Raw genomic sequence first — 72,089 nt, 5'->3', positions numbered from 1 at the left:
CGGTGGAATCAAATGAACTTGCCGCCATTACTGACTCGGACACTTCATGAATGGAACAATTAAAACCCAGATAGCACAAAGCATGCTTCTATTTTGTTCACAAACTTTAGAAAACCCTACTTGAAAACTTACAGTTCTGTTAATATTTCTGGAGAATAAATAAGACTGAACATCGTGTGGCTGCTCAAACAACGATTTTATTTGCCTTCGTTGTGTTTGTTTGTTTGTTTTGTGAGACAGAGTCTCGCTCAGTTGGCCAGGCTGGGGCACAGCGGCGGGATCTCGGCTCACCGCAAACTCCACCTCCTGGCGGGAATCGAGTGATCCTCCTGCCTCAGGCTCCGGAGTAGCTGGAACTACAGGCACCTGCCACCACATCCAGCTAGTTTTTGTATTTTTAATAGAGACAGGGTTTCTCCGTGTTGGCCAGGGTGGTCTTGAACTCTTGACCTCAGGTGATCCGCCCACCTCAGCCTCCCAAAGTGTTGGGATTACAGCGGTGAGCCACCGCGCCCAACCTGCCTTCGTTGTCTTTGAAAAGCCCCAGATCCAGCCTTCTAGCACGAGAAGGTCAGGAGGACACTGCCCGTGAAATCCAGCCCTTTTGACTTCTCGTTTAACTCCCAGAGTTTATTATAAGACCTCCTCAACTGCTTGGCAATTGTGAAATGTTCTTTTCAGTTAAGGCCTCTCCTTTCATGTTGTTCTTTTGTTTTTGTTTTACAAAATTATAAATGAATGTTTCCCCTTTGAGAAACCACAACAAAAATGCCTGAAACCTGGACACACGGTTTCTATGAGGAATATCCTTGCACCTGCAGCCGCTCTGTGACTCGTCGTCCTGGGGTCCCTGGAAAGGACAAGCACTGCTCATGCCTGTGTTTTCAGGGACCTCAGCGTTACAGCCTCAACACCCCACACGGGTGTGGTGCATGGCTGTTCTTTCCTCTTTCTTTTCTGGAAACATCAGTGGTCACTTTTTTTTGGTGGCAGAAACCTTCACTCTGTGATTAACAAGTCTGAGGCAGTAAAGGATTTGGAAGGAAGATCTGTTCAGGATTTAAAGGACAATGTACAAAATCACGTTACTGGAGGGTCAGTTGTGGCCCGTCGTTTTGTAAATAGGTCTTGAGTTTTGCTCTTTTGGCTCTGTCTTTCGCCTTTCAGCAAGCCTCTCACTTTGTCTTCTGTGAGTCATTGCAGCAAGAAAAATGTTACCCTTAAAATGCCCTCTTTTCTGAATTTTTTTTGTACTACAGTTGAGGGAGCTGCTTTCTTTTCTTGTTCGCAATGTCCAAAAGGAAAAGTCAGCACAGCAAAATGGCACCGAAACGCCTCCGCCTCTTGATCTGCTGCCATTCCCCTTTATTCTGGGAGGGCTGGCGGAGCTGGAATGTCACCAGGTCCCCACTTGTCCTTGTGGTTGCCGGCGGGTCTCCAGCAGCGTGCCAGAGAGCTTCCGAAGTGCCCGCCCAGGGGACCGGGTTCCCTCGTGTCTCAGCCTCCTCCTTTGCTGTGCATAGCCAGCGTCTGCAGCCACAGAGGCAGCTGCTTCACTCACTCCTGCACTGGAGGGGAGGCAGAGGACTCTCCCTGGAGCCACCCAGCCAAGTGTGGGGGGACACGGCGCAGCCCCCCAACTTCCCACCTGGCCAGCATTCCTCTCTACTTCCCACTCTAAATTAGACTCCCCTCGTTGGGGAGGAAAAGAGGACACATTGGGAAGGGGCCCCAGGGCAGAGATGACTCGGGCCTGCCTCTCCCACCCTCCGGAGTCAAGGTTCTCTGATGCCAGGACAGATGAGCTCCAGCTCTCTCTCCCATCTTCAAGGAGCATCTGAAACAAACGGGCACTTAGATGGGTTTCTTTCTGCTTTCTTGTGACATTGAAACACCCTGCAGAATGCATGTGGTAGATCAAGACTATAAATGGGTTTCTTCTGCAGTATCTTCCTTTCGAATGTATGTGGGTCTTTGTGTGAGTGTGTATCAGAGACATCATCAGTGAGAAAAGCTTTGGAGAGCTCATCACAGCTAGTTCTTTTCCCCCAGCATGCAAAATAGATCACTGAGTCAGCTGTTCACGGGAAATAATTATTACTCCCTAACAGCACCTAGGATTACAGGGAGAAAACTTTTAAGAAAAGGCACCCAATTTCAGAAGATTTTGCTGATTAATTTTCTCACCACTTCCATTCAGTCTGCTTGCTTGCTCCAAAAATGGGTTTCTAAACTGGAAAAAAAAAAAAAAAAAGAGAGAGTGAATACATAACAGAGCATGTTTCCCAGGCAGCATTTTGTAACAGAACAATCATTTCCAAATATCTCCTCTCCAGTTAGAACGTCTTGAACCCTCTGCCGCTCAGCCCATTCAATGTGAAAGGGCTTCAGGGCGTCACCCGATCACATCTTTTGAATAGTAAACACGGAGACTGATGTGTGTCAAGGAAAGCACACTGAGAAACGTCCTTTCCCCCAGATTGTAGAGTAGAAAAGCAGTAACTGTGATTTGTGTTGCTATTGTTCACAGCGCACTCCCTGTTTATAGTTAATTGCGTAGAAACAACCCGTCATTTACCAGAGAGGCATGCAAAGATGCGTTCATCCAAAGGAATCTTCCCTAAAAACAGTCTGTGCCCTCCAGTGCCCCACCCCAGCACAAGAACGTGCACACACACACACACACACACACACACATCAAGTCGAATACCGTCTTGAATGAGCAAAAATAGTGTCCACCTCCAGGAGATATTCACATTTTTGCAGTGAACTTTCTCAAGCCAAGTCTTAAATTGAGCTTGGAATTGCCTGGAACCCAGGAAGGGCACTGGCCTTCAATTTAGTTCCACTGACCTTTGTTTAAGACATCTTCAGGGAGTTCCAGTTTCCTCATCTCTGAATTGGGACGATATAATCTGTGCACCTCTCACTTCGCGAGGTTCTCGTGAGGACTAAAGGAGATGATGGCTTTAAAGTTCCTTTGATAACTTTTACGTTGTATTTAAATATTGGAGGTTTATGGTTTTTGAGAAACATTTGAAGCAGCAGCTTCAATTGGAAGGATCTTCATTGGAAGTAGGGGTATCTTATTTTTGACACTCCATGTACTAAGACGTTAAAATAACTTACATTACAATAATTAATCCGCCTCTGTTTATTCCCTATCTGAATAGTAATTGCATCTTTACCAGCTGATGTGAAGCAAACTGTATACCATTTGTCTTCATTTAGCAATAATCATAACTTTTACATAAGAGGTCTTACTACCCGACAGACGTGATCCTAAGTGTTTTCTCAGATTCCCTCATCTGATCCTCTCAAATCTTATCAATACCATTCACAGATTCACTCATTTGATCTCCTCATATCCTAGAAATACCATGCTTCCTCTTTTGCAGCTGGAGAAATCAAAGCCGGGGAAATGAAGTAGGTTGTTTATGGTTCACAGCTAGTAAGTGACAAAGCCAGAGTCTGAATTCTTTTTTTTCTTTTTTTTTTGAGACGGAGTCTTGCTCTGTCGCTCAGGCTGGAGTGCAGTGGCGCGATCTCGGCTCACTGCAACCTCCGCCTCCACCTCCACCTCCCGGGTTCAAGTGATTATCCTGCCTCAGCCTCCCAAGTAGCTGAGATTACAGGCACGTGCCACCACACCTGGCTAATTTTTTTTATTTTTAGTAGAGATGGAGTTTCACCATGTTGGTCAGGCTCGAGCTCCTGACTTTGTGATCCACCTGCCTTGCCCTCCCAAAGTGCTGGGATTACAGGCGTGAGCCACTGCGCCCAACCCCAGAGTCTGAATTTATAACCAAATGCTGTGGGCATCCATCATCTTATTCTCTAGTATCAAAGGAAATCTGAATGAGTGTGGGAACTTCCAAATTGCCTTATCATTGCTCAAATTAATTTACTGCTTGTAACAACTTTCTCAAAAGAAAAGCAGGTAGTGTTATTCTATTTTAGAAAAAAAAACAACCCTTAAAAATGAGATCATGTGTCCAAAGTAATCCATTAGTAGCCCTGAGATTAAAACTGCTGCCTCTGATGCTTTGGTTTGCGGACAATGACCCACTGCAATGGTGAATTATGTGCCACCTGAGTGTAAGGGGTAGAACAGAGAATTGGGGTTTCCAGGAAGATGGCCCAGCTCAGAGCTCACGCCTGAGGCCCCACCTGCCCCTGGGCTAGTGGGTGTTCCATGCCAGGCACCTGGGTAGACTTGAGCTGCTGGTTCTGCTCAGACTATACAACTGTATCAGTTGGAATTGACTCAGGAAAACTGACCTTGTGCAGAGGAAGGGGTTTCATACGGGAAAAGAGGGCTTACCCCGCTGTTGGAGGGCCAGCCCTGAGGCCAGAAAGGGGCCTTTCTGATCTGCACATGTGGAGGCCACAGAGAGGCTTCATCTCAGGAAAGGGCCCAATGGCCTTGGGCAAAGCTCCACGTGCCTCATCTGCTGAGACCCCACACCTGCTGAGGTCTCACACCTGCCGAGACCCCACACCTGCTAAGGTCTCACACCTGCCAAGACCCCCACACCTGCTGAGACCCCACACCTGCTAAGGTCTCACACCTGCTGAGACCCCACACCTGCTGAGGTCCCACACTTGCTGAGACCCCACACCTGCCGAGACCCCCCCACACCTGCTGAGACCCCACACCTGCTGAGACCCCACACCTGCTGAGATTCCACACCTGCTGAAACTGCATGCCTGCTGAGGTCCCACACCTGCTGAGGTCCCACATTTACTGAGGCCCACCCCTGTTGTGGCTGCATAGCTGCCCACATCCACCCCGGAGCCTGTGGCTTCTCCCTTCTTCCTGCCTGAGTGGGTCTGGAGACAGGGGTGTGGACAAGGCCCTGGTTTCTCAGTCCCGCCCTCAGGCCTGGGAGTGGGGACAAGTGGCACCTGTGTCAACACCAGCAGGCAGGAACCTGGGTTCACCTTCGGGACCCCCTGCCCACCCCAGGTTGAGGGCCAGCACATGGCAGCCTGGCCTCCCAGGACGCAGGTCCTGCCTGGGGAGAATCCACATGCATGGTGTACTGCCATTGCTTCCAGACGCCCAGCCACATAGCTGGAAAGAAAGGAGCAACGATTTAAAATAATCACAGTGAAAACTCATTGAAAACAATGCTTGTTCACTGTAGACGGTCACATATAGACTGCAAGCTAGACCATAGATTCTGGTTATATTCTGTGAATATTTATTGCACTTTCTAAATGCCAGGCAAGTTTCTAAGCACTGAGCATACATTCCAAGAAGATATTCTAGAAATCCCCACCTTCGGGAAGTCACCTTCCACCAGAGGCCGTCAGATAATCAGAAAATAAATATATAAAATGTCAGGTGGGGATGTGTCCTAGCGGACGATGAATCAGGAGAATGGTCGGATGAGGGAGTGATGGAAGAGATTGGCGGGGGCAGTCACGCCTTACGGGAGGGCAGCGTGACATTTGAGGAGTGGCCCAAGGAAGGACACAGGCCTGTGGATGTGTGAGGGAGGACGCCCCCTGCAGAGGGAGTGGCTGGAAAAAGCTGGTGGGGACAGAGCAGGTAGACGGTGGGGTGGGGCTGGAGGGACTCGCTACTGGAATGCTTGAAGACTGTGACACGGGTTTTGTGTTTTGCTTGGAGTGAGGTGGGAAGGCACCAAGAAGATCTGAGAGGAGAAGCGAGGGAATCTGACCAGGGATTTAAAAGGATTGTGCCCACGGGGCGCCATGACTCACACCTGCAATCCAGTACCCTAGGAGGCTGAGGAGGGAGGATCACTTGAGCTGGGGAGGTCGAGGCTTCAATGAGCCCTGTCCACACCACCGCACTTCAGCCTGGGTGACAGAGCAAGACCCTGTCTCTGAAACATAAAGCAAAATGCGTAAAAAAGAAAGGATCGCAGGGACCATTGTGTTGACAAAAGAACCCAGCAGCCGCCTCTAGAAGGGCCTTGTGTTGTGCTCGGTGCTCTGCTGGGCCACCCTGAAATCCTTAGTGAGTTTTTAAGGAGAGGCTGGTGTTAGTGCCCGGGGCGGTAGACCAGGCAGCTTCCCCAGAAGACATTCTTTCCTGCTGCGGGGGCTGGATCTGAGGTCAGGGTGTCAGCTTGCAGGGGCTGCCTTCTCACTGTGTCCTCCCAGGGCCATCCCTCTGTGTGCATCTGGGTCTTAACTGCCTCTTTTTATAAGGACACCAGTCCTCCTGGGTGAGGGCCTACCCATGCAGCCTCATTTTACCCGAATCATGTCCATAAAGGCCGGGTCTCCAGACGCAGCTACATCTTGCAGCCCTGGGAACAGGCCTCCGCGTATGAATTTTGGGGGACACCATTCAGCCTGACTATCCCTCTGCTCTGAGTATTCAGGCCTGGGCAACTAGAAGAGGGGGAACCCTGGTTATTAACTTGGGGAGACCAAGTCCAGCTTTCCTGGAGGGAGGGGGAAAGTGGGAGTTTGTCCCCTCTGAGTCCGAAACGAAATTATGCAGTTGTCTAGTGGAAAACGGACACAGGTGTGCTGTTCAGGGGAGCAGGGGAGTGGGGGAGACGGGGACGTGACCTGGACGTAGATTTTAATGGAAGCCGCCTCGGTGGTGGAGCATGGAGAAGCCTCAGTATCACAGCAGGAGGAGGAGCAAGGTGAGTAGCATGTGTGCAGAGGGTGCACCTGCTGAACAAACCAGGGACTGCTGTGTCCCCGACACCAAGCAAGGGAAGGTGTTAACAGAGGGGCCTGAGGTTGACGGTGGCCATGGGGGCCTAGGGGACTAGGCTGGGGACTGTCCCCTGGATCTGGCTCTGATGGTCAGTGGAGGGGCTGCGTCCACCTGGACAGGAGAAGGAGCCCAGAGGGGAGGCAAGGAGGAAGGCTCAGGCCGCAGCTGCGCATCTCAGCAGCTCTTTCCTCCAAACTCCTCCTCGCTCATAGACCCTCAGGAAATCACAGCAGAAAGCAAGGGAGAGTGTCATTACTCTAGAGGCCATATGATTAAGCCCACTTTGTTTGTTCGTTCCCAAACAGCAAATTTTTGTATTTTCATTATTAGTAGTTAAAAATTACTTGGATACTCCACGGTTGGCAGAGTTATGTGGACGGTCTCACCTGCGGGCTGCACGCAGCGGCTCCGTGGCACACACATGTTCTGCCGAAGTCCACGTTTCTGTGCAGCCCCCAACTCACGCCTCACCCAGTGCGGACATGGCACCTGATTGCTGCCCCTCCCTGCTGAGCAGCTCCGTCTGCACACTGCATAAGTTTGGCTGCAAGGCAACAAGGAAACTAAGCTGGAATCCGGCGTGGCATGTCACCAGGGCCACAGGCAGGACAAGGAGCAATAAAAGTTGAATTTTAAAAAACAGATAAATGTATGTGTAGAAAAGGAAGAAACCAGGTATAGAAATGTACGTAGGTACCATATCCACAGATTGAACACACATGTGTGCAAATATGTATCCCACACACGTGCACACACACACATACACACACACACGTAGCTGTCATGTAGAAGCCACTGTTTTTTGGGCTCTATTTGTGACTTTTATATTAACACACTGCCCTCCAGCGCAGCAATGCCAGGTCTCTTTTAAATATTTATGGCAACCTTTAGCTCTTCCGAAAGCAGCTCCTTCTGCCATGTGAGGCGCTGCTCTGAGAAGTGACAGGGGTCCCAGGCTTCTCCGCTCTGCCGTGGTTCACAGGCTGTGGCTCCACTCCATGGACCAGCTCCGGTGGGATGGGCCCTCTAGTTCACTGCCAGCAGGGTGACAGCAGACACCCCGAATGCAGCATTGAGAAGCAAAATCGGCCCTCGTGTGTTTTCTTTTAGGCACTGCATTGGTGCAGTTGTGATGAAACCATTTCACATTTACTGAGTGTGCACTGCACTCAATTACAATATGAAAATGTGAAACCAGAACAACACACAGGAGGAAGATTGGAGATCAGAACTCTGTACCTGCTCTGCAATTTTTCTGCAAACCTAAACTTGCTCTGAAAAATAACATCTATTTTATTTATTGATCGATTTGATTTTTCTGTAGATACGGTGTTTCGTCTTGTTGCCCAGGCTGGTCTTCTAGGCTCAAGCCATCTGCCCAGCTCAGCCTCCCAAAGTGCTGGGATTATGGGAGTGAGCCACCTCGCCCAGCCTAAAATCCATTTTAAAAAGAACATGAGAAATGATTTGCATTTCGGGCTGAAGAAGAATGAAAGGCACCTGTAGTTTTGCCTCCAAGAAAGCCTAGTTATACCTTTATTTTATTAACCTGCTATTCACCAGGTTTCTGGGTGTGGTTTCTCAGTGTGATTATAACTCTGCTTAGGAGGGGCAGCGCTAGGAACTGCTATAGGGGCGCACAGCAGGTGGTCCCTAAAGCTGTGATGCTCAAGAGATTCACAGAATATCTGAAGAAAAAAGACACGTTTGTTTTTGCATTTTCTGTGGTTTTGCTGTTGTTGTTCATCACAAAGTTTGCAGGTTCGCTACAATTTTGAACATTCAGAACAATACACAGAATAAGATAAAAATCGTCAGCTATGCAATTGTTTGTTTTTAAATAGACATTCTCAAAATTTTGGTGTCGCTTTTTCTCAGGATTTTTCTCTGGGAACATGTTTATCTGTTCCTGTAGTTGGAATGACACTCAATTTTTACTTTGGGTTCTTCTTTTATTCATCATTATCCTGTGGCAAGTGTTTCCCCAGGGTGTGAAATCTTATTAAAAGTACAGACTTTAAGGGCTGTTTTGCTGTTTATCACATGTATCATAATGTATTTAACGCTCCCCATCTTTTTTTGAGTATTTAAGTAGCTTTCTGAGTTGAAATCTTGTAAATTACGCTGCAATAAATGTGTTTATCATTGGTGCACACATCTCTACATTTCTAAAGGCTGAAATTATTTGGTCAAAGGTAAATTCTCAATGCTCTTGATAAATATTGCCAAGCTGACCCCTTGAAAGATTTTGATGCTATACCACCAACATTGTTTTTAGAGACAGAGTCTTGCCTTGTTGCCCAGGCTGGAGTGTAGTGACAATCAGAGCTCATACCAAGTCCTGGACTCAAGCACTACTCCCGCCTCAGCCTAACATGTGGCTGAGACTGCAGGTGTGTGCCACCACACCTGTCTAATTTTTGTATTTTTTTGTAGTGAAAGGATCTTTCTATGTTGCACAGACTAGTCTCGACTCTAGCCTTAAGAATTCTCACCGGGTGCGGTGGCTCACGCCTGTAATCCCAGCACTTTGGGAGGCCGAGGTGGGTGGATCACGAGGTCAGCAGATCAAGACCATCCTGGCTAACATGGTGAAACCCCGTCTCTACTAAAAATACAAAAAAAATTAGCTGGTCCTGGTGGCAGGCACCTGTAGTCCCAGCTACTTGGGAGGCTGAGGCAGGAGAATGGCGTGAACCCAGGAGGCGGAGCTTGCAGTGAGCAGAGATCGCGCCACTGTACTCCAGCCTGGGAGACAGAGCGAGACTCCGTCTCAAAAAAAAAAAAAAATAAGAAATCCTCTTGCCTCAGTCTCCCAAAATTCTGGGATTACAGATGTAAGCCAGCACACCCAGCCACATTTAACAATTTAACAAATGAACAGTAATAGCCCATCTTTGTTTATATTTGAATATCTTTGATTATTATTGAGGTTAAGTATGTTTTCATTGGGGGTCTGACCACTTGCAATTCTTTCATTAATTGTCTATTATGACAATTCTTGACAATTTTCCCATATATCTATTGAAACATTCTTTTCTGTTGTTTCAGCTTGGCAATAGTTCTTTACACACTATGCTAATTTTCATCTCTCTTTTCCACTCTGATTTTAATTACCAGGGTACCCTGGTTGTTTATAAATTTGCAAATAGAACTGATTAAAAAACCTGTTCAAGGAAGTAATCTTGAAGATCATCAAATATTTTCATTTGTGTATTTTTTTTTTTTTTGAGACAGAGTTTTGCTCTTGTTGCCCAGGCTGGAGTGCAATGTCACAGTCTCAGCTCACTGCAACATCCGCCTCCTGGGTTCAGTGATTCTCCTGCCTCATCCTACCAAGTAGCTGGGATTACAGGCACATGCCACCACACCTGGCTAATTTTTGTAATTTTAGTAGAGAGGGGGTTTCACCACGTTGGTCAGGCTGGTCTTGAACTCCTGACCTCAGGTAATCCACCTGCCTCGGCTTCCCAAAGTGCTGGGATTACAGGTGTGAGCTGCTACACCCAGCCCATTTTTATGAATTAAAACATTTAGGGACTCCAAATTATTTCTTCAAATTTTAACAGTCAAGTAGCAACTGACTGGGACTGGAAGTCACAGCTCCTGGCCACCAGCTCGGTGTTCTTCAGTCGTATGTGAACCCTGGGGACTAGCTACTTACAGGCCCCAGGCTGAGCAGCTCACTTACACCTTCCTGCTCAGCTCCCAGATAGGCATTGTCCTTATTCTGCAGGAAAGATAAACACACTGCCCTCAGTTTTCAAGGCAGTAAATGGGAGAGGCATTTAATTGCCAGTCTGTCTTATCCGAAGCCCCTTGATTTTTAACAAATACTCCCACCGATGTTTAGAGAACTTGAGGTAGTTATTTCTTTATATCTCTAATCCTCAGTTTTCTCACCTAAAATATAGACCAAAAATAAAAATAATGAAACCCCTTTCTTTAGATGATTGCTGTGAAGATGACACAGGGGTGCTATGGAGGCAGATACGAGTAGGTCTGCAACGATGGCACCAACAACCCCCTCCAGCACCTGAACACCCCTCTTTCCACCGGCGGTGGAGTCTGTTTCCCCGCCTTGAACCCCGGCTCACCTTGTGATTTGGTTTGACCAATGGAGGCAGTAGAGGTGGTCCTGTGCCAATTTTGGGCCAAGCCCATAAGAGATCCAGCAACTATTTACCCTCTTGGGGCCCTCAGAGCAGTGTAGAAAAAGCCATCTGGTCTATCAGAGGAACGGGGACATGTGGAGGAGAACTGAGGGACCCCTGCGGGGGCCCCAACACGCAAGGCTGGCAGAAGGACCACTGTCCACCCACCCACATACTCACGAGACTCGATGAATTCTTGCTTGAGTTCTTTAAGTTTGGGGGATTCTGTGTGTGCGTGCAATGCAAGACGACTGATATCTGTCTCCAGAGGCTTGCCAGGCGTTCAGTGAATGTCAGTGCCCTTCACGTCCCCTTCCCCACCATTCTTAGGACGACTGGACCGTACTAGGGTATGCTGGGCTCTGCCTTGTCCTCCCGGGGACTAGCACTGCCCCTACCATAGGATGTTCGAGGAAAAGCAATTCAGATCTCTCTATAAGAAGAACTAAGCCTTAAGATCTGTTTAAGCTTTTAGACCTGGTTTCAATCAACCAAGGTTTGAGAAATTATGGTGACACAGCAGACTTGTCCCAACATAACTTTAAGTATGACATATCCATTAATTACATTGTAAATCTAACATTTTATGTAAAGCTCACCACAATTTTTTTTTTTTTTTTTTTTTTTTTTGAGACAGAGTCTCACTCTGTCACCAAGGCCGGAGTGCAGTGGCACAATCTCGGCTCACTGCAACCTCCGCCTCCTGGTCAAGCAACTCCCGAGTAGCTGGGATTACAGGCACGCACCACCACACCTGGCTACCACAAATATTTTTATTTGGGTTCCTGTGTGGTGGCTCATGCCTGTGATCCCAGTGTTCAAGAGGCTGAGGTGGGAGGATGGCTTGAGGCCAGGAGTTCAAGACCAGCCTGGGCAACATAACAAGACCTCAGTCTCTATGAAAAAGAATTTAAAAATAAAAAATTAGCCAGATATGGTGATGTGTACCTGTGGTCCCAGCTACTCAGGAGGCTGAGGCAGGAGGATCACTTGAGCCCAGGAGATCAAGGCTGCAGTTAGCTATGATTGTGCCACTGCACTTCAGCCTGGGCTACAAGGCAAGACCTTGTCAAGAAAGAAAGGGAAGAAAAGAAAGAAAGGGAAGAAAAGAAAGAAAGAGAAAAAGAAAGAAAGAAAGAAAGAAAGAAAGAAAGAAAGAAAGAAAGAAAGAAAGAAAGAGAGGAAAGAAGGAAGGAAGGAAGGAAAGGAAGGAAGGAAAGAAGGAAGGAAGGAAGGAAGGAAAGGAAGGAAGGAAGGAAAGAAGGAAGGAAGGAAGGAAGGAAGGAAGGAAGGAAGGAAGGAAGGAAGGAAGGAAATAAATAATTTAAAGCTAAATTATAAAACAAATCCCAGGCCAGTTTTTACATCCATACTGTCAAATAGACTTTCTGTGTTCCTTTGTCAATTACCTACTGTGTTGATGAAGGATTAACTCTTTGAGAACAAGGGCACGCATCACAATTGCCTGACATCCACCCCAGCGCTGAGCAGAGGCCCTGGCATGCAGGGGGCTTAATAGATATGTTGCTGTCCTTAAGAGCCATAGGATTCTGGAGAAATAGTTACTGATGATCCCAAGTTGATGCAGGTTATTGTGAAACAGAGATGTGTAAAATTGGCCCCAGGCTCGTTTTTAAAGAGAGAAAAATATTTTTTATAAGGAAATAAGCTAATTTTTTTCTTTCTGCATTTGCCTGTCTGATGGTGTAATTTATGAACACATGCACGACCTTAGGCTGAAATCGAATAGCTGAGCATGGTCAACAGTGAAAGGTAGTAACAACACTGACATTTTTGATGTTAAAATGTTCCCCATTTTTTTAACTGCAGCGTAAACCAACAGTCCTTATTATGCCCCATAAATAATAGCAGCAACCACAACGAAAAAAAACTATAAAAATTAAATTGTGAAAACTAAACTATTTATGTGATTTCATTTGTTAGATGTATTTTGTGCCACTGAGCCTGGCTTCCTTCTAATGTCATAAGACTATTAGGAACTGTAATAATCTTCAGGGGATGTAAGATTTATCAACTCTTGCAGAATGGGATGGGAGCCAAAGGAGGAGATGAAGGGAAACTGGTGAAATTAATCAAGTTTTGCTCTGTGTACTGGCCAAGAGAATGCAGTAGGTTATTATTCAGGCATTTTACACAGTAGGAACACAATTTGACCACTACCATATGTTGAATTTGAAATTATATGTTATCCTTTTCCAAAAATAATCCCATAAAAATGTCAATACTTTTGTTAACAAATGGCTTTATCCACTAAAAAGGGACACACATACAGAAAGAGAGAAAGTGTTGATATTCACTAGCTCGCTGGGAGACATAACATTTTAATCCTGCTACACAAGCCAGACTGGCTTATGATGATGGAGAGACAGGGTGACGAGACTCCAATACATCACTGTTTCCTTTGCCGTAAAAAAAACAACAGCATCCGTCCCCTTGCGGCATGTGAATGGGCTCCAGTCAGTGGCCTTGAAATATGAGGCTTTCCTCTTCACTTGAGGCAATATTGGAGTTCTTTGGAATAGATAGAAGCCATCATTCCAGTCCTAACACAAAACAAAGGCATCACTGTAGGAGCAATTTTGAAAATGTATGAACTTCATAAAATGTTCCATTTTCCACACTGTGAGTTTGGCTTGCACAATCGAAACATCAGAGCTCAGGAAGACTACATATTAAGGTCTCAAGCCTTTAGCTTGAGTGTATGACACTAACAAAGAATAAAGTATGTGTCCTATGCAACGGTCATCCATAATGAGACAGAAAATAAATATGTCACTTTGCATGCCATCCAACCCCGACAGCCAAGGTAGCCAGCTGTTCTGCATTTATGTTTATTGCTAAAGCCATATTTTTAATTTCCACATGATGAGTTTTTAAAAGAGTTTCTGTTAGGTCTACAGTAAAAGCGACTGCCTTAACATATTAGTAAATAAAATGGAATATAAACGTGTTGGTTATTTTGTTTTCTTTCCAAAATGAATCAATAGCTCCAAGGCACTTCAAAAGAAAATCCACATCAAAAATAAGCTGACACCATAAACTATTGTGGTGAGCACATGGATGCCAAATCCCCCGGCCTCTCCTTCAGGTTTCTAAACACAATACATGTGGATGGCTTTGAAGGAAAACCAAATTTCATTGAAAGACACCGGACTCACCAAGAACCACGTGTTTCCTATCAGAGTTGAAATGACTCTAGGACTCTTATTGTTCTCAAAGAGTCAGCTCATTCAGTTATTCTTGATCACTCGGGGAAATGGGGTCTGACCCAATGGCCAAGTGTAAAAAGATATAAGCAAGTGAAAAACCATGAAAGGCAATTTTGTGAAGTATTTTGGAATTGTTTTTCAACTGATGTTCATCATTTCCTCAACTGAACTGTGAATTTTCTGGCTGGAAGAAAGCCCTGTCTGCTCCTACAGAGATAACCACACATTCATGCCCAGAACTGTTTTAAAACTCAAGTCAGCCTGTAAATGACATAGATGTTGGGTGTGTTTGTTTGTGGGGTGTGTGTGTCTCCCACACAGCAGGGATTATGTGACTTACTTTGACCTGTGGATGCAGGCAGAGGGGGAAGGTAGAAACAAGATATTTTTGTTTGCTTTTTAAAATTTGTATTTTAAAATATTTATGGATTCATACGAAGTTGAAAAGATACTACAGAGATGTCCTGTGCCTCCTTTATACAGTTTCTCCCAACGGGTGTATCCTGAATGATTATAGCACAACAGAAACCCAGGAAGCTCTCCCTGGTACAAGGTGTGCCTGGTTCCTTGTTGCCCCCTGTGCACATCTGTGCAGCCACCTCTGTGATGGACATACAGGACATTTTATCACCATTAAGATCTCCCTGGAGCTACCTGGTGGAATTGTGTCCCCCAAAACAATAGGTTGGAGTGAAGTCCTTGCCCCTCGTAATGCTGACTATGACCTTATTTGAAAATAGGGTCTTTACAGATGTAATCAAGAGAAGATGGATGAGGTCATACTGGAGTCGGGTGGGCTCCAAATCCAATGGCTGGTCTCCTCGTGAGAAGCGGGGAAGAGGCACAGAAGTCCACATCGGAGAAGGCCATGGGAAGATGGACGCAGAGGCTGGACGGATGCATTTACGAGCCAAGGATGCCAAGGACGCTCAACGGCCCCTGGAAGCTGGGAGAGGAGAGAGGGATCTGGATCCCCCCAGGGCCTTCAGAGGGAGTGTGGCTCTGCCCACGCCGTGATTTCAGACTCCTAGTTTTCAGAATGGTAGCAGGATAAATTCCAACTGTTTTAAGCACCCAGTTTGTGATCACGTGTTATGGTAACTCTGGAAAATGAATACTTACATGTTTACAGCCACACCCTCCTCCCCTCCCCAACTCCACCATCTCTAGCTCAGGACAGCCACCAGTCTGTTTCCTATCACTATCACTTTGCCATTTTGAGAATGTTATCTGAATTGAATTCTACAGTATGGGACCTGTTGGGGCTGGCTTCTTTCTCAGCATAATGCCCTTGAGATCTACCCGTAGCTTGCTGCTGTCTTTGCTAAGTAACATTCCTGGGTGCGGATGGCCACAGCTTGCCTACCCGTCCACCGAGTGAGGGGCACTTTGGAGGGTTCCATTTTTTTGCTATTACAGATAACGCTGCCATGAGCGACCATGCACAGTTGTTTCTGCAAACGAAGTTTTCATTTCTCCGGAATAAATGGCCAGGAGAGCAGCTGCTGGGTCATACTGGGAAGCGTATGTTTAGTTTCTAAGGAGCTGCCTGTTCTCTGGAGTGGCCTGCACCTTTTGTATCCGCACCAGCAATGTGTGGATGATGCTGTTTCCCCATGTCCTCACCAGTGCCTGGTGTGGTCACTCTTTTCTAATTTAGCTGAGCCAATAGCTGTGCGATAAGAACTCATCGCATCACTCTAACAGCGAGTAATGTTGAATATCTCTCCACGTGCTTTTTCGCAATCCACATATCCTTTTTAGTGAAATGTCTCTTCATGTCTTTTGCACATTTTCTAATTGGCTTGTTTGCTTTACTGTTGTGTTGAAGTGTTCTTTACATGTCTAGATAATAATCCTTTGTCAGATATGTGGTTTGCAAATATATTCTTCCAGTCTGTCTCTTGTCTCAACAGGGTCCTTGTCTACACATGATCTTATGCTAACAGGGTCCTTCACAGAGCAAAGCCTTTTTTGATGAAATCCAATTTATTGATTTCTTTCTTTTATGGATTGTGGTTTTGGTGACATGTTTGCAAACTCTAGGTCTTGAAGATTTTGCCCTATGTTGTTGTCTAAATGTATAGTTTTATGTTTTATATTTGAATCTATGATCCATTTTTAGTTAATTTTTGTAGAAGGTGTGAGGCTGAGGTTTCTTCTTTTGCTTATAGATATCTAATTTCTCCATGGCTTTATTTATTTATATAATTTTACACTAAAATTAAACATCCTTTTTCCTTTTGTCTCATTTTCCTGCTGGATGATGTTAGCAGATAACAGCCTCAGTGCACCTGCTAATAATGTTTACCTCTCCCGGGAGCTGATCTGACACAATTTTAGGAAGCTAGCAGTCTCACAAAGCAGGAGTCTGGAAATTGAGACAGTCCAGTGAGATTTTCTTATCAGGAAACTACTCCTGGAACAAGGCAAGATATAAGAAAAGAAGAGATTGTTTAAAGAACAGGAAGTTAACAAGAAATCTAGGAAGCAGTTGGACCATCGTAAGAGTGCTCAGAACTGCAAGGGGGCGGAAAGTCCCCTATGCATCCTGGGCTTCCTTCCGAGGTCCACAACTGAGGGGTCTGGGACTAGCGTCAGTCACCCCGGAAGCTAAACCAGTCATCCTGGACTTCCTTCCAAGGGCCAGGACTGAGGGGTCCAGGACTAGCATCAATCACCCCGGAAGCTAAACCAGTCATCCTGGACTTCCTTCTGAGGGCCACGACTGAGGGGTCCAGGACTAGCATCAGTCACCCCGGAAGCTAAACCAGTCATCCTGGACTTCCTTCCGAGGGCCACGACTGAGGGGTCTGGGACTAGCATCAATCACCCCGGAAGCAAAACCAGTCATCCTGGACTTCCTTCTGAGGGCCACGACTGAGGGGTCCAGGACTAGCATCAGTCACCCTAGAAGCTAAACCAGTCATCTCCATTGGATTTCCAAACACCCTCTCAATATCTAATAAAACCCCCTTTTAGAAATACCTCCAGTTATACAAGAAACCACCAGGCCGGGCGCGGTGGCTCACGCTTGTAATCCCAGCACTTTGGGAGGCCGAGGCGGGCGGATCACGAGGTCAGGAGATCGAGACCACGGTGAAACCCCGTCTCTACTAAAAATACAAAAAATTAGCCAGGCATGGTGGCGGGCGCCTGTAGTCCCAGCTACTCGGAGAGGCTGAGGCAGGAGAATGGCATGAACCAGGGAGGCGGAGCTTGCAGTGAGCCGAGATCATGCCACTGCACTCCAGCCTGGGTGACAGAGCGAGACTCTGTCTCAAAAAAAAAAAAAAAAAGAAACCACCAATAACTGCATTTCTTTAATTGCACACACACACACACACAAACACAGAGTTATCAAAAATGATGACATGCTAATTGAACATTTCTTATTCATCATACTTGACTGAATCTAATGTTGACTGTTTTCAAAAAATCAACTCCACTGTCATAGGATACATGGCTAGCATTCAAAAAAAGAGACAGCTGTAATCCCAGCATTTTGGGAGGCCAAGGTGGACAGATCACCTGAGGTCAGGAGTTTGAGACCAGCCTGGCCAATATGGTGAAACCCCTTCTCTACTAAAAATACAAAAATTAGCTAGGCATGGTGGCAGGTGCCTGTAATCCCAGCTACTTGGTAGGCTAAGGCAGGAGAATCACTTGAACCTGGGAAGCAGAGGTAAGCCAAGATCATACCACTGCACTCTAGCCTGGGTGACAGAGCAAAACTCTTTCTCAAAAAAAAAAAGAGAGAGAGAGAGGCCCCAAAATATTTTTTTGTAACTCTCATTGCCTCATTTTGGAAGTATGCACCCTTCCAAAGGGATTATCTTGAAGGAAACAACCACTTTTCAGTGTATACGTTTGGGTATGCTTCTTTAAAATCCGTGAAGTTTGAATCACTTTATTTTATTGAGATGTCAACATGTAATTGAATGCGCTAGGGAGAACTCACCTGACAGTTTTCTAAGTGCTTTCTTTCTGAGTCTCTGTTCAGCTGGCGATCCCCCACTTTATTATGTGAACTCCCCCCACCTGTTTTTCTTGGTCAGGAGGAGAACATCACGGTGCAAGGCAAACACAGGGGCTGGGATTTTCGCAAAGACAGTGGATAACAGCAACCTATCTCTCTGACTCTTTCTTGAAATCTCATTGTAAAATGCAGAAAATGGTCTTCTGAGAGAAGTCATTGTTTTTAAGAAGAGGACAGGAGAGAGCAGCAGTGAGGTTCTGGGGCTAAGCAGAGAGCTTCTCAGTGCTGGGGCACAGCACATTGCTCAGATCAGCTTTCCCTGTGAGAGTAACAGAACGCAGAAGGAACGCTAAGAAGCGTATTTAAAAATGATTGACTAGCGGACGTGATAGAGAGCGATTATCAGGGTAGACTATAAGCCTGTAACACAGAGGGCGTGGCCAAGCACAGCCCAGCTTTTGTCCCAAGGATGCCAGCTAAACCAAGGAAAGGTGAGCTGGAATTTCATGTCTCTTAAAGTTTGGAGACTTGGGAAAGTGGGGGCTTCAACAGGAAGTCCTCCTCTCCTAAAGCCGAGATCAGAAAAGGCCACACTCTCAGCAGAAGAGTAAAACCCCACCCTGAAACACAGAATGGATCCACGTGCTCCGGATAAAAGGGAAGGTCGAAAAGCTAACAGAGTTCAGATACAAAACAGAACAAAGACGAAACAAAAATCTGCAGCTGAACCCTACCTGCTGTTCCGTGTTGAAATCTGCCTCCTCAAGTCAGGAGTGAGACAGGAAGGAACACCCGAGACTCCGGCATCAGCATCAGCTGCAGGGGCTCCCGGAAGGACAAGGTGAGAAAAATAAGCAAAAGGATTGGAAGGAAAACAACAAGGAAAATGGATATAATCTGCATGTTTAGATCATATCATTGTGAACATAGAAATTTTAAAACAGTAGAATGAATAAGAGAGTTTGGCCAATTTTCTGACAACCCAAGCAGAATGGTGGGTGGTGGGTGGGGAGTTTGCAGCTGAAAATGCCAACGTGGCTTTGAAAATCTGGGGCGTGCCTGTTTCAGGATTTGGGTTTGAAAATCTGGGGCGTGCTTGTTTCGGGATTTGGGTTTGAGCTCCTAGTTGGAAGAAAAGATGGTGAAGAATTTTGAGAAAGGGAGTGGCATGATGTAAATGATGCCATCTTTTTTAAGGATCATTTTGATTGGTCCAAGAAATGTGGGGTGTGGCCAGGAGGACAATTGGGGGAGGGGGAGGGGACCAGCAACTGGGAACAGGGTGAGGGGAGAGGGGGAGTTCAGCTGGGGACACCTGCAGGACGTGAGGCTTGCTGGACCCCAGTGGACTGATGTTGGGTCTGAGAGAGAAAACTCAAGAATAGTGTTTAAGTTTGTGTCTTAAATGAAAGCTAACTCAATCCCAGTGACTTGGGAGGCTGAGGCAGGAGGATCGCGGGAGCCCAGGAGTTTGAGGCTTCAGTGAGCCACGATCGCGCCACCACACTCCAGCCTGAGTGACAGAGTGAGAGCCTGTCTCATAATAAAATAAGCAAAATAAAATAAATAAAATAAAAATGTAAACAATGATGCTATTGACATAAATCTGGAGGGTTGGAGTCAGGACGTGGTTGAGGGAGTAAATACTGAAAAGCTGTGTCCTTTAAAAGGTGGCATCCATTCAAAAGCCAAGTGGTGTCACTGTGGGAGAAGTTGGTGGCAGTTCCTCTTCCTTCTCAGCCCAATTTCATCGCCAGCCCATTCCCCTGGTAACTCCATGACCCTCACTTCCCTCATCCTGATCAGGGATGACTGAGACCCATGAGAAGAGAGCCTTCACTGGCCCCATCAGGACCCAACTAGGACTTGCTTTCACCTGCTCTCCTCTTGCCAGAGATAAACCCACCACACTATTGCCCGAGCCACTGCTGTGGGGCTTCATGCCCTGGGTCCAGTCCCCCTCACTAATTAAAGCTCATGTCTGCAGCAGCTGTCTCTCCCCACATGCCATTAAATTTCCCCCTTTCAGTCAACTGGGGGCCTCATGACCCACAGGCATCCCTCAGCTGAATCGTTCCTATCAGCATCAAAACTCATGTTCCAATCTTTATATAAAGTCACCCTGTCTACACCGTGTTCCCTACCAGCTAGTGACTCCGTTCTCCCAGGGCAGGCATGGTCTGGATGTCTACCAAGCCTCTTGACCATGTGTAGAGTCAGGGCTCTCAGAGAAACAGAACTGGTGGGAGCCATACCTTTATCTAGGGTGAGATTTACCTTAAGGAATCAGCCCATGTGACTACAGAGGCTGAAAATCCCCACAATCTACTATCCACCGTGAGAGGCCTCAAAATCTACCATTCACCATGAGAGGCCCAGATGATCTGCCAGCAGGATCCCAGCTCGCAGGCAGAAAAGCCATATCTCAGCTTTGTCTGTCAGACACACAGAGAGAGTAGTCTCCATTCCTTGGCCTTGTTGTCCTGCTCAGGCCCTCCACAGATTGGGTGAAGCCTACCCACCCTGGGGAAGGCCACCTGCTTTACTCAGTTCACCGATTAAAATGCTGGTCACTTTCAGGAACTTCCCCACAGACATACCCAGAAATAATGTCTTACCAGCAACCTGGGCATCCCTTAGCCCAGTCAAGTTGACATAAAGTTATCCATCACTGTCCTTCCAAGTTAGGTGGCATTTCTAGACATCCCTTGCAGTTACAGCCAGCCATGTGACTGAGTGCTGGTAATGAAACACTCCTGGGAGTGACCCAACTCCTCCCTGGCCCATGAAACGCCAGCACTAGCAGAGCATGGCCCTGTGTGCCAGCCACGTGGAGAGGACCTTAGAGATGGGGGGATTTGAAGGAAGCTGTCCTTACAAGACTCTGTGGAACAGGGATTTCTCATCCCTCCAAATTCCCACCCCATTAGACTCCATCAGCTTGAGCGAAAAATAAAATCTACTGTTTAGCCACAGAGATGTTGGCTTCCTTGTGAAAGAAGCTAGCGTGACTTACACTAATTAATCGGCAACCCCAAAGCCGCCCAGGCTTGCTGTTTCTGTCTCTTTCCTCCGATTTCTTTTGAAGCCACTCTGTTTGACTTCACCTCTGCTGGTCCTTGGGGACAGCTTGTGCCAGACTTCCTGGGGCATCCGTGTGCCTAAACCAATAGTGAATGTGGAGTCCTCCCCTTCCCTGACTCTCAGCACCATGGGACACACCTGGTCACCCCACCCCATCACATATCTCACCTGGCTCCCGGGGCTCCACTCCCCGCCTCGTACTCCTCCCGCCTCACTTGCCGCTCCCTCTCACTCTCCTTTGCTGCTGAATTAAAGGTCAAATGTTTGAAACATGGTGAGAGACCTTTCAACCCTCTATCTCTCTTCATAGAGGCTCCCCTCCTAATCCCGCCACTCTTTTACGTTCAACGCCAATGTTGGACCCCAACCAACAAGGGTGAGCTACAGGAGAAGGAGTGCTGATGGCCAAGAATGTCATGTGGCCCAGGGAACATCTTCCAGGAGGGAATTTGGGTCAGAGTTGGGGCTGAGCAGAACCGTACCGGGGTCAGAGCACTGGCGAGGTATGGGACGTGGCACGGAGACCCGGGTAACAAGGATGCAAGGAGCACTGACTGGTTGCAGTGGCTTCAGAGCACAGTGTGAATGATTGGTGCTGGGCAAAGCCAGCTCTGTAGGGCTCTGCAGCCCAGCACAGGGAGGGAATAAGACAGGGAGTAAGATGTGGATACAGGCGTCCCTTCCAGGGGCGTAGGAAGTGCCACAGGCCTTCCTAAGTTCTTCCCAGCCCTCAGTGAAGACAATGCTTAGGGTGGGAATCCTGAGTCTACTGTGATTGAGTAACATACACAGGTGCAGGTGGAGGCCATGACGCTGGCTCTTCATCGTCAGGCGCCTTTTTATATCGGCATCGCTCCCTCCTCCGTCGCCGGTGTCATAGCTTCGTCGCCTGCGGCACCTGCTCTTTTTGCCACCCACACCCCATCCTTTCCTCGTTTCCCCTGCTCCTTCTTTCTGGAGCTGCCCTGGACTCATGCTGTAATGTCAAGCAGCCTCTTGGGGTTTTAATTTCTTTCTCTGTGAATTAGGTTAACAGTGTCCTAAACTATGTTCTGTGAAAAAATAAAATAAAATAAATCTAGGGACTCCAAAGTCACTACGGCAAAGGGAAGTCAGGCTGGGAACTGCGTCAGGCAAACCTGCCTCCCATTTTCTTCCTAAATAACATGCTACAAAGGTGAAAAGCTACTTGCCTCCCGCACAATTTGCCCACAGGAAATTCCCTGTGGACAAAGGACAGACAGAACTCAAAGGCATCCCTCTGTGCACCTGAGACAAATTCATACATGATCAATTCCTCTGCCTGTTGATTCACTGAGCCAGACTAAGACATCCGTGACTGCTCCTCTACCCGCCTCTCACATGTAAATTGTGTGTTCAGTAAAAGTCTCATCAGAGACTCAAAATTCAACCTTTTGTCTCTTATCTATTTCTGACTTGGAAGTCCCCTCCTGGCTTCAAGTGGTCCCGCCTTTCTGGACCAAACCAGTGTACATCTTACACATATCAATGGATCTCACGTCTCTCTAAAAGTTACAAAACCAAGCTGTGCCCCGACCACCCTGGGCACATGTCATCAGGATCTCCTGAGGCTGTCATGGGCACATCCTTAATCTTGGCAAAAATAAACTTTCTAAATTGGTTGAGACTTTTGGGTTCACAGTTTGCTGGTCCTGGTACAATCAAGATAAAATAAGAGCAATAAAACGATCATTGGCAAACATCGAGTGCCTCAGAAACGTAGCATATTCTAAACAGTGTTATTTTTGTCTGTGGGGCTACTTTTGTGCTTAGAGATTCACAAAGCTAGTGAAATAATGTTATGGATTTAGTGGCAATCCATGGTTCATCCATATTTATTCACTCTGAAATTTTGTTCTTTGTGTTCATTGGACATAAAAGGCATATGATAGGGCCAAGTGTTTTCATTGAAAATGTAACACAATAGTATTCCCCTAAAATGTATTTCATAAAAGACTGATTCAAAGGGGAATTTAGGAGATAAATTATATTTTTAAAGAATATGGACGAAGGAAAGAACAGTCTTTCGTGGACTTATCTGTAGGAAAGTCGCATCTTTCTTCAAAACTAAAGTCCTCCGGTGTCAAAGAATCAAGGAAGAGAACATAGGCGTGCCTGAGAAATCCCCGGAGTTGAGTATGCAGGAAACCCACTGTGGTATACAATAGGAGGAAAAAGTTTGTTCAAGTTCCACAACTCTAACAAAAGAGACTGAAATCAGTGGAGTACCAAAAGATTCTTATCACACTGTGATCACCCCCAAAGGCCAACTGCAAACAAAAGCTTTTATAATAGCGTCCTGCCAAAGAAAAGCTTTTATCTGTTTTAAATAACTTCAGTTTGGCTTGAAGTAATAATTGGATTTTCTCGGGCACTGGGATTGTGCGTGTGTTTCTGCCTGTGTGCGCGTACGCACGTGTGTGAGGAAGAGAGAGAAATGAGAGAGGGAGAGAAGAGGAGGTCTAGTTGATCAAAATGTAAGTAGAGAGTAGGCTTAGGGAACTGTTTTATTTTATAACAATTTCTAAAAATTAGTATTATTGAAGTGAGTTGTGCCTCTCATGCCTATTTTTAATGGCAATTCTTTTAAAAAGGAATGTATTACAAGCAAATATTTTACTTATAGCTGTCCTTTAGATATCATATCTGTATTAGGCTGAGAGCATCCTTTAATAATTCAAAAGACCTCACTTTCCTTCCCTCTCATCCTATTATCTAATTCTTAAGGTGTGAATGTGAAGAGAACAGAAATTGTGCAAATAGCATGCTTCTACTAAGATAGTAAAACCACAGAGGAATACGGGCTGTCAGCCCCTTCACTATCATCACAGGCGATAGAGTAGGAGGAGGCCATGTCGATAGTAATAGGATAATCCGTCCAATGGGTTGTGGCCTCTTATCTGTCGTTAGCTCTCCCACCAAGTGGTCCTTTCTAGTTTGTACCTTTCTCTCCCCCTTTCTGCCTGCAGCCTGTCCCTGGATGCTCATAAGCAGAGTGGCTACAGTGCAGCAAGGAAATCTTGCAGCAAACACTGCACTTGGCACAGCCGCAGGCCATGTCCCTGCCCGCCAGGACCTCTCTGTGATGGGCCAACGATGTTTCCGTTCCTGTTCATGAAATCACTTGGCGATGAGTGAAATCTGTGCGTTGTAACAACAAATGACTGCAACAGAAAATCACCAGATTTCCATCGTAACTCAAATGCCAGCCAGGCTTGGTGGATGGGCTACTCGCTGAATTCTCCATAGCTGCACAATCATTAGCAGTGAGAACAGTCACCTACACGTGAAAGAATGACTAGAGGAAAACAATTCACTCCACTTAAGCAAAGTGATGTTCCCTTTGGCCAATCTAAATACCTTGGGGTTTGGCTAGGTCTTCTCCTTCCTCTCTTCTTCGAGTAGATGATGGAGCTTTGAAAGCCAGCATGGGAGAGCATTACATGGCTGGATGAAACCTCCGCCGGGCTTACAGTGAGCTGGCTCATTATTCAGTGAAACCTCTATCCTTATTCAGCCTTGAATATTTAAATCCATACAGACCGGAACTGTACTCCGGAGCCTGGGAACACCATGCAAAGCACTCCAAATCCCTGCTTTCATGCGCATGAAAGACCCCTCATTTTTACCCCTCCTACTAACCTAATTGACTGCATTTCTGTGAACACTCGCTTGCTGGTTCCTAGCAATGAAGACTGTGGGGTCCTTTCTTTCCAAGGTTGTGCTGGGAAGTGGAGAAGGTAAAGGGGAAAGCAACAGGCAGGCAAGGGGAATCAGGGAGAAGGGACTCATCTGCAGCAGTCATACCTCTCACGGAATCACAGGCCGGGCTATTGAGAAAGAAACGCGGGCTTTGCTCTCACCTAATAACGCTTTGTCACCTAATGACGCTTTGTCATTTTTAAAGGGCATTGCACTGTGATTGCCACGGATACATGAAAAGATAATGTGCTATTTTTAGCATGAAGCATAAAATAAAATCTAAAGTTGGGCGATATGACCCTCACACCTCCGGAGAGCCTCATTAAAATGAGATGTTTCCCTTCGGAGGTGAACTCAGTAAGTAACGTTTAAATTACTTAATCAGGCCACACAGAGTTCCCAAATAAAAAATAGTTCTGAAAACAAATCCTTCTGTCAGAGGCCGGGGCTTGAACCATGGCAGCAAAATCCTGCTGACTTAAAGTGGAGGGAGGAGGTGGTCTCTGAATGAAAGACATTTCAAATTTTCAGTGTTCTAATTGAGGAATAAAATGGTATCTGTTCAACTAGAAAGTAACCATTGGATCGAATTATACAGTCTTTTGAGTAAGCCAATGTCAGCTTAATAATATTTTAGTATATAATAAAGTCGTGTATATCAATTCTCATTTTGAACCCAGGTTGAATGCTACCGCTTCAAACAGTAAATAAAAGCTGGGATTCTGAGAATAAGGCCAGCTCTGAATTAGTCAAAATTGTTTTTATTACTAGCAAACAGGCAAACCTGTGATAAATCAGCATTCATTTTCCCCATGCTATTTCAATATTCTATGTAACTTTTCACTGTTGAAAGCACTCCCAGAGTACCCTCATGAATAATCCCTGAAACATCAAATAAATAAAAACCGTTCTCTGATGAATGGCAGTTTTCCACTTCCTGCAGTTGAAATGCAAATTATTTTAGCCAATTGTGGCTGTGCGTGGCTCCTGACCCAGTGACCATCCCCACAGATTTTCTATGCTGGAGTGAGCCTGGGCGCCTCATTCCTTTGCAGACACAGAAGGCAGCAGGGCCAAACATTTCACCGCATTACAGGGTTAGGACTTTCAAACCAAGCCTAGTTCAAATACGCTGTCCAAAACCTGGCATTGTGTCCAGATATGCAGCTGTGCTCAGATACGGCTTCCGACCTGAAGACCCAGCAGCCAAGACATTTTTCTCAGTTTTATTCTACCTCCTAACTCTTTCTGCCAACAAACACATAAGCCTGCTTTGCCTAGAACATTGCTCTTTTTTGAAGAAGATCACGTGTATGTAAAAACACTGACTTTCCCATTGATTCAATTTTTTAAAAACTATCTTGGATAACAGCAGTCCCAATAGACCAGGTTATCCATGAAATGATGCAAATCGACAGGAAGCTTGACAAATTCTTCATCAGCTGAGCTGATCTCGACGTCGAACTGAGTCTACTCATCTCGTAAACTGGTGAGCCCTTTGACCCCCGTAAGGCCAATGTCTCTGTGTCTGAGTCAGAACCGTTCGTGAGGTCTCCAAATGGGCCCGTGTAACAGCAGAAGATTATCGTCATAGGAATGCTTAACAGTAGCCCTCTTGAGAATCAAAGATTTCATAGCAGAACTCACGTGTCCAAGGATTTCAACGCTCACCTGAGTTCTAGGCCCAATGAACAGTAACTCCAGGAAGGCACTAGCTTTGCTGGGCATGGTGGCTCATGCCTATAATCCCAGCACTTTGGGAGGCCAAGGCGGGTGGATCACCTGAGGTCAGGAGTTTGAGACCAGCCTGGCCAACATGGTGAAACCCTGTCTCTACTAAAAATACAAAAATTAGCCAGTGGTGGCACACACCTGTAATCCCAGCTACTCAGGAGGCTGAGACAGGAGAATCACTTGAATCCAGGAGGCGGAGGTTGCAATGAGCTGAGATCACTCCACTGCACTCCAGCCTGGTGACAGAGTGAGACTCTGTCTCAAAAAAAAATTAATAGGCAGCGACAGACCAACAATGGGTGTATTTAGTAGGTCACATTTAGGGTGATAAAATTTCATGGTCCATGCCATAGATTGAGTATTTGTGTTCCCCTAACATTCATGTATTGAAATCGTAACCCCAGTGTGATGGTGTTAGGAGTTAGGGTTTTGGGAAGGGTTCATCTAGGTCTCAAGGGTAGACCCCTATTAAAGAGATCAGCATCTTTATGAAGGAGACTCAAGAGAGCTCCCTCTCCCTTTCCACCCTGTGGACACAGCAGGAAGGCACCATCTATGAACCAGGAAGTAGATCCTCGCAAGACCCTGATCCTGCCTGCACACTTGGACTTCCAGCCTCCAGGATCCTGAGACACGGGTGTCTGTTGTTTTCCAGCCAGGCAGTCTATGGGACATTGTTACAGCAGCTGAAATGGACTGGACTGTACACCTCTGTATTTATCTAGGAAGCTCCTATGTGTATGTTCTGATACCAGAACACGTGTGTGTTTATTTTTAGTGCTTTTGAAACTTAGACCAGATTAATTCATTCCTTCCACACACACGTTTGCTGCCTACTACGTGCCAGGCACTGGGCAGAATGCAGGGCGTGGGTCTTGATCCATTTCACATCAGGAGCTCTCCCACGACCCCAGGGCTCTGAGCATTAAGTCAGTGCAGACGGAATGGAATTGCTGTCTTTGCATCTGCACTCACTTGCACTATTCCCCCACTCAGACCTGTTGAATGTGGAAGGTAAGGAATGACTGTGGTCCTCTCCCAACCTTACGAGAAGCTTGGGTCTGTCTGAAGCCCAGTGTCCCCGATCAGGCCCAGACCAAAGGAAACCCGGTTATCAGGGATGTAAGGTGACATGAACTGATGGGTAACTCAGGAATAACAATCTGTCCTGAGAAACAACACCCAGCTGAGGAATTTGGACCAGAAATCTATTACCCCACCTTACCAAATTGCCTTTGAAGTATATATGTTTTATTTTATTTTATTTTTTGACATGGAGTCTCACTCTGTCGCCCAGGCTGGAGTGCAGTGGCACGATCTCAGCTCACTGCAACCTCTTCCTCCCAGGTTCAAGCAGTTCTACTGCCCCAGCCTCCCAAGTAGCTGGGATTACAGGCGCACACTGCCATACCTGGCTACTTTTCTGTATTTTAGTAGAGACGGGGTTTCACCGTGTTGCCCAGGCTGGTCGCAAACTCCTGACCTCAGGCAATCTGCCCGCCTCAGCCTCCCAAAGTGCTGGGATTACAGGCGTGAACCACCACGCCTGGCCTTGAAGTATATTTTAATACAACCAAAATGTTTCTACTTTTACAAAACATCAGGACCCAAAGTTTAAGCCCTCATCTTAAATAAGGAAGGAAAGCCTTCGAGTCACAGGATCTCAAGATCAGCCAGGTGGCATGCAGGCACAGAATGTTGAGATAAAAGAGATTGAACAGAAGTAAAGAGAGAAGTTACATGAGTGGACCACCCGCCCAGAGAGGGAGGCCAAGGAGGCCGAGGGAGGGAGGCCTGAGAGCCACAGAGGAAAGTGGAGGAGATTTCAGTGTCACCCAGAGGACTCAGGCTCTCTTTTCAGGAACTTTTAACTGATCAGCTCTTATGAAGATAAATGAGGCCATCTTTCCTGTCCACCCCACCACCATCACCACCACAACCAAAAGCATTACCACTACACTCTCCACAAATACGTGGTATCAAAAATCACATTTATTCACTTTTATAACAATATACATGAACAAAAAGACACATTTTAGAACCTAATGGCTTGGGACATCAAGACTTTTTTTTATTATTTTTCCTAGAGTGAAAAGTATTTATATATTCATGATACTGGAAATGTATTTATTGAGTGTACATTTTAAGAAGAAACCACATTTGGACAAGCACTGATTGCTTAATCATATTTATAGAACAAATCTAAATGACACAAACTTTGGAAATTTAAAAATAATAACATAACTTGGAAAAATCAGGAGATAGAGGAAGCAGAAAATGAGGAATGTGTCCCTTTGCTAAGTTCCTCGTACCTCATACGATGGTAGATAAAGTTGATAAATTTCAAAAAGTTATTTTAAGTGAATTATCTAAATTCACAAAATAACCCCTGGATGAATAAAAGAAAAATAAGAAAGCTATTAAAAAGCAAGAGAGTTGGATGGTGCGGTGGCTCGGTCCTATTGTCCTGGCACATAAGGAGGGGAGGCCAGATGTTCGAGACCAGCCTGGGCAACATAGGAAGGCTTCATCTATACAACAACAACAAAAGAACAAGAGGTTTGCTTAGCCTCTGGCAGGTAAGTCTATTGGATTATTAATTCTTCTAAATGAGCATCAGCAGACACCGGGTAAGGCTGGGCAATCGAGAAGCAGACACAGAAATTGTTAAAAGTGTTTTTTCCAGGGCATGAGACTAGGAATCATGGGAGGCTTTTCATCAGAGAAACTTCTAAATGATATAAGCTTTGGAAGTTTAAACACAGTCATATAACCAAGAAAAATCAGGAGATACAGAAGGGCAGAAGAACATCAGGTTTAAAAGCTTATCCCATACACATGTGTTAGTCCTGTGATATAAAGAAATATAGATATAAATAATTATGATATATTAGTAATAATACTTGTGGCCAGACGCAGTGGCTCACATCGGTAATCTCAGCACTTTGGGAGACCAAGACAGGCAGATTGCTTGAGTTCAGGAGTTCGTGACCAGCCTGGGCAATTGGTGAGACCCACCCACCCTCCTGCCTCCATCTCTACAAAAAATACAAAACATTAGCCGGGTGTGGTGCCACATGCCTGTGGTCCCAGCTACTTGGGAGGCTGAGGTGAGAGGATTGCTTGAGCTCCGGGAGTTGATTGAGGCTGCAGTGAGCTATGGTCCTGCCACTGCACTTCATCCTGGGTGAAAGAGTGAGACCTTGTCTCAAAAACAAAAGTAAATTAAATAAAATTAAAATTAAAAGTATGAATAGAGAAAAGTGTTCAAGATATATTTTATTGATAAGTTTTTACTGTGGTAAAATATGTACTATGTACAATGCACTATGTTAACCATTTTTAAGTGGACAACTCAGAGGTGTCACATCCATTCACATTGTGCGACCATGACTACCGTCCCTCCACAGAACTCTGCATCTTCCCAAACTGAAACCCTATGTCCACTAAATAAAACTACCTGTTCCTCCATTCCCTCCCCCTGGCAACACCATTCATTCTACTTTCTGTCTCTATGATTTTGACTGCCCTAAGCCCCTCCTCTAACTAGAACCACAAGTCAGTGCCCTTCTGAGACTGGCTTGTTTCTCTTAGCAAAATGTCCCCAAGGTCTGTCTGTGTTGTAGCATATGCCAGAATTTCCTTCCTCTTAAAGGCTGCATAATATTGCATTGTATGGATAGACCACATTTTGTTTATCCGTTCGTCTCTTGGTGGACAAGTGCATATTTATACTCAGATAAACATGCAGAATGCAATGAGTGTTTCCATGGGGACACAGGTCAACTCACAGTGTCCAGTGGCAACTCAGAGGCCATCTGGTCTACCGTCTCTGCAGCGGCCCTCGTTTTGACCATCTGACCCTTCACTTGCTACCCTCCCACATTGTCAACCCTGAAATGTCCATGGACTTGCTGGCCTGCCTTCAATGGCCACACCCACTGCCACTCCTCAGGTGAGTCACAGGGCACTTCTTTGTTCACCGTAGCCCCAGTAATGGCAGCCGTTCATGGCATGCAGTAGGAATTCGATAAACACTGTTGAGTGTCTCCAATAATTACAGCAGTTCATGGCATGCAGTAGGAATTTGATAAATACTGTTGAGTGCATGAATGAATATTTGCAATGGTTACACTGGGACCAAAAAAAAAAAAAAAGAAATGGAATGAAATGGATGATGACTTTTCACTTTTAATTCTATGAAGTTTGATTTTTTAAATCTATAGCAAGTATTATATTCTAATTTGAAAAGTTTAAAAATAATGACCTGGAAGTAAATAACACCCAATCCGAAAGGTGAACTATAGTCGGTAGGGTCTTCCAGGTACTCAGGCTCAGGAAGGAGAGAGTCGGTGGCTTAAGGAGTCTCCAGCTGTGTCCCTGAATCTCTTCTCAAAAATATATGTAGCCTGGGCTGCACCAACCAGTCCAAGGCTCTTCTTTCCTCTGCTGTCAGAAGGAGGGACACCTAGGGTCAGGAGGGGCTTGCGGTGGCGCCTCCCACCCATCCTCATGGCCAGCTGACCCCAGTGCACTGAGGCTTTCAGGACTTTGCTGAGTGTGTGACCACGGGCAGCTGCGAATGACCCTGCAGAGGGGATGGTGCCAGCCGTGTGGCCGGCGTGCAGCAGACGGTGGTGGCAGGTAGGAACTTCCTTTTGCTCAACGAATAGCCGCTGGTATCAATGCAGCCCGAAAGAAATATGCTGTATGTCATTAACTTAGATCTGTTTCATTTACATTCCATCAGAAAACTGACTCTGCCTTGTTGTCGAGAACTTGACTTTACGGGTTGGCTCTGCTGGGAACAGGTTTGTAGAGGAAGGGCTGAAATACGAAACAAAGAGAAGGTTCTGAGAAAGGCCAGGATGATATCCTGCTGTTGTTCAGTGATTCTCTAAACAGAACACTTTGTGAGGGCCCCGCTGGAGGCCCAGGGTGGCTGCTCCTAACAATACCAGCGGCCAGAGGAAGCTATTAGATGAGCGGGTCAGGAGGAGGCGGTGCCACCGCCCGGGAGTCATTTCTGGGTCGTGTATAGTGGCCACAAGTTGCAAAACAGGAAGGAGAAGAAGAAAAAATGATTGGCAAGTGGTAAAAGGAAGGCAAAAGTCGCACTCTGCTCCCTGAAAGGCAGCAGAATTAAATGGCCAGAGGGACCAAACAACGTCAATTGGTGAAGGAATCAACCTGAAAGACAAACAGGAAGAAACGCTGGCCGGCAGGGAGTTAGGGGAGTCCATGAAGGGCATGGCACTCGCCAGGAGCCAGCGCAACACCCCCGCTGATCTTGCTGGCACCAAAGCACACAGCCTGGGAGCTTGTGGAAGACACGAGATTCCGATTCAGTAGCTGAGAGTCTGCGTTCCCAACAAACTCTCGCTGCTGCCAGCCTGGGGACCACACTTAGCGACGAAGAATTGCATTTGCTGCTTCTCCCACCTTCCGCACAGTGGGTCCACCCAGGGAGCTTTAACAACCGCCAGCGCTGGGGCCCCACTTTCCCCGCTTCCGATCTAACCGGTCTGGGGTATGGGCTGGGCTTCAGAATGTTTTAAAGCTCCCCAGGTGACGCTAATGCTCAGCAGTTTGAGAAGCACTGATGTGGATGAAACGATAATAAGTAACCAGTGGCAATCTGGAGAATTTCAGCCAAGCAATACCATTCATAGACTCCTAAAAAGTGTGAATCCTGGATAAACTTTCAAATCACAGAAGCACATCTTTGTGTTGCTTCTTCATTGGAACAGGTGATAACTATGCAATAAAACCAGTTGCCTCCCAAACTGCTCTGAGTCTAAAATAGGATCAAAGAGAAAGAAGTTTGCAGAAAACAAGATGGCCAGTGCATCAGGAGTGAGTTCACCTGGACAGGAAGAGAAACTCAAAGTGTTTCCCTCTCCTAGGGTGTCCGTCACCAGCTCCACCTCTTCCTGAGGCCACCTCCACCTCACCGCTTACATCAGCTCTTCCAGTTCCTGAGCTCAGCTCTACTACCTAATTCAGGGATCTTAAATATCAGCAGAATTTTGTTGCGTTGAATGTAACAAACAGGAAAAACCCATGACTTATAGGAGATTGAAGGGTATCTCCCCCACACAGCTATGAGCCTGGAGGTAGTGGGGTTGGGCTGGGGTGATGGCTTCCCGGGCATCAGGGTCCCAGACTCTTTCATTTCATCTCACTCACCACTCTGCCTCATGGTAAAAAATGGCTGCCCAGGTGCCAGCCAGCACTTCCGCACAGCAGCCAGGAGGACGAGCAGGGGGCAGCTTTTACGCTGTCCTTTAAAGCAGTCCTGTCCATTGGTCAGAATTTAGTCCTGTGCCCTTCCTAGCTGTGAGGAGGATTGCAAAGTGTTGTACTTGCCAAGACAGAAGTCCCAAGCTATGAAGTTGGAGAAAGAAGAATTCATACTGCAAAGAATCCGGTAGTCTTTGACAAGTCCTCTTTTACTTACCCTGTTTGACTTCCTGTATCTCTTCTCTAACCAGTAATTCACATGAGCCAGGTACTATGCCAAGCCCTTCATACCCACTGTTGTGTTTAGTCCTCATGCAACCCCATGAGGGAAAATTGTCAGAATCAAAATGGAGTTACCTGTGTTAAAACCCTGACATGCTGGGGAAGGCCATGGAGGGAGGGCTCTCATGAGTGAGGCCATTACAACTTTTCACAAAAAACCACTTCTGCCAGGACATCTGCCAGCAACTGCCTGTCCAGCCTCAGACTGGCATCACCCTTGTTATTGATCCTTGTGGCCAAGGATAATTATCTCAAAACAATTCTGCAATCCTCATTTTCTTAAAAAAAAGTTATCTCTTTTTACCCCTCTGGATAAGCAATTAGTTTACCATGGCACACACATTCCCATCTTAATGCCTACTCCCGAATAAACACCATTGTCCTTTAGATAGTTTCCTTCTTTGTTATTTAGGTTGACAGAGGTCAGCTTCATTTAGACAACTTGCCAAGGTTACCCAGCTTAGTTTAGGTAACTTGCCAAGGTTACCCAGCTAGCAGCTGATGTAATTAAGGTTTGAACACTGATATGTCTCACTCCAAAGCTATTAATGACTCTGATGTTTCTGGCATGGGTTTGATAAACAGACCCAGAACCTCGCAATAGAGGCTTCTAAGCCAATTCATTCATAAGTGCCTGAGCCCTGCCCCTGGAGAAGCCAGATCTGCACATCACAACTGTGGGCTCCTGCACTGCAAAGATTACCGACTGTACTTTAGTTTTGCTTTGCCTCTTCCTTCTCCTTATTCTAAGAAAATATTCCCAGGAGCTTTCAGAGTTGTGCAGTGCAGCAAAGCTCTACCTTCTCTCTTGAACTTTGATTTCTTATAAGCTTAATAGAGCCTGGTATTCTAGTCATAGCGCCTTGGCTAAAGAAGCATTACTGAATTGTTCCCATTGGCTTGTGAAATTCTTTATAGAAAATATGAACTTGTTTCCTTATTCCTTGTCTCAATAAACAGAAGTCAGTGAGGCCACGCCAACATCCCTTTAATGATTTCAGATGACCCAGTACCTTGTGTTGTCATTCCCAACATAAATCTCATCAACCTTTAAATTACATGTGGAGCAGGAGTCTACACCATAAACACCAACCTGGGGAAATACACTCGACATGGTTTCTTACATCAGCCCCTAACATGACCTGTTTTCCCTGAGGTTGAGCTCTGCTTCCTAAATATGCAACAAGCAGGCAAAAAGCAGGCTAATGGATCATTCTGATCTGTTGAGTTATGGTTTATTTGAAGTAATGTTTATTTCATCAGGTCCTTTAGAGCACATATGAGTTTCACACTTGCTGAAGGTGAGTTTCTCTACATCACTAGTCCTGTGGCTTCCCATGCAGCCAGTGCAAAGGGAAATGTGCAAGAGAGACACCTTCTTCCAAGTGCTGCTCTTCACTTTAGACGATTAAAAATTATCTCTCAATTAGCCCCTCCGGTGCAGAGCATTTTCATACACGTCTTTCTGTCTGCAAACTTTTGTTGGAGAAAAAAAAAAATCCACCTAAGCCAGTCTCCAGGTATTGTGTCTACAGCTGAGTGCATCTGATAAGGAATAAACTTGAGTTATCACCGGGGGCTCTGGAGTCAGCGTCTGAGAAATGACATTTGGAGCGAAGATGAAGCATCCCCTAAGCAGACATCCAATGATGGTTATGATAAGGTCCAGAAGCCTCTGTGTGCAGAAATGTTTATGTAAAATCAGATCAAATAAAAGGTCTCTCCCTGGTCCCTCAGCCAAATCATCTTTCACTTAGTGTAGTTAAACAAATATTGCTCCGGCTATATCAGATTTAACCTTTTTAAATGTGCACTGTGAGTTTATCCATCCTTTGTTTAAAAAGAATAGCACTTTTGAGTTCAGGCCTCTCTGAGGAGTTTCGCTTTCCTGCCAATCTTTAGGAGAGACCTCCGTCCCCTTGTTTAGGTTTGGATGGAGAACCAGGAAGACAGACATAGGTTACTTTACCAGGTTGCCTGAAAAGCACCCACAACACTGAAATAACTCTCACCAAGACAGACACCAGTGGGGCGGGCTCTAATTTGAAATTGAACCAAAACATGTCAAAAGAGACCTCATGAACCATCTGGCCAAGAACACGGGGTTCGAGGTGGACTTGGCTTCCAGACCTGGCCCTGCTTCATGCTGAATGGGAGGGCTCACATGACGGGAGGCCTCAGGCTTTCCAGACCCAGTTTTCCTGTAGAAAATAGGGAATAGGGATGGTAAAAGTAACCGCCTCGTCTAAGTGGTTGTGAAAATTAAATAGGATCCTGTGTAGGAGGTACTTAGCATGGTGCAGGGGACTGTGTATACTTTTGTTAGATTTTCCCTGGCCCCAGAGGGCACACCTGGTTAATTTCTGTACCAGGACTAGGAGTGCGTTCTCACTGATGGCCATTCCTCCTCGAGGGGGAGGGACGCTGGGGCGGAGCAGACAAGGCTGACCATGTCCTCTGGTGCCCCGGGGCCTGCCTCACTTCCCACAAACATGGCCCTCTGCAGTCTGCTCTCAGACCCATGAGGCCTTGCTGTGCCCCGACCACATCTCCGAATTCAACTCCTTCCACCGTATTCTGCTGAGCCAGGGTTTAGTCACAGAAACTCCAAGTCCCAGAGCAGTGGTGTTGCCATCCTAAAGTGGGGGTGTTCTGCTTTACGGGTGTGCCGTGCCCCTTCCTTAAGGCCTGTAGTTACACTGCTTTCTGCTACTGGGACCCCCTGGGCCAGCTGTCCACCCTCCCTCCAGGTGTCTGTTCAAATGGCGTTTTCTCAGACATCCCAGTACAGATTAGAACTTGTTACACACCCATACAGCACCTCGTGATTTTATCTTCAACAGAGCGTTATGAACTTGGATGGTTTCATTTCTCTCTCTTTTTTAGAGACAAGGTCTCTAAAGGATCATCTCCAAAAACACACTCAAGGTTTGCAGGGCACAGCAAGGAAGTGTCAAAAGAAACACGTTGCCGAAGCATGATAGTGCCGCTCAGTTCTTTCTGGAAGGACCTAAAATGGACACGCTCTCTCCTCCCCCCTCCCGAGAGCTGATGACGCTGTTGAAAACCTAATAAGGGAGGAAAGACAGAGATTTAGGAGTCAGCACACCTGGGCTGAGATTCTGGCTTTGTTACTTCTCTACCACATGACCAGCATTGGGCCTCTGCGAGATGCGGCTGTCTTAGACAGAAAATGGGGCTAGTGATATTACCCGGTTAACGATGTGGGAAAACCCTCATGATTTAACACTGAGCGGAAAACCAGGACAGCATGCTCTGCATTGAAAATTGTAGGGACACAGTGTGCTAATATACACGTGCACATTCCTATGTGACTGCAACAGGCGACGCCCAGAGCGGAAAAGCTCCAGCCTCAGAGAAGAGCAGCCACTTCTGGGTTGGGGGGTGATGGGTGAGTTTGGCTTCCTTCCTTATATCTTTCTGTGCTTGTCATAGTTATACTGTGACCTTAGGAGCAATAACAGGCACTGGGTGGGCTGGCTGTGCCCACCCCCAGCTGCCACCTTACCATCAAGGTGGTCTGTTTATAATGCTCAGCTTCTCTGGGCTGCAGCTTCCCCATCGAAAAAGAGCAGTGGGCAGTTGTTGGCTTAGAGAGTGGTTTCGAGGATTTAATGAAATGTTGTGCACAGGAGCTGAGCATGATGCGAGGAACACCACTATCTGTGCTGTTCACAATAGCAAAGTTACGGAATCCACCAAGATGTCCAACAGTAGACTGGATATAGAAAATGTGGTACACACGGCATGTGTATACCTCTGTAACAAACCTGCACATTCTGCACATGTACCCCAGAATTTAAAGTATAATAATAATAATTTAAAAAAAGAAATAGGTTTCAGACCCAGAAACTAAAATGTGGGTTGTATTTTCTTTATGAAATTTCAAAAAAAATTATATTGTGTTAAAATACACATAACTTAAAATATACCATGTTAACCCTCAAAAAAAAAAGAAAAAATAGAAAATGTGGTACATATACACCATGGAATACTATACAGCCACAAAAAAGAATGAGATCATGTCCTTTGCAGGAACATGGATGGAGCTGGAGGTCGCTACCCTTAGCAAACTAACACACAGGAACAGAAAGCCAAATACCACATGTTCTCACTTACAAGAGGCAGCTAAATAATGAGAAGCAATGGGCACAAAGAGGGGAACAACACACACTGGGGCCCACATAAGGGAGGAGGGTGGGAGGAGGAAGTCAGTTAGAAAAAAATAACTAATGGGTACTATGCTTAGTACCTGGATGATGACATAATCTGTACACCAAACTCCCATGACATAAGTTTACCTGTATAACAAACCTGCACGTGTACCCCTGAGCCTAAAATAAAAGTTTTTAAAAAGAATGAAAGAATTTTTAAAAAATAAAAGAAAAGAAAGGAAAGCAGAGAGGACAGCGTTGCACTGCCTTGGAGCAGATATGGCCTGGGAGAGGCTGTGCGACTCCTCAGCTCCACCCAGCAGAAGCTGCACTAAACCAGGCCTCTGTTCCGAGAAAAAACAAAAGACGATAAAGCATAGACAGTGTGTCCCCTCTCTCTGAAACATCCACCTTGTCACTAGCTGTTCATCAGTTTCTGATCGCATGCGACTGCCATTCTTGGTTGCATCAATTGTGCACAGCCGGCTCTGTGACCACGAAGCTTGACCTGTTGTTTAAGACCACAATACTTGCTTTGCAGCAGGGTTGAGAGGAGTAGGTGAGAATGTAGGTGAAGCACCAGGTATTGTGGCAGGTGTGTGTTTCTCTCTGTCCTCTGGCCCTTGGCCTGGGAAGATGCAGAAGAGTGAAGCAAAGACCCAGGTGGAAATGCTTCCTGCTTCCCCGCTACATGCGTCCCCAGGGCTGGGGTGAGAGGGGACACGCCCACCGCTTGTGTAAGAATCCCCCGTGATTTCTGACACCTGGTGGCTAAAAAGCACATCATTGTGCAGGCAGTCAGTGATGAGCCTCTTCCTAACCCAGCTACACAGCTTGGGATCCAGTCGGTCCATTTTGTCTTGGCTAAGAGCACAGCCATTTCGCTAGCACTCAATAACATGGGGTCTCTAGGACTCCATCAAAATCCCAGGGACTTCACACCAGGATAAAGCACACTCTCTTATCATTTTCCATTTTCTAGGAAGACTTCTACAATTCGATTCTTTTTTTTTCTTTTTGAGACAGAGTCTCATTCTGTCGCCCAGGCTGGAGTGCAGCGGTGCCATCTCGGCTCACTGCAAGCTCTGCCTCCCGGGTTCATGCTATTCTCCTGCCTCAGTCTCCCAAGTAGCTGAGACTACAGGCACCCGCCACCATGCCCGGCTAATTTTTTTGTATTTTTTTTTAGTAGAGATGGGGTTTCACTGTGTTAGCCAGGATGGTCTCGATCTCCTGACCTGGTGATCCGCCCACCTCGGCCTCCCAAAGTGCTGTGATTACAGGCACGAGCCACCACACCCAGTCTATAGTTAGATTTTTAAAAACACAATCACTGAAAGCAAACATGGCCAGGAGACTTAGGGTGAATCTCCGTTAATCACTGAACAGGAAGAGCCAGCTCACAGAAGTTAGGAGCTAAAATAGAACGTGGGAGGACCACACCAGCGAAAGGGACAGAGGGAGGACTATGGTCTGATGAGGATGCCAGTGTCCACGGCTCCTCTGCACAGTTGTGTTATTTCTCCCTGGTAGACTCTGATGAGCTGAAGGATGTCGTGCCCTGTGATGCCGGAAATGCTGGAGGCTGAGAACCCCTCCAGCGTATATGTGGATGCTCAGAACCAGATGCCACCGGTTTTTCCTTGGATTCCTTCCCAGGAGCTGCTATCACTGGGAGAAAAATGTACATCTTTAGGCCCAGCCCACTGGGTGCCTGCATTTTTCTGGCAGCCCCTGAGTCCTGTGGTGTTGCTAGTTATTTTAATTGAGTGACACACAAGGTGGGTATGAATGAATTTTACAGCCAGTTAGGGCTAAGCATGGATTGTACAGGCAAGAGAGTCTTTTTAGTGCAAATTTATGGTCCGCTCAAGACACATAACTTCTAACAGGACTAGTGACCGCAGCTGAGCAAGCTTCCTTCCGGAGCCTCTTGTCCTCTGAATGGGTTTTTCCGGACACTTGCAGTAGGTAACGAGGCTGTGGACTATGGAACTGAGCAAAGACAGGTTCAGGGCTCACCCTTACCAATCCGCTCCGCTCCGCAAACCTCCGGAATCCCTCGGCCTCTCTGTTCTGTTGTTCTTACCTAAACAATAAGCTGATCGGTCTCAGCTGTCTCCGGGAAACTTCCTTTGAACTCTAAGAGGGCAGGTTTTACTTGTTCTCCTCGAAATGCATTTCAGACTGGGAGTGGAGTGTGGGAGCGGGAACATTAAGTTAGAGCGGGCTGCAAACCCTCCACCTGGAAATGTGTCTGCACTGCTGTCACCAGCCTGCCTGGGTCTCGGCTCCGTCCTTCTCTTGGCGTGTCCTGGTGTAGACGTTGAATGAGAAAACCATGGTTGCAGAGGCAACACATCCTTTCCTTGAATAGTGTGCACTTGAGGAAGGAATTAAGACCCGTAAACAAGGATGAAAGTCACCGCCGCGCAGACTTCAGCTCTTCCTCCATGAAGGACGCCACGTGGGAGGTGAGTCCAGACCGGGCCAGGGAGGGCCTCCTTCGGGAAGGTGCATTTTCACCTTACAGACAGCCAGAAAGTAGACAGCTGCGTCAGTTTCACTCATGCTGGTCTCTTCCTGTGCACGTTCAATGTTAACATTATTCTGGCAAAAGCCATGCTGCAGATAGTCTCTCCCGTCCCTCCTACATCTCTTTCCAGAAGACAATTTAAAAGGACACATTTCAGTGCCTCTCAGAAGGGGTTAACATCACAGAATTCCAAGTCTGAGGGTGGAACCCTGATCCCAAGAAGGTTTTGTTGAGTTCAGGACAGTATTTCTTTACCCATCCTTCATGAAGATAAAAAATGAAGCAAAATAGACACTAAAATGGTCCTGACATCTCTTCAGGCCACCAGACAAGGAGTAACCATGGTAACAAGAAGCCTAGAAAAATTGGGAAATGAGGAAGACCAGGAATGAGAGATCCCGTCAGCCCTGGGGGGAACTGAGTGTCCACAGCTGAGCCTTCTCTGCCTCCCTCTTCTCTTCTGGATTCTGATGGAGGATATTTTCATCTTCCTCCCAAAGTCATCAGAAAACATAGGGACATATATAAACCGCTTTGCAAAAAAAGAGTGTGTGGAATAAAAGAGAAAATGAAGAAGAGAAAGGTAAGATACTCCTTACACACACACACAAGACTAAAGGAATAACCTGGGCTTTGAAAAGAGCATTAAAAGTTTGTTTAATAAAATAGTCTTTGCTGCAAGAGCTTCTAAAGAGATCAGATATAAAAACCAAATCACTGGGATCTTTTCAAAGAAGGGACTCCCATTGTGCCCCTGAGGAGGCTGTCAGTTCCCCCAGCAGTCTGGGGAAGATCCCCTGCGGCCCAGTGGCTCTGCTCACCCTGAGGCCATCCTGTTTGAGAGATTTGCTTCACCTGGGCTGGGAGGACGAGGAAAGCTTTTCTGGAGAGCAAGCTCAGGAAACCCACCCTTCCCGAGTGCCTCCAAGGCCCCAGGAGCCTGGTAGTCCTAGCCTGGTCTCTCCACAGGCCGCAGCCTCCCTCTCTTTGCCCTCTTTGGTTTCAAAGTTTCTCAGTATACGTGTTGATTTCCACACAGCTAGGCGGTTTCTCATATGTCCTGTATGCATGTATGTTCCATCAAATCTGAACATTGTGGGTTTGGGGGAGTTTCGTATGTTTTCTGTTTTGTTTTGCTTTTTTTGAGATGGGGTTGTGCTCTGTTTGCCCAGGCTGGAGTGCAATGGTGTGATCTCGGCTCACTGCAGCCTCAACCTCCCTGGCTCAGGTGATTCCCCCACCTCAGCTTCCTGATTAACTGGGATTACAGGTATGTGCCATCATGCCCAGCTAATTTTTTGTATTTTTAGTAGAGACAGGGTTTTTGCTACGTTGCCAGGTTGGTCTCAAACTCTTTGACTCAAGCAATCTGCTCACCTTGGCCTCCCAAAATGCTGAGATTACAGATGTGAGCCACCACACCCGGTCCAAATCTGAACATTAAAGGCATGTATGTGTGTACATTAAATGTATGTCTATTCATTTGAAATGTATGCTTAATCTGAGACTGTGGACAAATCTATAAAACCAAGTCATTCAAAGTGAGGGCTAGACCAGGGATGACTCTATAGACAGAGTTGTATCAGCCTGGGAGGACCAACAGTAGATGCTTAGGACAAAAATTCTATAGTCACATCTGTTTTAATTTATAAAACCATTGTCAACTGGGCTTTAAAATAAAACCTACAAAATGCTGTAAACTGCAATCTACTTGAGTCTATTTTACTAGCAAGGAGAGGCACTTCAGGTTGAAGGAAGGGGTTTGCTCCTCAGGATACCTCATCGAAAAGGACATCAACTCCAAGCCAGAGGCCAAGTTGGAGGAAACAGTTCCCCGGGGCTCTGGAAAGCCACAAGCAGGAGATTCAGACGCTCCTGGCTGTGGACTCAGCTCCCTCCCACTGTGTTACTACCCAAGTCTCAGCTTTAGAAAACAGAAAACATTATGTTTATAAGCTTTCCTCTAAATACAAGCAAATGCGTTGTGTATTTGCTTCCTGAATGGTTCAGTAAGGTCTGCACATCTAAGGATTTTTTTTTCTTTTTTTTTTTTTTGAGTCAGGGTCTTACTCTGTCACCCAGGCTGGAGTGCAGTGGCGTCATCTCAACTCACTGCAACCTCTGCCTCCCGAGTTCAAGTGATTCTCCTGCCTCAGCCTCCTGAGTAGCTGGGATTACAGACGCCCATCATCATGCCCAGCTAATTTTAGTATTTTTAGTAGAGATGGGGTTTTACTGTGTTGGTCAGGCTGGTAGTGAACTCCTGACCCCAGGTGATCCACCCGCCTTGGCCTCCCAAAGTGCTGGGATTACAGGCAAGAGCCACTGCACGTGGCCCCGGGTCATTTTTGCCACAAACATTGAGCTCAGATTTGGCTCAGCCCCGCCTCTCACAGATGAGGGAAACTGCAATTTTGCATGTCTCTGCTCTAAATTTCGTGACCACCAGAAGCTGGATGGAAGTAGACTGCATCTGGGCCTGTCTGCAAAGTCAGGTCTCTTTTGTAAATATTTTGTGTCCCTTGGCTAATTACACAAAGCATTAGTCTGATCTCACAGTGTGGGAGGTCTGTGACTTTGCTGACTCTTGATGCCAGCCCATAGGCAGACTGGAACATTTCAAAATCATTTTTTAAAAGTCTGTGAGAGTAAAATATAATGAAAATTGTTCCTAAAGAACAAAATTGTGAAATAGCTGTTGACTCTTTTAAAAAATAACAGAAGTAGCTCAAGATTCTAAAAACAGCAGAGGAGATTGTTCTGTGTAACCAGCAATGAGCAGGCAGGCTGTGTGATGGTCGACATCTGTGTTTGGAAGAGCCAGAGGGTGCCACTCTTTTACGGGTCTTGGAAATAAATCTTCTGGATGTAGATAGCTAAGAGCTGACCCATGTGTCTCCATTTCAAATTGTGTCCTTTTAATATGGAAGAGGATTTATGAACTGTATTATCAACATGTAGCTTGTTGAAAATCAAATTTTTGTTTATTTCAGGAAAGCAGAAGTACTCAAATTATTTTATTAGACTTGATGAAAAATGGGCTGATTGTGCTCAGAGACCTTGATTCTGATTCTAGCTCTCTAACCTTCAGCACTTCTCTGCTATTTCTCTTTTGGGTTATATTTTTAAATGAAAAAATGAAGAAGCAAAATCCTCTGCAGTGTTGAAAAAAAGTTGAAAAGCTGGGTGCATGGGTAGATTAATAGGAAGATGATAGACTGACAGATGGATGAGTGGGTGGGTGGATGAGTGGAGGGGTGGATGGGGGAATAGATGGATGGTTGGATAGGTGGGTAGACGGGGTAATGGATTGATAGATGGATAGGTGGATGGGTGGGTAGATGTGTGGATGAGTGTGTGGATGAGTGGAGGGGCGGATGGGGGAATACATGGATGGTTGGATAGGTGAGTAGATGGGTGGATTGATAGATGGATAGGTGGGTGGGTGGGTAGATGTGTAGATGAGTGGGTGGACGAGTGGAGGGGTGGATGGGGGAATAGGTGGATGGTTGGATAGGTGGGTAGATGGGTGGATGGATTGATAGATGGATAGGTGGATGAGTGGGTAGATGTGTGGATGAGTGGGCAGATGAGTGGAGGGGTGGATTTACCCCTACCATTCACTCTCACTCTACAGCATGATATTATGTGTTCATAAGGAAAGAGACCAGCAACTCTTAAATGAGAAGTTACAAGTCTTCCATATCAGGTGAATCCCAAATGTTAAAGCGATTTTCCCAGATTATCAACTGATACAAATATGAAATCAGATCACAAACTCTCCTTAAAATAACTTTAAAAAAAAATACGCTACAGGTATTGTTAACCAAGTTGTCATTCATGTGAAAATATTTTTTGGCCGAAAGATCACGGAGCATGTAAAAGCATCATTACCTTAGGTTTACTATTTTAGACACTACTATTTTTAATAAAGGTTGATAAACATTCTTAATGATGATGGGAAATATTTCTTCAGTCATATGTACATTTTGGTTAAACCTTTCTTAACTATTGGCTAAGATTTCCAAGTGCAGAATGACTGAGCTCAGCCTGAGGAGAGGTGAGGGTACTTTCAGTGGAAATGCACAGAAAAACTATTTTTGGTGGAAGATTTTGAGGACAGAATTCCAACAATAATGTTGAATATATGAAAGGTCTAAATTTATTTAGCACAAATAGAATTGTACACATTAAAAAATTTGCGTTTTTCAAGGTAATTTTGCAAACAACTATATTGTAAAAGTGAGTAACACCAAACCAGAGTAATGAAGAGATGTAATTGGGCTACGTAGATGGAGATTTCCAATATACAAGAGAGGAAGGGGGAAGGTTGGTAATAGATCACTCTTTTTTATATGTCTATCACTATTTTGCGTATTTCTTTCTTTAAATACACAGCACATGAGTATAGACAAAAGTGAAAATATAGGTTGACAAACAGGAGTTCATTATTTAGAAGAAACATAAGATTTAAACTCTGGTAGTTCATTACTATCAATTTAGTTTGTATGCTCAGGAGACCCAACAGGTAGGGATTTGAAGTGATACATTTTGTGAGCTTTTGTATATATCTACAAAAATAGATATTTGAGTTTATAAAAACTTAGAGTTGAACGAAACAGGGATTTAACTATTATTATTAAAGATGTGATCTAATTCCCAAGTGGAACTTAGAAACACAAACCGTTGGCAACTCCAGCCTTGTGGCAGGTGACTTCCGTGCAGCGAGGATGCATGTGCTCGGCGGCGCTCAGGAATCTGTGCTGTTCCTACAGTGGGTGCTGTGCTGTAGATGCAGGAGTCTGTGCTGTTCCTACAGTGGGTGCTGTGCTGTAGATGCAGGAGTCTGTGCTGTTCCTACAGTGGGTGCTGTGCTGTAGATGCAGGAGTCTGTGCTGTTCCTACAGTGGGTGCTGTGCTGTAGATGCAGGAGTCTGTGCTGTTCCTGCAGTGGGTGCTGTGCTCTACATGTGGGAATCTGCGCTGTTCCTGCAGTGGATGTGGTGCTGTAGATGCGGGAAACTGCCCTCTTCCTGCAGTGGGTGTTGTGCTGTAGATGTGGGAATCTGCGCTGTTCCTGCAGTGGGTGCTGTGCTCTACATGTGGGAATCTGCGCTGTTCCTGCAGTGGGTGCTGTGCTGTAGATGCGGGAATGTGCACTGTGCCTGCACTGGATGCTGCGCTGTAGATGTGGGAATCTGCACTGTTCCCGCAGTGGGTGCTGTGCTGCAGATTTGGGAATCTACGCTGTTCCTGCAGTGGGTGCTGTGCTGTAGATGTGGGAATCTACGCTGTTACTGCACTGGGTGCTGCGCTGTAGATGCGGGAATGTGCACTGTTCCTGCAGTGGGTGCTGCGCTGTAGATGCGGGAATGTGCACTGTTCCTGCAGTGGGTGCTGCGCTGTAGATGTGGGAATGTGCACTGTTCCTGCAGTGGGTGCTGCGCTGTAGATGTGGGAATCTGCACTGTTCCTGCAGTGGGTGCTGCGCTGTAGATGCGGGAATCTGCACTGTTCCTGCAGTGGGTGCTGTGCTGCAGATTTGGGAATCTACGCTGTTCCTGCAGTGGGTGCTGTGCTGTAGATGCGGGAATCTGCGCTGTTCCTGCAGTGGGTGCTGAGCTCAGTGGACGCTGCACTGCAGATGCATGAATCTGCGCTGTTCCTATAGTGGGTGCTGCACTGCAGATGCTTCCGTCCCTGGGAAGTGGTGTGTGAACTGCAGGTGCTGATGGCCCATGGACAGAGGGACCAGACTCCGTTATCTGAAAATCTGTAAAAGAAGGAAAAAAATGTTGACATTCCCAAACTTTAGAAACTACTTTTGTTGGTGGCATCATTTCTCGGTCGATTTCATATCCGGCAGAACCAGATTGCAGTTCATCCCAGCTCTCAGCCAGACCCTCCTGCTTCAGATTAAGCCAAGCTGGGAAAGGACGATCCGTGTCCAGCCCTCCCCAGGAGAGCAGTGTCACCATCATTTCGAAGAGCCTCCATGTCTCCCATGGTTTGAGGGTTGGAAACGAGAACCACAAAAGCCTACAGGCGCTGCCTGACAGGGCGTGGGAGACCACAGCCAAATCTCAGAGGAGGTTCTGGAGGGAGGACTCATTCTGAAGAATAAGAGAGAGAAGACCCAAGAACTGTGCCTTCTGAGATGATAGAGCAGATCATGAGCACCAGGTGGTTGTCAAAGCTTTGGGAGCTTTGAAGAGAAAGGGTGCTTGGATGGGAAACTATTGTGGGATATTAGGATTATTTGCCTTTCATGTTCTTCCTATTTACATTCACTCACAAGGGTCAGAACCAGAGGGCTAAGAGAGTGACAGCAAACTGGCGAACTGCTGGCCTGCCCTCTGGTTGCTCAGCTGAGCTATGGTGTCCTTCTTCCTGATTGTGAGACCATTTATACCATTCAGAAAAACTGGGGGTCCTGTAGGGATGGGGTGGTACAAGAGCTGGGACTTATCACCAGAAACCTCCAAATAAGCCCAGCTCCATCTCTGTGTGCTCTTGGCCATGCTCCAACAGTGCTGAGCAACCATTCCCTCATTTTTTAAAATTTATTATTATTATTATTATTATTTGTTTTTTGAGATGGAGTTTCGCTCTCGTCACCCAGGCTGGAGTGCAGTAACGCAATCTCGGCTCACTGCAACCTCCGCCTCCCGGGTTAAACTGATTCTCCTGCCTCAGCCTCCCAAGTAGCTGGAACTACAGGCATGTGCCCCCACGTCCAGCTAACTTTTGTATTTTTAGTAGAGATGGGGTTTCGCCATGTTGGCCAGGCTGGTCTCAAACTCCTGACCTCAGGTGATCCACTTGCCTCGGCCTCCCAAAGTGCTGGGATCACAGGAGTGAGCCACTGTGCCCAGCTCATTTCCTCATTTATAAACAGGGGTGTCTTCCTGCTCTTAGGATTTTTGTGAGAATCAAACAAGGCAAAAACACTTAGTAAATTTTGCAGCTCTGTGGAAAGTCTGTGATTATTATTTCTTAGACACATATGTTCACAAATGCTGGTCGATACTGTCTTCCTTGTGTCTGTTGCCTCCGTATGTGATGTTTGAGCCTTTAGCCATGAGAGGAAAATAAGTAAGACCAGAGATTTGTGGACAAGTCCATCACTCTGGGGGGCACACCAGGCTCCAGCCGAAGGTGGGATAGAAAGCCCTTTGCAAAAATGATGATGATGACAATAAGGTGTCTAAATCACAAAGCATGACTGGACTTTCCTCTTCACTGTGAGGACCAAATATTCATTTTATGCATGGCTATGTGACATGTGTAACTATATATATAGCAAAACATGATTGAAAGTAAGGAGGTTACTATATCCTAGCCTCACACCTATTCAGCTATGGACTCCTGTGATCAAACGTTTGCAGCAAGAGATGTTCTTAAATCTGTAACGTTAAAATAGTTGCTTGAGTAACTTCAGAGGCTCAACTAATCATTCAATTGCTATCGATCACCCTACTAGCTTCAATAGTTACACCTGGTGCAGACTGGCCTTTGGAAGAAGCTCTTAACTGAAAATAGCAATGAAGAGACACAACTCAATTGCACTTTCTAACTAGATTTCTATAAAAACCATTTAACTAGTAACTAAACGTCACTGTGTAGTCTTAGAAAATTAAATCTAGCCAGCAAACGCAAGTAGTTTCACAGGCTTAGGAAACCAAGTGCTACTTTGCCTCTCTGAGCTGCTTGTTTTTGTCATTTATATTGCTGTGGTTTTTTTTTTTTTTTTTTTCTTTTTTATTATTTATTTATTTATTTTTATCTTATTTATTTATTTATTTATTTATTTTTTTATACTTTAGGGTTTTAGGGTACATGTGCACAATGTGCAGGTTTGTTACATATGTATCCATGTGCCATGTTGATTTCCTGCACCCATTAATTCGTCATTTAGCATTAGGTGTATCTCCTAATGCTGTCCCTCCCCCCTCCCCACACCCCACAACAGTCCCCGGAGTGTGATGTTCCCCTTCCTGTGTCCATGAGTTCTCATTGTTCAATTCCCACCTATGAGTGAGAACATGCGGTGTTTGGTTTTTTGTCCTTGCGATAGTTTACTGAGAATGATGTTTTCCAGTTTCATCCATGTCCCTACAAAGGACACGAACTCATCATTTTTTATGGCTGCATAGTATTCCATGGTGTATATGTGCCACATTTTCTTAATCCAGTCTATCGTTGTTGGACATTTGGGTTGGTTCCAACTCTTTGCTATTGTGAATAGTGCCGCAATAAACATACGTGTGCATGTGTCTTTATAGCAGCATGATTTATAGTCCTTTGGGTATATACCCAGTAATGGGATGGCTGGGTCAAATGGTATTTCTAGTTCCAGATCCCTGAGGAATCGCCACACTGACTTCCACAATGGTTGAACTAGTTTACAGTCCCACCAACAGTGTAAAAGTGTTCCTATTTCTCCACATCCTCTCCAGCACCTGTTGTTTCCTGATTTTTTAATGATGGCCATTCTAACTGGTGTGAGATGGTATCTCACTGTGGTTTTGATTTGCATTTCTCTGATGGCCAGAGATGAGGAGCATTTCTTCATGTGTTTTTTGGCTGCATAAATGTCTTCTTTTGAGAAGTGTCTGTTCATGTCCTCTGCCCACTTTTTGATGGGGTTGTTTGTTTTTTTCTTGTAAATTTGTTTGAGTTCATTGTAGATTCTGGATATTAGCCCTTTGTCAGATGAGTAGGTTGCAAAAATTTTCTCCCATTTTGTAGGTTGCTTGTTCACTCTGATGATAGTTTCTTTTGCTGTGCAGAAGCTCTTTAGTTTAATGAGATCCCATTTGTCGATTTTGGCTTTTGTTGCCATTGCTTTTGGTGTTTTAGACATGAAGTCCTTGCCCACGCCTATGTCCTGTATTGCTGTGGTTTTAATATCAAGTTACTTGATTTTTGAATGTCACAATACTCTCTGGTTTTTATATGAATACAAGTAATGAAAGAGAAATCTATTAAATCGGATCTCACCTTACAAAATATTTGTATTTCTGAGAAGTTTCAGGTCAAACATGTTCTACTTTAAACAAACTGAGCCAGATTTACTGTTCCAGGGAATTTGCATTGAATCGTTCAAATAAACAGTCATTACCCACTTCTCATTTATTCCCTATGAAACGGTGTCCTTTAACAATTTTTAAATTGCAGTCACAAGCCTTAGTTTGTCCTTTTTTGGTAACGTATTTTGCTCCAGGGTTTTCCTATACAGAGAGAGAAAACAAGTTGAATTAGAGAATTGTGTAAGAAAACATTTATTCCTCTTGCTGAAGCTTAATTTTTAAACACTGAGTCTGTGGGAAGTGAAAACTGTTTTATCTGAGCAACTGTGAATGCACAATAATCTTAAACTGAAATTTGGGCTGGAGCATCTCGGGGCTGGAGGACCACACCCACCTCATCATTTCCTCCAGGACTCTCCTTGGTTTCTACGAAAATGACCAGACATCCATGCTGATTACAGAGCAGAAACCACAGCAAAGTGAGCTGAGTCACTGACTCCACTAACTACTCTCCAGATTGCTACTTACTCACAGGGAAAAAGAAAATCAGGGAGAACACATCTTTGCAAACTGCCTTCATCCCAGGCTTGTGTCAGGCAAATATATTGTGAAATGCGTTCTGTCTTAAAGTAAGAATAGATTTACAGCACATGACTGGGGTGAAATACTGAAAAAATACAATTTAACCTAGTAAAGGGAAAGCAGTAAAAAGCTAAAAGGTCTTCATTCACTGATGCAGCAGCTCAGAGGCATGAAAACTAACAAGCGGAAATGGAATCTAATACTCACTTTCTCCCGCGCCTGACTTCCTTCTCGCCTCTGTATTATTCATTCCATCTTTTTAAGAATGGAAACGGCACAGGCCTGTATGTTTCCTGCTAGAAAAACGCTTACTGGACAGATGCAAATGTTGGCTCTGTTTTACTACTAAAAACACTACTTATATTAAAAATATTTTTTAAAATACAGAAAAGGAAGGAAGAAAGAACGGGAGGGAGGGAGAGAGGGAGGAATGGGAGGAAGGAAGGAACGTATTTGATGGAAAAAAATCCCACTTTCCCACTTAACATTTTAAAAGGTGATTCAAATAAATATAAATCTTAATAAATATTTTGATTTTTTTTTTTTTTTTTTTTTTTTTACAAAATCTGTGACTCAATTTCTTCTTCTTCTTTTTTTTTTTTTTTTTTCCCCGAGTCAGAGTCTCACTCTGTAGCCCAAGCTGGAGTGCAGTGGTGCAATCTTGGCTCACTGCAACCTTCGCCTCTGGGGCTCAAGTGACTTTCCTGCCTCAGCCTCCCAAGTAGCTGGGACTACAGGCGCGTGCCACCACACCCAGTTCATTGTTTTGTATTTTCAGGAGAGACGGGATTTCATCATGTTACCCTGGCTGGTCTCAAACTCCTGAGCTCAGGCGATCCACCCGCCTCAGCCTCCCGAAGTATTGTGATTACAGGCGTGAGCCAGCACACCCGGCCTCTTCTTATTTTTACAGGAAAAAAAAATCCAGATGTGGGAGCCTCTGTCTGTGTTGCTTGGAATATGTTGCAGTACAGTAGTGGCTATGATACCCGTTTAATAGATTTTTACACCATGATCGAGCCTGTACACACACACAGAAAAGTTTAGGAGACCATGCATCATTATGTGCATTGCATTGAAATATTTTCTCTTCCAGTTCCTTCCTGCTTTTCTTCTTCCTCAGTACTTGCTTGTAGAGGCTCAGCACATTAATTTCATGAGCCAAATGGGTCCTAATCCAAAATTTGAAAAACACTGCCGAAGAGGATGACGCTGCAGCTACTGTAGCCTGTTAACCAGCAAGAAGGTCCCGGGCTGCTGACATGAAGGTCTGGTGTCATCTTGACTGGACCGGGAATACTTAGTTCATGTGGGGAAGGGACAGGAAATGAAAGCTTTGGTAACTTCAGAAGCTCAACCCATCATTGAATTGCTATTGACCCAGGAATGGATCTTTATTGAGGTTGTCAGTTGGTCGCTAGACTCCCTGGAAAGGCTCAAGGTAGAAATGAACCGTTTCAAACCAAGCAAGGCTGTAAAATAGGCCTTTAGAATCCAGACAACATGGGTCCTGAGACGGCTAGTGTCTGCATGGCTTTTCCCAGCCCCCATGTCCGCCCTGTCTGACGTTGACAATCCCGCAATTTCACTGCCACCGTCATGGGCAAATCTTTGCCTTGTTTGCATGAAGTTTGGAAATGAGTCCTTACTTTACTTCGGAAAAACCACATCAGCGCATGGAGATGGCTCGTCTTGCACTGAGGCTGTCCCGAGTCTTCCTGTCTGTGAAGATGCCGACTCCGGGAAGCGCTTCTCCATCTGTAATGGGAAGTCAACATAGAGGCCAGGGGAGGCGAGGCGGGGCTGGAGCCATGGACCTCACCTTGGAGGACCAAGAATCTCTTTCAGTGAGGAGACGGGCCCACTCACACAGCCTGCCTGCCAAATCGCAGAACTCTGTGGGACGCAGGCGTGAACGTGAGAGGACTTTTCTAAACTGTTGACTGCTGTGCTCCCCCTTTTGATCAAGGGTCAGAAGAAAAACAATTTGCTATGTTTTGCGTCTTCTATGACTGAGCAAAGTACATGGAGGTTGACACGAACAATGTCACGTTTAGGTCCCTGAGAACTGAGACCAGAACAAACAAAGGCTTTTAGCTTTCGTGAGAGCCCGATCCAGTGTTAATTTTAGTAACAGCGATCTGAGAAGTAAACTGTCACTTTATAAAAGCGATTGCCCATCATCCGGTTACCTGGGGCTCATCCAGACCCAAAGGCTTTGGGACGGCCAAAGCCAGAAGCACCCCCCAGTCCTGTGTGGTCACCATGGCTGGCACCAAAAAAAAAAAAAAGGTCATCAGCTTCTATTTCTCATCTAGGCATCGGTCTTCTGAACTTTATTTATTGAATTTACTAGACATCCAGATGAACAATAAAACTCTCTTTTACATTTGAAAGGTCAAATCAAGATGAAATGAGTTAGAGAAGCATTAAAGAATATCCCTGAAACTGCTCACGAAGTACTGGTGTTGTTTAGGGTTCGTTCTCTGCGCGTGGAGACTCAGCTGGTCACGCAGGAAATTTTGTATATTCTTAAATCAATGCATTCATTAAAAATAATGAAGCTATCATCTATTTCCGTCACACTCTGATTGTACTTTACAGTAGTACATTGCCACCCCTAATTTCTCTTGTCTTTGGGCTTTCATATGTGAGCCTCTCGTCTGAGGGTAAAACCTCTGGCAGAGGAGGGAGACGGCTTTGCTGACTCTCACTTCCCCAGCATATAGCACTGGGCTGTCCACAGACCAGCTTCCAGAATATGTTCAGTAGGTTTATAAATGTCTTCAAAAGGAAGGGGTTGTACATTCCTAACTCCTTCACAAACTATTTGAATCTCTTCATCTGATCACGTAAATTTCTAGAACCTAATAAAATGAATGCTCAAGGAAATACTAGCTCTCAGTGCTTGCTTTCTGGGGAACAACAGCTTTTATGAATGAATGCGCCTCGAAAACCAAAACTCCAGCACAGAAATGGCCTCTGCAAGCTCAAGACTGTTAGATGCCAGTCCACCAAGGTTGAAATATTGGCAAATGTTAACAGCAATACTAATTTAGCAATGAGAATAGAAGAAAGCCAATCGGCCAAGTCACTATGCCAGGCCCTTCATTTCCACTCATTATGCTGAGGAGCTATCAGAGCCCAGGACCAGGGGGCTGTGGACATCCAGCCACCTTCTCCTCATGCCCTTAGTGTTTCCTCATAACTCACTCCCAGAAAGCCAGTGCACATTTATTTACCAGGCTCCTTGGGACACCATATGCAGCCACTCCTGGACTCCTGTTCATGGCAACAAGAAGGGCCCCAGCAAATCAGAAAGCTGCTCACCCATGCTGCACAGGACTTGCTGATGTCCCAAGTCCCTCTCGAGGCTCCACAGTTCTCAAGTCGGGGCTGACCCTCTCACACTCGCCATCCCTGGGGCCAGGCCCCAGCTTCCCCCATTCAAGCATCAACTCCAGGTAGGCGAAGGACACCCAGCTCCCAGCCATCCTGGTGCTGTGATATTTAGTCCCTCACTTCTCCTTGGCCTTGATCATTGCCTTGGCCACCCTGTACGTTGGGTGACCCCATCTGTCTAACACAATCTCACCAATGCCTTCTGATTAGATCTCAGCTTCCTCACATGACTTGGGGCTCCAGGGTTTGGGAGGGGCTGGGCTTTCTCTTGGTTTTCACATTACACAGTGACTGATGAGAAATTCCCTGCTCCAATCTAAGTATCCCGGTCCCAATGCCCATGGGAGAAGGGAGGAGCATAGCCCCATCACCCAGTGGACTTCTTCTAGTGAGTAAGGCATTTAGGCATAGACAGTGCCTTTAAAGACTGAATGTTGGGGTTTGAAGGAACCAGTCAACCCATGGGAACGCCTGTCCCCTGAAACAAGGAGGGGAACACGTTTGTAAACAGGTTTTCAGCACCCATTCCAGTTGAACATGGGAACACATGGTATATCTGAGGCTGGCTCTATAACACCTGGTACGTCTGAGGCTGGCTCTGTAGCACCCAACACTACCAAAGCTAAAAGTCCATCTTCTTCAAAGGAGCAGGTATAAGAATCAGGTCAGCTCATGCAAAAGCTTTGCAAAGCTCAGTGCTTGCGAATGACCATGTTCTGAGCATCAGCACACAAGACAAAAAGGTTTAGAAAACATTCTGCGTCCTTAGAGACCAGCACTCCATCGGGATTCTTTCAGGGAAAGATTTTATCATGGAAGTTGGGGAGCACATTATTGACTTTACAGCAGATTAAGGCTATTAAGAAAATGTGCTAAAATAAACAAATTTGTGCCCTGCAGTAATGGTGAAATTGCTGGTAATCGCTAAGTAAAAACCACCAAAGAATAGGATGAAGCCAATGAGCACCTCACCTCCACTGAGTGCCCTGTGGGTAATGACCTACCCAAAAACAAGAGAGGGAACAGCTTTGATTGATGGACACAAAAGGAAGTCATAACAAATATGTGTGAATATAAAACCTAGAAAGATCTTTCTTTCTCAGACAAAGAAAGATGATTAACCCAGGAGACCTGTCTTGTGTGTTATTTGAAAAGACTTTTGTTGAATCCCCAAGGCAGCTTTGTGGCCTCCTCAGCACACCACACTTAGGAAATAGGAGAGCGGGGTGGTGAGGAGCTGCGTGATCTCCTGGGAATCCCTCCTTCTTGGGCTGGGATCCCCTCATTCGCCAAAGGAGGATGCCACAACCTTACAGCCTGAGAGGGGCTTCGGGGCACCCTCTGGCTTTTACCTGCGAGAAAGGATATTGTAACTTTTCAAGGCCAGAACTTATCCTACTCCATGTCTCACATGAAAAAGGGTGAAAATTTACACAACCAACAACAAGGGATAGCACATTTAATCCACACAAGGTGGGGTGTGGCCCGGGCCCAAAGTGCCATTCAGCATCAGATCTGGAGATGTTTCAGGATGGACCCATGGCTGGCACCCATCACACCAGGGAAATGTAAGCCATTGAAGCTGAAGTGTTGTGAGTCTAAGTATCAAGATGTTTGGCATTGTGTGAACAGAAACATTGATAATTGGGATGTACGTTTCCATTTTCATTCAAAATATTATCAGTGGGCACAGGTGTACTCTATGACCTTAAGAAATTATTTAATTTCCTAACTTCCATTTTCATATATTTCCTTCTTAGCTTACTAACTTTAAAAGTTGCCCGTTCTCTCCGTGAATCACTGTAACCTGTAGGCAACTTAGGTATTTTTTCAGCTTCTTGAGACTCTGGGACCACCAGGGATAAAACCATTTGCACTTTTATTGATTCACATAATGGCATTGGGAGGGGAGATGGAATACCTGTGAAGTCACAGAATTATTTAACCTGTGTTCCTAGTATGAATGTATTAAACATAATAATAATACATATGTATTTTCAAAACTTTAAGATAATGCTGTCTGCTGTTTGCTATTTATTATTATTATTTTTTGACACGGAGTTTCGCTCTGTCACCAGGCTGGAGTGCAGTGGTGCGATCTCACTGCAACCTCTGCCTCCCAGATTCAAGCGATTCCCCTGCCTCAGCCTCCTGAGCAGCTGGGATTACAGGAGCCCCAGCACACCCGGCTCATTTGTTTGCCATTTTAAAGCTTACCACACTCACTTATTTTTCAATGATGTTTATAATTAGCGATGAGGAAGAAAGCTCAGGTGACTTGGCTTCCTCAGGTGAAGGTCTTCACAGAAGGTTCCCAGGAGACACCTGTCGGTGAGATGCCACCTGCTGAAGACCCTGCAGAAAGCCCCATCCTGAAACCCCCTGGAGTGCCCAGCACTGGTGGGAAGGTCACCGGGGCGTGTTTTCCCAGCGAGACAATAACTTGAGACTCACTGTTAAAGTCACCTGTACCCACCCCATTCAGAATGCAGAGCCCCCTCCATTCAGAATGCAGAGCCTGCGCCCACCCCGGCAGCTCTTTCTGCTCAGGGTAAGGCTGAAACTGATGGGAAGACAGCCAGGAAGTGTTCTGAGCTTTGGGTTCAAAAATGAGATTCAGGGCATGCGCTGGGGTCCAGGTGGCAAAGGACCCCCCCCAGATGCCTGGGTCACTCCTCCTAGCATCGTGCTGGCAGCACAGACCCGCCAGCCCCTCCTCCTCCTCACTCTCCCCGCCTTGGCCTGCCTCTCTCCATCTCATACACAACACATAAACCACACATACACACCCCCCACACACGCAGACACAGACACACCCACACACAGACCCACACACTCACACGGCACACATGCACACACACAATTCATACACACCACACACATACACAGACACACACATTTATACGTACCCCCCACACACTCTCACACGTACAGACACACATACCACACACATACCCCAACACACACATAGACACACGCACTCACACCACATATGCACACACACATTCACACAGACACTATCACACAGACACACACACTTCACACACACACACTCATACCACACATACCACACACAGTGCGTTTGCACACACACACACACTGCACACACCACACACATACCACATATGCACACACAGACACCCATTCACAGAGACACATACACAGACACACACACCACACAGACACATACACACCATGCACAAACACACAACACATACACATTCAAAAACACACAGACACACCACACACAGTACACATGCACATTACACACACAGACACATAAACACACACCACACATAGAACAGTGACACACCACATACACTCACACAGACAGGCCATACATCTTCACAGACACACACACATTCACACACACAGACACACACACTCCAGGTGTCCTTCACACTAAGCCCCCCTGTTCGCTGAATGTCGGTGGGAGGAATGCACCACGCAGGGAGAGGGTCCCTTGATGAGGGTGGCTCTGGGCTGTGTCGCTCCCAACACCTGCAGGTCTCTCCCTTTCTTTCCTCTTCCAAGGTAACCAGCGTGTTCTTTTGTCTCTTTCCCCTATACGGCCAGACATGGCTTGCAGAGCAGGGGCTGTTCCATGACCCCCTCACTCTTCCTCACACTGATCTGTGTGTGTGCATCTGCATGTGTGTGTGAATGTGTGTCGCATGTGTGCACTCTTGTGTATACATGGGTGCTTGTACGTGTGCATGTGTGCGTGCACGTGTGTGAGCCTGTGTGCCAAGTCTCCCATGCAGATGCCTGAGGTTAGTGGCTGAGTATGCGGAACTTGGAGCTCTTACAAGTACTTTGAATACGAAAAGACAAATCTGAGCAACAGAGGAGCATGAGTCCTTTGCAGCTCCCTGACCGTCCATTGTATGTCAATGCTGATGTTCACGACTGTGCGGTGCATTGACGGAATGACAGAGTCGGTGTCCCCCCACATGGTGCTCCTGCAAGCGCGAGTTTATTCAGCGTGCACACATGGGGGCTGCTGGAGTGTTTAGAGTAAACAGGAGCTCACGGAGACCTGGCTGCTCCCAGAAGCACTCGAGACAGCCTCCCATGACATAATATCGTTACCGTGGCAACAGGGATATTCACTACCAGAATCACAACTATATTTCACCAATTTAGTGCTCTACTAAACACAAAATAATGCCTTCTTTAATGATGCTGGGCTGTGGTTCTTAGAAACATGGAGTCCCCGGGAGCCGGAGCCCAATTGCAGAATAAAAGTGCAGAAGGAAGGCCCCACTCATGTGCAGAGGCGCTGTGGCCTCCCGGCCTGAGAGGCAGGCACAGTTATGTGTCATGGTTCTCCATAAGAACTTTTGCAGCAAATGGCACCCACGGGCCTTGGTGGCAACTCTTCCAGCCTGGGACGAGACCTGCAGAGCCTGGGTCTGAGAACTACAGCCAGCGACTCGCTGGGCTGGTCCATGTTCCAGGCGGCTCTGAATCATTTTTTTTTTTTTTTTTTTTTTTTGAGACAGAGTTTCGCTCTTGTTGCCCAGGCTGGAGTGCAGTGGTGCCATCTCAGCTCACCACAACCTCAGCCTCCCGGGTTCAAGCCATTCTCCTGCCTCAGCCTCCCGAGTAGCTGGGATTAAAGGTATGCACCACCACGCCCGGCTAATTTTGTATTTTTAGTAGAGACGGGTTTCTCCATGTTGGTCAGGCTAGTCTCGAACTCTCGACCTCAGGTGATCCACCTGCCTTGGCCTCCCAAAGTGCTGGGATTACAGGCATGAGCCACCGCACCAGACCCGAATCATCATTTCTGCATGCGGAGAAAACCGGCAGGAGAAGAGCATGGGGCAGGGTCTGTAGGAAATGCTCAGAGAGCTTCCTGGAGGCAGGGCTGGAGCAGGGCACAGGGGAGCCTGGCCTCCGCTGATGGTACTCCCTGGATGGAGCCAGGGCTGGGGAAGGCATGGGGGAGCCCGGCCTCTGCGGACGTTTCCTCCCAGGATGAGGGAGGCAGGGCTGCGGGAAGACGCCCCTTTCCTCTCACTGCACTGCCATTTGTCCCAACTCATTTCCATTCTATCTTGATTGGTTCTGAAAGCATCCTATTTGGCGAATCCTAAATAGTCTCACTTTCTGTCATGGTCGTGGAATCTCTCCATCTCGACAATGGAACTTAATTGTAAAGCGACTCTAGCTCTGAATTCCTACCTCTTGCCTTTTGGTTTTTCCTAGAAAAAGGAAATCCTTCCTGTTCCTCTGCACGTCCCTTCGTAGAAGGCTGCCTGAGAGGCCAGCACAGGAGCCCTCTAAGTGCCCTGCAGAGAACACAGATTCAGAGCCAGACAACCCGAAATTTTGAAACCCACTTTGAGTTTGAACTTGGCTGTGGAAAAGTTACACAATCGCTCTAAGCCTCTGTTTTCTCATCAGTGAAACAGAGAGGGGTTGCTCGTGTGAGAAGTGGCTGCCGATCATCTGCGTGTCCTTCACTCTCCCAGGCGCCGTGGGTCTGTATTCCACACGTGTGGGATCTTCCTCTGGACCCTTCGGACATGGTCCACACGCTGCCCTCAGGATCTGCTGGGGTCTGCACGGGGGGTGAGACGTGAACCCCGACCATGTGCACGACAGAGAGGAAGCTGGGGGGAGGGGGGGGACAAGGCCAGGTCACCTTCAGGCGCTGCCCGCCAGCAGGGCGGTTCGCACCCGGCTGTATGAGCTTTAAAAAAGACAGTGTTTTCTGTAGTTTAGAATCATGGTTTCACTAAATGGTGAGATAATTTTATGCCGCTTCCCCTACTAATTGCCATCTCATTATTATTAGAAAGGATGGTTTCCTTGAAGTCTAGAAAATTTTGTTCCAGTCCATTTCAACGGTGCAGGAGAAACGTGGCTTCCATTCCGAGGAAGACAGCGACACCTAGTGACCGTTCCCTCGCGGTGCGACGGCTTCACACCTGTGCGGCGGGGCCGCCGGGGGCGCAGGATGCTGCGGCCTTGCGGTCTTCTGCGCTGCAAGGCAGGGAGGGCATGGTGGCAGATTAACACCTGGATGAACACGGGCAGGTCAGGAGACAAATAAAACCCAGAGGTCTTTGAAACTTCAAAATCCCGTAGGGTGTATGACCCCAGTGAGCCCCATGCTACATCCAGCGAGAACCGAGAAGTGATGGTGTAGACATTCTTGGGTCCCCCAGACAGAGCACACCGGGAGTTACTGCCTCTTTCTCATCCCGAGACCTCCTGACTTTCCCCAGCACCCATCATGGCTGCAGTGGGGCTGTGGCCAGGACACAGGTAAATGTAATTCCCTTCCTCTTCCATCCTAGCTTTCACATCGGTGTGATTGACTGACAGCCTGCAGACTCCACGAGCGGGTGCCCTGCAGCCTGACACACAAATGCGTTCATCCTTCCCCTTTATCCTGACCCCGAACTAATGACGCAGCTTCCTGAGACAAAGAGGATGCTTCTCCTCGTCCCCCCTCGCGCTCTGAAGTGGGAAAAGATGTGTTCCTTCTGTTCTGGAATTTTCACTGTAAAGAAGAGAATGAATTTTAACTGTGTTTTCGACATATCCCTAAACAAGAAGTGCTTTATAGAGTGAAACCATTTTCCCTTCATCTAAAATTTAAAAAAAAAGAGAGAGAGAGAAAAGTGCAAGACTGAAGATGGGTGTGTTGAGCGGGGTGAGGAAGCATGGGGGACTCGGCGCTGGAGAGGCCCCGGACGTGTCTGGGGTTTGTGGTCAGGGGCCCTGGGCACCAGGTCCAGTCTGAAGCACCCGGGGGGATGGACGATGTTTGCGTAAGAGAGGGACAAAGGGACGGCAGGGTGGCCAAGCAGAGACGCGATTCCCTCTGTGGCCTTCCTGGACCAGCTTTGGATTCTAACAGCAACGTCTCTGCTCTTGGGAAGAGCTCCTCAGTGATTACCCGCCCGCCCCTTGTTTCCTCTTATTCCCGCAGCCACAGGGCGGGGCCGCCCAGCTCCAGGTCATCCGCTTGGACACACACCTGCCCCAGCTGCTGTGCTCGTCAAAGGCCCAGAGCGCCACGTGTCCTCTGGGGTCTGTGTGGTCGGCGCCGTGCGTGGGGCCGCTGTGAGTGACCCTCCTCTTGTGTCACAGAGCCACTGTACTCGTGTGCACATGTGCTCTGAGACCTGGATGCCCCTGGAAGGACAGACACCGAGGACCCGAGTGCACTGGAGTCCCGCTCCCGCAGATCCAGCTGCTGGGAGAACTGTCAGCCAGGAATGGGACTGCGATGGGGAATTCCTTCTGTCAACACACTTTCTAATCTAAGCTCGAGACTCCACTTCCAGACTAGCGCAGGCTTTTTCCCCCACATCTCCTTCTCTGCAGCCGGGGCTTCTGCCGGGTCTGCGGAGCCCAGAGCCACGCTCTCCGCCGACTCCATCTGCAGATGCCTGCCCCAGCACCCATGCTGCTGCCAGGACACCAGTGAACCCAGACAGGGTGAGCAGGTTGCAACAGGGTACCGGGAGGAATGCCTGGCTGGTCCATGTCTTGAAATCAGTCTTATTGAACAATCCGGGAAAGACATAACCTTCTAGCCTATTCTAAGGCTATCGATGTGAATTAGATTCTTCCATTTCCCCTGAATTCTCTGATTAAAATGATAATTATGCAATAGCTGCTTTCCATTTTAAAAGCTGAGTATGACTTCCCTACTTGGTGGAAGGCTGTCTGCCCAGAAAAGGTGTTGCTGTTTAATGCTTTCTGAAAAAGCATTATCTGTATTGTATGCACAGAATCCACTTGTTGCCACAATTCCCCCTCCTAAAAATTATCGCTCGGGCAGAGACACACCTGGCTGGATCTCGTTCTGCCCCCACCTGGTCCCTGGGTCCTCTCTGAGGCCTGAGTCACCTGCTCTGTGCTGACTTCTGCCTCCTCTGGATGGAGGCCATAGCTATCATTGCACAGAAGTGCACTTGCATGCAGTGGAGTGACTGTGTCCAGGAGGCGGGGGCCAGTGGCCTGGGCAGATCCGCACTGGCTGGCCGCACCTGCCTGGTTTGTCATCACTGGTTTGCGAATAGGCTGGAAATGCAGAGAAAATCCAGACACTGCACCAACAGGAAAACGAAGCCTCCTCAGCCTCCCATCACACAGCCACCCACAGTGCCAGGACAGGCTTGAGGTGTTTCTCCTGCTGCTTTAAGATAGATATAGATAGATGTCAAGCCGTTCCATTCGCAGCCATAGCTCACTCCTGGGTCTGGCTGTCGAAAACCTGTTTCACTCTGGAGAAATGGGGCAAAAATACAAGTTGTACATGGTCATTTTCAAGCACACATTATATATATTCTGAAACATCAATAGGATTTCCACCCAGTTCAGGACACTTGCCTTAAATTTAATTCAGCCTGCAGCCTGGGTAGTGTCATTTTGTAAAAAGGATGATATGCTATAAATAACTGTCCCTCAGACCTAGAAGTGGGATGGCTCATGAATAACGCATGAGCTGTGCACAGCGGCGCTGCCCTTTGAATCAGAGAACATGTTTTTCCCGATCTCAAGAGGGAGAAAGCCCTCTTCCAGCCCCCTTTTAAATTCTTGGCTTGGAATGAACCTGACTCCTTCTTGGAAAATCCAACCCCAAATCAACACTCGAGTCCTCGTCGTGTTTTCCTCTCCCCGCTTTGAAGGAAGAGTGGCCGTGGGTTTGAGGGTCTGAGTCTCTCCTCTTTGCTGAGGCTCTGCACAGCTGTAGCCCCCACTCCATCCACCTCCAGGCACCCGAATCCATGCCAACAATAGAACACGCGAGTGACCCTGCTACTGCAGGAGTGTGTTGCAGCCAGGGCTGATGGGGAGCAAACGCAATAACCCTATCTCTGCCGGACTTGCACCTGCTGCCCTCCAGCTTGGTCTGGCGACTCCCACACAGGAGCCGGGTGACAGGCCTGGAGGGTGGCCTTGCTGGGCCAGGACACCAGTACACACTCAAGGCAGAGCAGCAGGTCAACCTGCCATTGCCAAAGGCCTGTTGCTCTCCTGCTCCGCCAGCCAAGGCCTGGAAGGGAAGGAAGGAAGAAACAGGGCCCGATTGTCCTGGCTGGGATAATACCAGGACCAGGGAAGGGGATGGGGAACGAACGGCCTCTGCCTCTGGAAGGGAAAGTGATGCGGTCAGGAAGGAGGAGATGGTCCCAGACCAGATTCGAACCCGCCAATGCCAGGGACCAGCAAATAATTGTTGAACAAATGAATGAATGAATGAGTTGATCTAAAACTTTTGATAGTCTTCGAATGGGGACAGTCCAAAGCTATAGGGTCTCATGGGATCATTCATTCTTTCATCAAATGGCTGTAGAGGACCAGGCTCTGTGCCTCTCATCTACTGGTGGAAGTAGATGAGTTACAAGTCACAAATGGGGCATCCATTTATGATCTTCTATGGCCCATTAAGGGATTCTCATTCACCACTTAAGCTGCAGGACAGGGGTATCACGTTCCTTTTCATTCTCCGATTATTCACTCACCCACTGAGAACTGTGCTGAGCCCACCCCGTGCCCAGAGGACGTGGGGCCCACAGTGAAGGGATGGGGAAGTGACGTCAGGGAAAGAGGAAAAAGACAGATCCATTAGACACAGGACATGTCGTGGGATTGTTTAGGAAACCGCAATCTTCCTGAAAATACATATTGTTTTTTGATGACTCCCTTCTTAGGGACAAGTCAAATTAACCGAAGAATCTTCTTTTCCCCTTCCCCAAATTTTTGTTGCTACCGTGCAGATATGGATTTAGATGATAAATATCATATATAAAGAGGCCACGAGACTTCTGCTCACTTCCTATCTGCCGTGTCCCTGACCCTGTGCAAACAAAACCTCTGGCGTCTGCATCTACCTCAGAGCCTGCTGCTGCCACCACTGAGAGATGGAGAAGCGGGGAGATTGTCTGGGGAGGCAGGAGAACCCCAAAGACAACCCACAGACTCTATCCACACAGGAGCTCAAGTGTGGGGGGGCCAGCAAGCCGCCTCCCTGGCCACAAAATCTCAGTCATGAAGGTCAGGTCAACTACATTTTTTTTTTTTTTTTTTTTTTTTTTGAGATGGAGTCTCGCTCTGTCGCCCAGGCTGGAGTGCAGTGGCGCAATCTCAGCTCACTGCAAGCTCCGCCTCCCGGGTTCACGCCATTCTCCTGCCTCAGCCTCTCCGAGTAGCTGGGACTACAGGCACCTACCACCATGCCCGGCTAATTTTTTTTGTATTTTTAGTAGAGACGGGGTTTCACCGTGGTCTCGATCTCCTGACCTCGTGATCCGCCCGCCTCGGCCTCCCAAAGTGCTGGGATTACAAGCGTGAGCCACCGCACCCGGCCTAAGGTCAACTACATTTTAATGCAATATGTTTTTAAAAACCAAGGTTAGCACAAATACCCATGACAGACAAAATATCACAATTTTAAAGACAGAATTGCTGATACTGATTTTTTCTTTTTTTTTTTTTTAGCCTATGTCTCCAATATGGCTCAGCATGACCGGGCCATTGTGTCTAATCTCGGTATTAACTTGGCGTGATTTTCTTTTCTTTTTTCTTTTTTTTTTTTTTTTTTTGAGATGGAGTCTCTCTCTGTAGCCCAGGCTGGAGTACAGTGGCGCGGTCTTGGCTCACTGCAAGCTCCGCCTCCCGGGTTCACGCCATTTTCCTGCCTCAGCCTCCCAAGTAGCTGGGACTACAGGCGCCCACCACCACGCCTGGCTAATTTTTTTGTATTTTTAGTAGAGATGGGGTTTCACCGTGTTAGCCAGGATGGTCTCGATCTCCTGACATTGTGATCCGCCTGCCTCGGCCTCCCAAAGTGCTGGGATCACAGGCGTGAGCCACCGCGCCCGACCAACTTGGCGTGGTTTTCTTTGCATTCACGTGGATGTCTTAGGAGAGCTGCAGCACCCTCTGCTCCTCACTGTCCTCATCATCCACCAGCTCTCCACTCGATGTCAGGTCCCCAGCTGGCGTGCGTGACCCTGCTGCAACATGCTCAGTCGCCCCTGAACCTCCTCTAGGAGATGCTCACACTGGGTTGTAACTCCCTATGCAACATCGGCTTCCACCACTTGACGGTGGGCACAGAACCTGGTCCTCAACCACCCCTGAATAAATAAACGATCCTATGAATCAATCCATCCATGAACCCATCCTCCAAGCGTGATCATCCAGACGGGATGCAAAAGATCCCAGTCCTGTTCTCCTTTCCCTTCCGCTTGATACCTTCCGCTTCCTCCTTTTCATACTCCAGCCTCCTGCCTCCTGCCCCACACACACCCCACCCCTAAGCCAGCAAAGCCGACGGGTCCAGGGGTGACCTGCCGGTGAAGAGCGACAGAGCAGAGGCACCTCCTAGGGACTGGGGCTCAGGCGATCTGGCTCTGGGTATGACGTTACTCTAAACACGTTTCATGGTTTGTGTTTCTGCTTCTATAAAATAGTCATCGACGGGATTGCCAAGAGCCCAGTTACATTGAATTTTAGATAAATAATAAATAATATTTTAGTATAAGTATATCCCAAATATTGCATGAGATATACTTATAGCAAAAAAAAAAAAAATCACGTGTGATTTATCTGAGATTCACATTTAACTGGGTAACCTGTATTTTTATTTGCTAAGTCTGGCAGCTCCATCACTGATGTGCCATTTTAAAACTTCAGACATCACTTTGGCAACAGCATGGTGACCTCATCTCAACCCCCAGCTGTGCCTTCGAGTCTTATGCAAAACTGCATCTTTTTAAACACCTGGAAGGACCAAGACCCATGATTTTTTAATACGTGATATTTGTCATCTAAATCCATATTTGTACAGTAGCCACAAAAATTGGAGGAAGATCACAGCTGTAATCCCAGCACTTTGGGAGGCCAAGGCAGGTGGATCACAAGGTCAGGAGTTTGAGACCAGCCTGGCCAACATGGTGAAACCCCATCTCTACTAAAAATACAGAAATTAGCCAGGCATGGTGGCAGGTGCCTGTAATCCCAGCTACTCAGGGGGCTGAGGCAGGAGAATCGCTTGAACCAGGGAGTTGGTGGTTGCAGTGAGCCGAGATCACACCACTGTGCTCCAGCCTGGGGACAGAGCAAGACTCCATCTCAAAAAAAAAAAAAAAAAAAATGGAGGAAGAAGGAAAGAGGTTCGTTCAATTCACTCAGCTTGTCCCCAGTAAATGTGTCATTAAAAACAATGTAAGTTTTCAGGAAGACTAGGGTTTCCTAAACAATTCTATGCCATGTCCCATGTCTCATGGATCTGTCTTTTTCCTCTTCCCCTGACTTTACTTTCCCATCCCTTAACTGTGGCCCTGACCTCCTATGGGGCACCGGATGTAATCACTGCAGTTCTCGGTGGGTGCGTGAGTAATTGGAGAATGAAAAGGAAGGTGATACCCCTGTCCTGTGGCTAAAGTCATAAATGGGAATCCCTTAATGAGCCACATAAGATCATACAGAGATGTCCCATCAACAAAAGTCCTAGAATGGTAATAATAATAAAGTCTTGAAAGATATATTTTGGGGTAGGATATTAAACACAGAAGGAAATTAACCTGACACCAGGCATGTCAGCCTCGGTTCCCAGACCCTCGAGCACACACATCAGGAGACCCAGGTACAGGCTCATCTGTCTGAATGACTTTCCAGCCCTGTGCTTGGCCCCTTGTCTGGTTCTGTCCATGGTCTGCCTTCTCTTCCTAAGCCATCCCTGCACGTCCTAGACAGGCACACTGACAGAGCCAAGGACTTTGTGAGTGAGGGCAGGACATGTTAGCAAAGTCCTCAGCTGCCTGACACTGTGATGAGCCCATGAGAGGAAAACCACTGGGCCCCAGCCCTGAAGGCCAGTCATCACGGGGCCACAGAAAGGCACACGGACAGCCATCAGTGGGGCTCCAGGTGCCTGGTGAGGAAAGACAGCAACACCTCATGCTTAGGGCATTCCCAGCTCAATGAAATAAAGGCAATATTTTATTTAGCAAAAATTGTCACTATTTGTTGGAATGAGAGTCCCTCCTCAAGGCTCACAAACTGTCTTCAGGAGGATTTGTGCCATGGACTACAGCAGGGAGATTGTTTTATCATTATGATTATGAAGTCCTACCCAGCAAGTCTGAAAATTGTGGTAGAGAAAGTATAAACCTTCTGTGTCTGTGAAGGAAAATTGTTATTGCTACTGAATATATGAATTGCAAAATGCCATCATACAAAGATTTTTAATGCATTTCTGTCATATAGAGGGAGAGTAGAAGCTGCTTGAGTTTATTTAAATATTGTTGACAGAAAACTGCTGTCTTTAGGAGCCTAGCCGTGGATTAAGATTCATATATATACACATATATACATGCAAATTAAAATGTTGAAAAAGAGACACTTATCAACATAACCTTTAGAAAACCAAGAGAATCTTGTAGCCCAAGAGCATATTCACAGGAGAAAAGGGAAATTCATGAACACCTCATTTTACTTCCTCCCGCAGGAGCTGGGAGATGGGAAAGTCACCAGACCATGAGCCGGAGGAGGATTCCCACACTCAGGCCTCCATGGGCACCACGAGGACTGGACATGTGACCCCAGCTCTCTGGGTCTCAGTTTCGTCTCCTGCAGAGCATCTGAGCTACACCGTCTCTAAAATTTCATCAAGCTCCTGTGTTCCATTCTGTTCTGAGATACCCAATTCTTATGCCTGCTAAAAACCACAGTGAGAAAGAATAACCTATGTCCACATTTTGGTTTCCTAGGAGAAATATCAACATGTGTCTGCCAAATAAAATATTGTATTAAATGAGTTATTTCAAAAAGTACTCTTTGACCACCTCAACGTGTGTTAAAACGAATGCCTCGTGTTAAAAGGAATGGCTCATGTTACATGGAGTCCTTGTAGGGTAAGGGAGAGAGGTCATCTGTGAGACAAGGACTGCTTTTGAAACTCTCCACATAACCATGGCCAACACTGACCCCTGTTGGAGCAAGATGCAGGGAAGAGGCAGCCAGGCAAGCTGGAAGAATGGAAAAAGAAAAAGAGATTCTAAGAGACAGGAAATTTGATACCAAACCCAGGAACCCTGAATCCTCTACACCAAATCCAGGAACACTGAATCCTCTATACCAAACCCAGGAACCCTGAATCCCTCTACACCAAATCCAGGAACCCTGAATCCTCTATACCAAACCCAGGAGCCCTGAATCCCTCTACACCAAATCCAGGAGCCCTGAATCCTCTATACCAAATCCAGGAGCCCTGAATCCTCTATACCAAATCCAGGAACCCTGAATCCTCTATACCAAACCCAGGAGCCCTGAATCCCTCTACACCAAACCCAGGAGCTATGCCTCCTCTATACCAAACTCAGGATCCCTGCCTCCTCTATACCAAACCCAGGAGCCCTGAATCCTTCTATACCAAATCCAGGAGCCCTGAATCCCTCTACACCAAATCCAGGAGCCCTGAATCTTCTATACCAAATCCAGGAACCCTGAATCCTCTACACCAAATCCAGGAGCCCTGAATCCTCTATACCAAATCCAGGAACCCTGAATCCTCTATACCAAACCCAGGAGCCCTGAATCCCTCTACACCAAACCCAGGAGCTATGCCTCCTCTATACCAAACTCAGGATCCCTGCCTCCTCTATACCAAACCCAGGAGCCGTGAATCCTTCTATACCAAATCCAGGAGGCCCAAAACCCTCTATATCAAATCCAAGGTGTCTGGACCCCTATATACCAAATCCAGGAGGCCCGTGGCCATCTATACCAGATCCAAGTACCTGTGTACGAGACAATGTGAACTTGAGACCATGAGAACGATGATATGTCTGACCACATCGTGTCCCCAGCACGTGACAGGATAGTACTGGATTGGCCACAGAGCTGCCGATATGCACAACCTGTACAAAAACACATCCACTTTTCAGGGAGGTGAAGACACAAGGGAGGGGGTCAGAAGGCACCTGCCAGGAAATGCGCTGTGTCTTTTATAACTCAGTGACCGTTCCACACCTGGGTTATAACACTGCAGTGTCTATGGAATGCAATGGGGGAAATATAAAATAAATAAGGAAGGAAGGAGCACTCAAGAGTTTTATCAGCCAGAGAAAAGTTACTGTTAATATTGTTACTGAGTGTTTTTTGATTTTTCTTTTTTTTCAAATAGAACCTGGATCCTATTTTGCTCTATTTTTTTTTTCTAACTTGACATGGTATCACCAGCCTTCTCTCTTGTTTTGTTTTTGGAATATTCTGTAAGTGCTGTGTCATCTGCAGGGCCTACTCCACGACCTCTGCGCCTGCCCCTCCAGCGTCTGCCCTGTGCTGCTACCCCTGCAGCCGCTGCCAGGAGCTCCTGCTGGTGAGGCCCCCAGTCAACAGGTGCCCTGGCTACTGTATCTGCAGAGGAGAAGACAGTGCTCAGAGGCAGCACAGGTGCAAATCTAAATGGGGCTGTCACCAAGTTGACCCTGGAATCTTAAATAACGCCCCTTGCAGGTGCCTGCTATGTTGGGGCTTCTCTGCACTCCCACCCTTTCTCAACATCATCCCAACAGCACGTCTCCATCAAGCGTGGGCTTTGTGACCCCCACCCCTGACCGACCATCCCCACAGAGAGGCTCTGCCCCTGACCTAGGGTGGGAACTCGCCTTCTTTGGTTGTTTGCTGTGGCACAGGCAACTTACTCATCTTCTCTGTGCCTCAACTTCTTCATATAGAGGGCAGGGTCTGCCTACCTCATAGCAGAGCTATGAGGGTGAAACTGCATCTGTCTGCGTGGTTGTATTTCCATGACATCACTTACACTGTCTGCCTTGGGTGTGATTCCATGCACGAGTCTGTCTCCACTCGGTGACACTCTGGAGAGCTGGAAATGCCTCTGATTCATCTTTTAGTTGCCACAAAACCTAGCACAGAGCCTTGCCCTGTTAGGGAAATAGAAAGACCTCCTTTACTTATTTCATAATTTTTCCCAAGCCCTACACTTGGAGCTTGGGTGTCTGGAGAGGCATTATGAGGAATATTCTGATACATCAGCAATTTTTCCCCACCTTTTTGTATCTTATACACCTGCTCCCCACCCTGAGTTTTTGTCTCAACCCCATCAGGAGTGGATGATGCAGCCCACAGCCCAGAGAGACACAATGGCACAAATTCCCAGCCCTGGAGTTCCACCTGCTGAGGTGCAGCAGAGACAGTGGGTTTGGAAGGATGTTTTTATCTGAGAAACCCAGTCTCCCCGCCGCCTCCAGACTAGCTGTGTTTCCCTAAATGGGAGGAAACGGAGAAAGAGCGTCCTAAGTGGGGAAAGGACACTCAATGCCGGTGGGCTCCTGAGAAGGGACTTCGGCCCCGTTCCCCACCCCCGGGGACTAGAGGAAATGATGGGATCCCTGACAGGTGTGGGAATCCAGGCACAGAGAAAGCAAGGCTGCCATCCCAGGGAAGGCCCTGCACAGCACAGAAGCACCCATGTGGAGGCTGGTCCGTCCAGATGCAGTCCCCAGGATATTCTGCATGCCCAGGTGGAAAGGGAAGCTGTGGAGTCATTTCCTCCAGACCCCAAACAGAGGCTAGACTGGGAAGGAGTTGAGAGAGAGATGTGGAGAAGCCTTTTGACAAGAACAAAATATAGTGGTGTTGACCAATGGCCTGGCCAGAGAGGACCCCCATAGAGAAGATGCTTCCAGCAGAGTCCTGGTGACAAATGACAGAAAAGCACAGGCTGGCCCTTCCCGCAGGTGAGACACCCTGGAAATGAACCCAATTCCCAGAAGGGCGGGGAGGGGGAGCCAGAGTCACCAGAGCATTGGCTGAAGTTTGTCTTTCCCGCCAGGCAGATGGCTCGCACTCCACAGACCAGGGTCACCTGTCAACAAGGCACCTGTTTCTCTGGCCTGAATTCTAACCAAATAGGGCTTTAAAAGTGAACCTACTCTCAGCCCAGGTGCCTCCCCCATGATGGGGGCACACTTTGGTTGGGGTCCCACATCTGGCCAAGACAGAACTCAGAACAGACAGAACACCCGTGGGAGGACAAGACCTCATCCCCACAGGGCTTCTTAACACTGTGTTTCTACCTCATGCCCACTTCTTATGCAAGTCAGGAAAGCGTCCCACGTCTCCAGCAACCACGCTGCACGTGGCTCGCCACTAGAACGGAAGCCCACGGGAACAGAGGCCCTCCTGGCCTTGGCTACCACGGTACCTGGAACACAGTAGGTGTTCAGTCACTGCTTGTTTAGTCCATGAATGACACACATGTGGATTCACGGCCTGATGAGTAGAAACCCATATGTACTCACAGGCAGGCATGAAGCTCGCTGTTGAAAGAGTCAAGTAGGTCAGTACTTCTTAGGGAGACAAATATTCCCTGAGCCTCTAGATAGGCCCCTTAATTCTCACGACAGATATTCTTTTTGTTTGTTTGTTTGTTTGTTTTGTTTTGAGACACAGACTTGCTCTGTCACCCAGGCTGGAGTGCCATGGTACGATCTCGGCTCACTGCAACCTCCACCTCCCTGATTCAAGTGATTCCCCTGCCTAAGCCTCCTAAGTAGCTGGGATTACAGGGATGTGCCACCACACCCAGCTAATTTTTGTACTTTTAGTAGAGGCGGGGTTTCTCCATGTTGGCCAGGCTGATCTTGAACTCCTGACCTCAGGTGATCTGCCTACTCCAGCTTCCCAAGGTGCTAGGATGACAGGCGTGAGCCACCACACCTGGCCACAACAGATCTTCTTAAATGTAGGTGACAAATGACAGAATTTTGCTTTTTGGAAACAAGGTGCTACTTTCAAAAACGCTAGCACAAGAAACCTTGAGATGACAGCCTCTGGGGAAGATCAGTCATGCAGCCACAGCGGTTCTTCTGGTGTTAGCAAAGCCAGGGCAGTGCTATAGGAAAACTCAAAATGAGCCATATAAATCATTGTATCGGGTGATCTGCTTATGCATCCTTGGCACAAAAAAAAATCTTCCTGGGATTTGCTTTTAAATAGTCACAGTGGGGAGAGGAGTTAGGACTAAGCCAAGCGTGGATGAAAGAATTTCAGCCACGAATTGATAGTTCAGAAGTCTGGGTGACACGAACACAGGGTGATAGAATTTGTCTACTTTTACATATGTCTGAAATGTTCCACCTAAAAAGTGTTTGTGCCGGGCGCGGTGGCTCACGCTTGTAATCCTAGCACTTTGGGAGGCCGAGGCGGGCGGATCACGAGGTCAGGAGATCGAGACCACGGCGAAACCCCGTCTCTACTAAAAATACAAAAAAATTAGCCAGGCATGGTGGCGGGCACCTGTAGTCCCAGCTACTCGGAGAGGCTGAGGCAGGAGAATGGCGTGAACCCGGGAGGCGGAGCTTGCAGTGAGCCGAGATTGTGCCACTGCACTCCAGCCTGGGCAACAGAGCGAGACTCCGTCTCAAAAAAAAAAAAAAAAAAGTGTTTGTGTTTTAAATGCACATCTGTCTCTGGGGCTGGGCCAGCAACTCCCACCCTGGAAGGAACAACATATCCCATCTGTTTCTTTGTGGCTTGTCAGAGAGAATGTTCAGGCTGCTGTATTCTGTCTAAATTCCAGAAATAGGACACTGCGACTTCCAAGCCTCATACCTGAGATAATTAGAACAAGAAGTCTGTGTTCATATGTCCAAGATCATTAAAGAATTCAAGAAGCAAGCCAAAGAAAAAAAATTATTTTACTAAAATTAACAACTGTAATGATCCCAAATCCATGTTATTTCTATATATGAACTTTCTGAAATGCGTGATATTTATATCCAGCAAAGAATGTCTTTTCTTAGCCCAAGAAAAATAAGAAGAGTGAAGTCAAGCTGGCCAGGAAACAGTGGAGTGGGTCTGTGTGTTCACCCAGACAGCGTGAGTCAAGCAGGGTGCCAAGCTGGGATCATTTCTGACCTACTCATCAGTCAGACCTGAGTGGCCTCAGGTTACCGACATAAAAACACTAGTAGCTACAGAGCAGAGCCTGCTCCAGGCTTTAGGAAGAAGCTGCTGGAACTGGCTGGCTTGTATTTCCTTCCAGAGCCCAGATACCTCTTAGGTTGTTCCAGTCTGCTGAGCAGATCCCTGAATTTCTAGAAAAATTAGAAACATGGAATCAAAGTCATTACCTTTGCAGGGATCAAAGTAAATGGTGAGGCAAAAAATGAATCTGGGAGAAGAAGGTTTTCCAGGTTAAGGAATGGCATTTCCAGA

The 72,089-nt window shown here is 46.7% G+C and overlaps 1 long non-coding RNA gene across 1 annotated transcript; it reads left to right on the top strand.

Annotated features, from left to right (window-relative positions):
* Positions 1-39,987: 39,987 nt before the first annotated feature.
* Positions 39,988-66,661, top strand: LOC134731575 (uncharacterized). The gene is made up of 3 exons (XR_010113979.1): positions 39,988-40,435; positions 41,025-41,122; positions 66,355-66,661. It is a non-coding gene; the product is annotated as an uncharacterized lncRNA (long non-coding RNA).
* Positions 66,662-72,089: the final 5,428 nt, after the last annotated feature.

The sequence above is a fragment of the Symphalangus syndactylus genome, chromosome 10, assembly GCF_028878055.3.
Source record: "Symphalangus syndactylus isolate Jambi chromosome 10, NHGRI_mSymSyn1-v2.1_pri, whole genome shotgun sequence".
In the NCBI taxonomy this organism is placed as follows: Eukaryota; Metazoa; Chordata; class Mammalia; order Primates; family Hylobatidae; genus Symphalangus; species Symphalangus syndactylus.
This window is presented reverse-complemented; position numbering and strand designations above follow the sequence as displayed.